Source organism: Panthera leo, chromosome F3 (genome assembly GCF_018350215.1).
Source record: "Panthera leo isolate Ple1 chromosome F3, P.leo_Ple1_pat1.1, whole genome shotgun sequence".
Taxonomy (NCBI): Eukaryota; Metazoa; Chordata; class Mammalia; order Carnivora; family Felidae; genus Panthera; species Panthera leo.
In genome coordinates this window covers 20135422-20191917 of record NC_056696.1, presented here as the reverse complement: position 1 = coordinate 20191917, position 56496 = coordinate 20135422, and the positions used below count along the sequence as shown (strand labels likewise).

The 56496-nt window shown below is 45.0% G+C and overlaps 1 protein-coding gene across 1 annotated transcript; it reads left to right on the top strand.

The window, feature by feature from the left end:
* Window positions 1-16205: 16205 nt before the first annotated feature.
* Window positions 16206-43140, top strand: LOC122212206 (quinone oxidoreductase-like protein 2). The gene is made up of 10 exons (XM_042925944.1): window positions 16206-16379; window positions 16469-16577; window positions 18658-18754; window positions 20718-20776; window positions 21333-21398; window positions 22182-22291; window positions 23074-23155; window positions 27768-27949; window positions 31675-31903; window positions 42891-43140. Exons 1-10 carry the CDS (start codon window positions 16330-16332, stop codon window positions 42957-42959), a joined length of 1053 nt encoding a protein of 350 aa, XP_042781878.1. The 5' UTR covers window positions 16206-16329; the 3' UTR covers window positions 42960-43140.
* Window positions 43141-56496: the final 13356 nt, after the last annotated feature.

The window sequence follows — 56496 nt, the reverse complement described above, 5'->3', positions numbered from 1 at the left end:
ACAAAGTAGCAATTCACTGTGACGGGCCCGTTGACACGAAGAATGGCGTGTTGCATTGATTTGTTCTGTACTCTCATTGGACCTGAGCATTGTTTTTCAGGTCAAATGAATGCTCTGTCTCCTCCAACACGACCAGTCCTCTAAATGTCCCCACAATAAATGTCATCAAGTGGACATTCTACCCGGTGAAAAGACTATGTTGGGTGTGAAGGCTGAGCACAGAAAGGGGAGCCCCTCATTCCTCCTTGCAGAAGAAAGCGGCTCTACGGCCGGCCGGCCGATTTAGCTGCTATTTTACAAGTCAAAAGGTGGCCTTTCAACCGCCAGCACTGGTCCCTCCACGTGAGACTAAGAATTGAGCTGCTCTCTCTCCGCCTCTAGTGACCTGCTGAGTAATAAAGGTTTGTGGAGTTGCTTTGTTTCTTTCTCTTTTTTTTGTTTTTAAATGAGAACTAAGCTGACAGTCTTCCTGACGGTGGGGAGGGCGAGGGCAAGTTAAAATCCTCCTCCCGCTCTGCGGGGAAGGAAGACGATGAGGCTCATTCCTGTCAGCAGGTGTGAGTCAGACACACAGGGAGCAGCAAAACTGAGTAAGTAGGTGCCATTTTGTCGCCAATGTTCCCACCCCCACCACACAGAAATAAATAGTTTGAGAAAATGATCCAGGATGGCTGGGAGTCAGACTGAATAGAAGGTTCCCGTTGAATGCGGCTTCATTATGCAACTTTCCCTTTCATTGAGGGATTCCAACTCTTGGTGGAACCGATTATGATGAGGAAGGGCTGACAGCCCTGGGAACCAGCAAAGCTGGCCTTTGATTTGTCGCTTTGAGGCCCAGTTTTATCACTGAATTGTTAGTTGCGTGTAAGCATGCGAACTTGGCCCGCTTGAGTCTCAGTTTTTCAATCTAGAAACTGGCATCCGCAACCTTTACCATTAACGTTTATAAATAGTGCCTGAGGTGACGATATCATCATGCCATTTTTTAGTCAGCCCCCAAACCTCCCTGGAGATACTCTTGTCTCCCTGTTTATTTTGCACCAAAGGCTTACCTTTCCCTCTGTCCTCCTGTGGTCACTGCAAGAAGGACGGTGCTTGGCTACATGTATGCATAGCCCACACTAGGTGAGCCTCAAAGGAGCCCACTCAGGACGCAGCTGTCCCATAACCAATCTTCTAGTGAAAGAGATTGGAATTGAACCTCGTAGCTTTATTCTGTATCATCTGTCATTTCTGCACGCTTAAGCGTTGTTTCATAAGCTATATGCAGTTCATTCTGAATAAGTTTTAGAAGGAGGAGTTGCAGTACCTAGTTCATCGCAGAGAGGGAGAGAATTGTCTATGAACCTTTTCACCCGTGGGGCGCCTGGGTGGCTCAGTCGGTTAAGTGTCTGACTTGGAATCAGGTCATGATCTCACAGTTAGTGAGTTCGGGCCCTGCGCCGGGCTCTCTGCAGTCAGCGCGGAGCCTGCTCGGGATCCTCTGTCCCCTCTCTCTGCACCGCTCCCCTCTCTCTCTCTAAACTAAATAAACACTAAAAAAAAAAAAAAAAAAAAAAAGCCCTTTCACATGTCTTATCATGAATTTCAGAATTTTAAGCACAGAATCACATCAGATATTATCTTACAATTCTGCGATTCTCAAAGTATACATCAAATACAGGGGCACCTGGGTGGCTCACTCAATTAAGCTTAAGCGTCTGACTTCGGCTCGGGTCATGATCTCACGGTTTGTGAGTTTGAGCCCCACTTTGGGCCAAGCCTGGAGCCTGCTTCCGATTCTGTGTCTCCTTCTCTCTCTGCCCCTCCCCTGCTCACACTCTGTCTCTCTGTCTCTCTCTCTCACAAAAATAAATAAGCATTAAAAAAATTAATTTAAAAAGTGTACCTGAAGTACAGACTTTTGGGCCCCACTCCAAATCCCCTAAAGCAGAATCTCTGGGGCTCTTGGGCAAACGTAATTGGCAAATCTGCCACCATGTCATTCTGAAAGGCACACTTGGACAAGAACCACAGAAAACGTTACTTAGATTAAATCCCTCCCTCCCTGCCCCCGCCCAGGGGCCCTGGTGCAGCCTTCCCTTTTCTCAGGTAATGCTGATTTCCTTCTGCCAGCTATGCAGGCCCAAGGCCTCAGTATTGTCCTTGACTTAACTTTTATTCTCACACCCCATTTGGGATCTATCAGCTAATCTTGTAGGTTCTGTCTACTTCCAAAATAGATCCAAGAGACAAAATAGATGTTTACATACTTAGGATTCATCACTTTTGCTGATACTCTTATATGGTCTTTTTTTTTTTTTTTTTCTTCTCCATAGCAGCCAAGGTGACTCTGTTAAAACATTAAGTCTAATCATTTCATTCCTTGGCTACTCCTCCTGTGGTTTACTTCTTTCATTCAGAGTATCCTTAGCCCAGCGTTCGGGGCTCTTCAGACCTGCCACCTGTCTGCCCTCTCTTCCTGTACACACGCTCCTACTTCAGCCGCAGCAGCCTCTTTGCTGTTCTAGGCATGGTTTCACCTCAGGTCCTTTGCACGGGCTCTTCTCTCTTCCAGAAAGGCTGTCCTCCACTGACATCCACATGGCCAATTCCATCACCTCCCTCTAATTGTCCAATGGTCACCTTCTCAATGACCACCTCCTGACTACTCTGACCACCTATTGCAGCCCGCCTCCTTTACTCCCAACTCTCCCAATTGCTCTTTGATCTACTTTTTCTTTTTCCCCGAAGCACTTATCACCCTTTCATATCTTACATAATGTATGAATTGTATCTTCCCTGGCTAGAATATAAATAAGCCCACAAGCGCAGGAATCTGTGCTTGTTTCCTAATATATCCCAAGTACCCAGAACACTACCTAGCACATAGTAAATGCTCAATAAATATTTGTAGCAGTTCATGAATGAAGACTCTCGAATCCCAACAGTACAAACCAGGAAAGCCATCTACCTTCCAGAATGCTGTCTCAACAAAGTTTGATTCTAATTCTGTTTGCCACTATGGCGACAATCAGAGCTTATATGATATTTTAAGAACTTTACAGTGCAGTGTGAGACACCGTATAAGACACTATTCCTGTTTTTCAAATCAAGAACTGAGAGTTGTTGGACTCCTTCTATGATGACAACAAACAGCTAAATCAAAATAGTTGCTAGAGTGAACTATACTTCCACTAAAAATAAAAATAAAAATTTTTTTTAAATAGCTGCTAGAAATTTCACATTGGCCGCAGGCCTGCATGTTATTATGTGAGAAATGGGGTGAAACAGAATATGGCATTAGTCCCGTGACCTCCAGCTTGTACCAGCTAGGTAGGGGTTGAAAGCCAAACTGTTGCGGGGGTTGGGGGGGGGGGGCTCCTTCTCTGAAATGAGTTAGTAATAGAAAGTCAATTCGTTGCAGAGAAAATGCTAAGAAAGCCGAGAGAGATCCCACTTCACATATCTATTTTTATTTTATTGGACTGTATCACAATCTCCCTGCGGTTAGCTCTGCAGGCCAGAGAGATCGAGAACATCCCAACAGTGGTCCAAGACGGTGGCTTTGACCCCTGGTTGGAAGCCGTGTCTGGAACCTCCCCCATCACAGGACAATGCTCTTCATTAACCCCCTGCCACATTTCCCAGAGAACAAAAGCTCCCCACCCCGCACCGGAAAAGCTTTTCCAGGAGGTATCTCGTTGGGGAAGCGCCAGGCACACCATGGGGAGAGGAGAACATACAGGCTGTTCTGAGCTCTGCAAAGAGACACAAACTGTGGATTCTCTGGGGACTCGCAGAGGTTAGCGGCACATTTTATTTCCACGTGACAGGCGTGTGCTTCACACACGCGGAGGTGGCCAACTTCAGAGGGCCCCTTCCCTCCTCCCTCACCCTCAGCTGCTAGCTGGCCCGGGTTAGGAACCTTGGGGCAGAGGAAACTGGAATAATCTTTAGAACTGAGCATCGGCAGGAGCAGTAGGGAAGGAACGGGGAGTTTATTTCAGGTGACAGACATTGAGCAGGCCCCTGTTTTTTCCTGAGACTATAATAATATTTCTGGAATGGGGATGCTTGAATCATATGTCTCTTCACATCACTGTGTGGGAAGTCTCAGTTATGAGCCCAACAATTGAAGAGAGGGGGGGTGCTTTGTAGGACGTGGTGGGGGACCATGCAAAGAGTCTGGAAGCTGGGGGCGGGAGGGGAGCTGGGTGCCAGCAGAGAGGGCAGGTCAGGGGGAAGGTCTGCCTCACCTGAGCCTGTCTGGGGGAAGAAAAGTCTTCTCTTCACAACAACTTTGCTTCCCTTACCCTCCCCCCCACAACCTCCTCCATTAAATGTGTATTTTGAAAAACACAGAGGAAAAAAAATCTTGTTGAAGTGTCTCTTCCTGAGTAAGTCCACCGTCAGGAAAGGAAAATCCAAACGCTCCAATATTCTATTTTTGTGCCCAAGGCTCCAGGCCCTGCACACAGACCCTTCCTTACTCTGAAGGAGAGGAAACTGGGCGTGAGGCCTGCTGTCCTCACAGAGGCCGGAATTGAGGAACCTGTATTACTCGAAGGCCTGTTCTCCACAAGTCTCCGTTTTAGGAAATAAAGATAGAGTGCAGGATGCCTGGGACGGGCCTGAGGGTGGAGTTAGTAAGTAAGGAGAAAAAAAAAAAGTGCCACTCTGATTATTCTCTAGGTAAACAATTGTGGAGCTAGACTTTAATTGGAGCGTTCAATCAGCTGCATTAGCATTCTGCTTCTTTTGGTCATTTAGGTTTGCTGCCTTCACCTGCCTCTCCGCTACCATGTACATAAGGATGGGAGGCCTGCTTAAGGGTTCTACGGTTTGATGTGTGGGCCAAGTGAAAGTAATAAGTCAGTAATAAGAGCAATAAAACAGCAGTTACCCAGGCAGATAAGGCCTCTCTTTGTACATTTTGCATGAATTTTGTGCCTCGATTCACAGGTCTGCTGTTTCCCCCCTGGATTGCCTTGAACCAGCTCAACGGTGGTGCTTAGGGCGTCCAGCCTAGGAAATGGGGTCCAGACCACTCTTCCTTTCGGTCTGGTGTGGCCCTTCCCCCCTCCTCCACTTTGCCAGAGATCGCCTTTTGTGAGGACCATGGTGCATGCCGAGGATGACTGTCCAGTTTGTGACAGTCATGTCTTTTAGGTTATTTCTGCCTCCTCTATTATCTGGCATGTGAAGCAGACCTTAAAAAGAGACCTCCATGTTCCAAGGGTTTCCTGGGAAGCTGGCGATCGAGGATAGAGGAAGGAAACGAGAAAGTTCCAATTAAAGAAAGAGACTGATGCCTCTGGCTCTGTTAGCTTATTAATACACTGAGGTAGCCCTAACCCTGGCACAGGCACAGCCTCCTAAAAGGCAGATCTGGTCACGGCACTACCCTGCTCACAACCCCTCAGTGACTCCCCAGTGCCCTTAGGGTAATGTCTGGATGTCCCCATGAGGATTTACAAGGCTGTGCGTGAGCTGGCCCCTGCTTGCCCTGTGACCCAGCCCCCACCCTTCTTCCCTACCACTCCGCCAGTTCTACTGAATTTCTTTCAGTTCCTCAAATGTGGTCTGCTTCCTCTCTTCCCTAACTCCCAAACACGCCTTTTCTTGCTGCTCCTAACTCATCCTTAACTTTTTACATTGAACATTTCTACCCCAGGGGAGCCATCCTTCACCCCACTAGCTCTGGATTAGTTTTCTCTAGGAGCCTCCACAGACCTCCTACTTAACCTATCACTTACACACTACTTTGTAATTACGCGTTTGCTTGTCTGTCTCTCCTCCTGGATTGTAAACACCCGAGGGCAGTGCTAAGGCATCTGCCTTGCCCACTGCTGTCTTCCCAGCGCATGGCCAGTGCCTGGCACATGGTAGCACCCCACAAGTGTTTGTTGAATACATGGGCATTATGCCAGTATGACAATAGAAGTCCCAGTGGTCCTTCCCATGTTTGCATTGGCCATGTTTATTTTAGTTAAGTCCCTGCTGACACATAAGGAAGGGCCCTGAATTAGAAAGGCATGTTGTAGTTGGGCTGCCCGGACCTCCATTCTCCTTTCCTTCTCCCATCCCACCTTTTTTTCCATGGTGCCTTCCCAAGGATCCTTGGTCTTTCCAAGTTATCTCAGCTAGCTTAGGCCCCCTGTGGAGTTCCTTGTTCTCATATATACTGGCACCTGTCTCAGATTAAGTTATTAGCTATATTTTTTACTAATTTGAAAATTAATATATTTAAAATTTTTTTAATGTTTATTTTTATTTTTGAGAGAGACAGAGCACGAGTGGGGGAGGGGCAGAAAGAGAAGTGGACACAGAATCTGAAGGAGGCTCCAGGCTCTGAGCCGTCAGCACAGAGCCGGACATGGGGCTCGAACCCAAGAACGGGGAGATCATGACCTGAGCTGAAGTCAGACGCTCCACCAACTGAGCCACCCAGGAGAGCCAAAAATTAATATTAATTACAAATATTTTTAAGTGATTTCATATTTGTGCCTCATCTTTCCCACATTTTTCTTGAGAGTAGGAAGAATGTCTTATCAATTCTTCCAATCCCTAATGTTGCGGTACACAATTTGTAAATATTTAATGAATAAATGTAGGATGATTGGAAGTCTAATTTTTCTCTACAAGTTGAATTTATTACAGCACCACTATGGAAACGCATGCTAGATGTGTTTGGTGATGTGGCAATTGGACTACAGTTTCTTAAAGGAAACTGTGGTTCCAGGATGGGCTTGGAAACTGTAGCCCAGAACTCTGTGGGCGCAGCAGCCCTGCTTGGTTGGCAGGAGCAGAGAGGCCACAGCCTGGGAAAAAAATGTTGTTCCAGGGTGCCCTCTAGTGATCCAAGGCACCACTAGGTCATGAGCCAGGGCCAGAGGCTCTTGAACTTCAGCAGGAAGCCAAATTATGGTGGGAGCTGATAAAGCTAGAGATGCCAGGATGCCAAGCCAGAAGGGAGACTAATCCTTTTAATCACCATCTTCAGGGACCTGATGCACAGTCTTCAGATCACACTGTGAAATACCGAATAGGTGATGCCCAGCAGAGAGAATGTTCCAGATAGGTAATCTGAGGACACCCAATCTCGTTCTTCTGCTTATAGGGATGTATCACAGACTCCTTGCTCACTGCTCAAGTGTGGCCTTCAGTGAGAAAGAGAGAGTACAGATACACAAGAGCAGGAAGCAGCATTTTTAGCTGGACCGTTGAGCAAATGTCCTAGAAAGGATTGTGTTACCTTCTTTTGATGTCTGTTCTCTAATCGAATAGAAGGAAGCCCCCCTTCCCTTTTTGTGCCCCCCTTTTGTGTGTGTGTGCCCTTTCTTTTTTCCTCTGTTGAACACATGTCCCATGGCCAACACTATGTCAGACTATTCACGCATATCGTCTTTGGAAATCCCTGGAATCATCACAAGTGAAGCATTCCTTATGCCATATAAGCAGAGGGAAGGATTGCCAGACAACTGGTTCAAGCATAGTCAACAGCTAGAATTTGCTTTCTTGTGTTCTGTACCTAGGACCCATTGAGCAAACACCTAGAAAGATAAAGCAACAATCCCATCCTTTTCTCTATTGTAAAAAGAGCTAATTCCTGCTCAGAAACCCAGTAGACAATGTCTGTCAATGACTGAAAAAAAATTGTATCTCTGAATCACCACCCGTACTTCCTCCTGCTTGATAATTTCAGTTGAAGGCTGTTGCTTTAATTAGGGGCTGTTAGCACATTAAAATGTTTGTTGAACCTTGAAAGGTGAGAAATTACTCTGATTTGCAGTCTAATACTCAAGTCTAATTATTTTATGTGCTTTTTCACGTACTAATGGCACCTACTGAATTCAGTTAAATGGTAAAACCACGTTTATAGAGTGTCTACAATGTGTCTGGACACTGTGTTGGGCTGTGAAAATATAAAGGAGGCTAGGTAATGCTGAGGGCCTACCTCACTGGGGTCAGAGCTTAGAGGGGACACTACCTCTGATGCAGTGTAACGAGTACCTTTCCAGAAACATGAACCCAGAGCTAAGATAGCACAGAACAATGATGTCTCTCCATGGGAACCAGTTGATAGAGAAATGCTATCACAGGTCCACCATAATATTCTAATAATTGATGAACATCAGTACTTGCATAAGGGATTGGTAAACCCATGTCATTCATTTTAAATTGTCTTGGGCAAAAGAGTTATCATATCTCTCTTTTCACAAATAACAATGTTTTCTTTCACACCCCACCCCCATGATTATATCTTTAAAACAAAACATGAGGTGCTGGCCTTACGCCATGAGATTTCAGCCCTGCTCATTTGCTTGCCTGGAAAACTTTAAGCATAGGCTCACAGAGCCCTTAATGAGAAAGCTCATTAAAAAGCCGTCTGAAATGGGGAAACAAATTGCATGCACAGCACAGTCCCCTCTTTCCTCTTCGTTTCCTTCTCCCCCTCCCAGTGTTATAAATGACAAGGCGAAGTGAGTCATCAGGTCAAAACAAAGCACTGCAGAATGGGTTTGTCTCTACCTTGTTGCTTTGATGACATTTATCTTGCCTCCCCGCAGCACTAAAATGTTGCCCAAACAGCAGGAGGGCCTCGTGCGTGTAATGATGGCCTTGGTAAAAGCCTTTGATTGTGTGTATTTGGGTGGAACTGGAGCTTGTAATTGGATGCACGCTTTGTCTGATTTCAGAGCCTCTCCCTAGAAAGCTTGTTTATTCCCCGTGAAGGGGGAGGGTTCCTTCCTTCCAGGTGTATCTGTGACTACCTTATGAAGGTTTCCTCAGGAGGCTCACTTCAGGATGGTAGTGATCGTATTCAGGACTGGCCCAGCTGCAAAATGTCGTATTAAGTCACTCCCTACCCCTTCTTAAATCAGGAGTTTCATGAGCGAGGAAAGACTTCCTGCCCTCCCGGCCCAAGCGGAAGTGATGATGATGACGGTCCACTGGGAGGAAGAAATGGGAGGTGGGTTTTTTTCCCCCCTTCCTTCTTCTCTTATCCTGTAGTTTGCAAAAGGAAGGCTACAAACACCAAACAATCCTTCCACACCTGGTAGCAAGGCACTGTTTGTGGGGAAAAGGAAGTCCTTCCTGCCACCTTGCCTGTTGATTTATACAATTTGCTGGGGTTGAACATTTCCAGTTACATACTTACAATGTGGCTCTTTTCTGCTCTGAGGTAGAGAAACTGTCTCCTTTAAAGTCAGAAGACGGGGCGCCTGGGTGGCTCAGTCGGTTAAGCGTCCGACTTCAGCTCAGGTCACGATCTCGCGGTCTGTGAGTTCGAGCCCCGCGTCGGGCTCTGGGCTGATGGCTCAGAGCCTGGAGCCTTCTTCCCATTCTGTGTCTCCCTCTCTCTCTCTGCCCCGCCCCGTTCATGCTCTCTCTCTGTCTCAAAAATAAATAAATGTTAAAAAAAGAAAAATTTTTAAAAAAGCTTTAAAAAAAATAAAGTCAGAAGACTCGGGTTTATCACGTGTTAGCTGTTTGATTCTTGAGAATTTGCAAAACTCCTCTAAACCCAAGGAGTTTACATGTCTACCATGTGCCAGGCCCTGGGCCAGGCCCTGAGAATGCAGAAATGGGGAAGTCACTGGCTCTGTCCTGAAGTTGCTCATAGTTTCCTGGGGAGCAGAGCCACACGAACAGTCCCAACAGTCCCAACACGACGTGATCTATGCTTTGCCGGAGCTTGGCTGGAGCCAAGAGAGCAAGGGGAGGGGACTATGCGTCTTTCTGAGGTGGGGGAGAAAACCAAGAAGGTGAGAGGTGGGGATATTGTGGTTAGGGAGGCCCCACAGATGGGAAGTTTGAGCAGGATCTTGAAGAAGAAAAGAAAGTTCACGTAGAGAGAGAGAGAAGGGTGGTGGGAGGTGGAAAGGGCATGACTGAGAAGGAGAGGGCTAAGTAGGAGGGAACTCACAGAGACCAAATGCTACTGGAGGCTGATGACTGGCGTCCATTGGACTGACTGGGCATCAATAGTGACTGCAGCAAGAACTTCAGGGCACTTAGGGGAAGATCCCAGAGGAGACCGAATGCAAGGAGAGTAAGGGAGCTGCTTTTTTGACCGTGTGGAGGAGATTGAATAGGGTGTCGGCTGGAGGGGGATGAGGGATGAAGGAAGGTCATTGTTGTTTTTGTCTGTAATTGAACTTGGGCGTGGTTCTATACCCCAGGGCAGGAGGCAGTGGAGAGGGAGCAGTTAAAGGCGAGAGATGGGATTAAATAGTGTTAATTCCTACCAAGTAGAGTTCTTCTGAGGATTAAATGAGATCCCCCTAGGTGAACCCTTTTTGTAAAGAGATACACACGGTGAAATATGATTATCCTGCTATTGAAATAAAATCTCCACACATCACAAGGCTGCTGAGTTGGGCAAATCTCCCTTATCTCCCTTATCACTTGGAGGCTCTGATAGGCAAGTCTCCCTCTCCATAGCCTTTTTGTGCGTGTGCTGCTTTCCTACTTCCTCTTGCCACCGCTTTAGACTTAGAGCCCAGGGATGAATGAGCCCTCCTTGACATTTCTTCCTGCCAACAACACAACTCACCAGTCCTCCTGGATCACAACAGGAAGCCGGGGGCTGATAAGTGAGAAGCATTAAGGCAGGGGCACAAGCCTTCTTATTGTTAGGAGGTGGGGCTCACATCCAGACCTCTTGGAACCTTGCTTTGTCAGTTGATCAGCTTTTCATCAACCAGTGATGACCAGTGGCCCCCTTTTCCTTCTTCATTTATTATTATTATTGTTTTTTAAGTTTGTTTATTTGGGAGAGAGAGCAAGCGAACAGGGGAGGGGCAGAGAGAGAGGGACAGAGAGAATCCCAAGCAGGCTTTGTGCCGTCAGCACAGAACCCAATGTGGGGCTCAAACTCGAACAAACTTCGAGATCATGACCTGAGCCGAAACCAAGAGTCAGACACTTAACTGACTGAGCCCCCCAGGCTCTCCTTCCTTCTTCATTTATGAGCTGCAAGTTCCACTAGGGCAGAGATTTTTGTCTGTTATGTTTGGTGCTGTATCCCCAGGGCCTAGAATAGTGTCTGGCACATGGATGGTATCTAATAAATATGTATAAAGTGAATGAATTCGCCCATTCATTCATCCTTTCATTGATTCAATCAAAATGAGGGTGTCCTTTGGACCAACCACCAAGTTCATTCTAGATAAATAGTGATAAGTAATACTTGCTATCACTTAAATGTATATTCTCGGTCGGGTACTTTACATACATTAGCTCATGTAATCACAATCACTTTTTAAACGGGGCAACAGAGACTTGGGTGAGGATATGTGGCTGGAAAGTGGGTGAAGCTGGGATTCCCGACTGCCCCACTCCAAAACCTATGCCCTTTCTACATCACTATCTGCTTCTGCAGCCTGGTCTCTCAACACTCACCAGCCAGCTCAAGCCATAACTTCAGTCATAGCTGACCACTTACAATTTCTTGAACATGCTACATTCTCTCTCCTGCACTCCTTTGCCTGGGACTCACTTAGCTGTGCCTACTGTCTGCTGAATTCTTCCTCATCTTTCCTCTGGGAGGTTCTCTTGAAATGATGGTCTCCAGCTGGGGGAGGTTGACCTTCCCCTGTGCTGTCCCAGCCCCCTTTGTAGCCCTCTGTCACAGGACCTATCACTGGCATCTCTGATGCCTAATTAAATGTGCCTCGCTCCATTAGATGGTGAGAGGTTCAAGGGCAGGGACTGTCTTCATAGTAGGAGCTGCCATTTATTGGGTGCTGCCATGTCCTCTCTTACCTTGTTTAATTCTCACAAGTACCACCTGAGGTAAGGATTACTATGCTCACTTTACACATGAGTGTATGGAAGCCCAGAGAGATGAAATAACTTGCCCAAGGTCACAATAAGTACATAGCTAAGCCAGGAATCACACGTAGGTACATGTGATTCCAAGGCCCAAATTATTTTTGCTCTGCTGGTCTCACAACCATCCACGATGCTCACAGCTTAGCTGCTGGAATAGAAAGACAAATAAATACTACCCGAACAATGAAATTAGCAAGCTAATACAGGTTTCTACAAAGTTCTTTGGGAAGACATATGGAAGGGAAGAATTTGTTCTCTCTGGGGGAGGAGGGGTTGGAAAAGTTTCATAAAGTTGCCAGAATGCTTGGGAACTTGTAAACTGGTTCCATAATTATGGTTGAAGGTGGAAAATAGATCCCTGCATCAAGCACCGGTGGTTAGTTTGCGGGGCCATGGCAGCCATTGTCCACGTCATCACTGCTTCTAGATTGGCCCATCCGGGTGCCAGGAATTTAGCCCAAATGCCTGCTGGTACCTGCCTAAGCGATGGCAACCTAGTCAGCACATTGTTTCATTAAAATCCTGTGTGTGTGTGTGTGTGTGTGTGTGTGTGTGTGTGTGTGTGAGTAAAAACTATTTCACATAGTCACAGTTTTTATCTCACATGCTATAAATTTAAATGAAATCAATGCATTTTCAAGCTAATGGCTACGCGGAATAGGGTAGTAACTCCTAATTATATGTTCTCTTCCTGCTCTTGTCTCTTAACTCCAGGCATCCCTGGAGGCAGCTTTCTCTATATTCTCTCCCTCAGGGAATTCGTCCATTTTCTAGGCTGGAACTACTGTAAAATTCCTATACAATTAAGCTTAAAACTACAAGCAAAGCATGGCTTTAAAACGTATCGTAGAAAACCTCCTTCGTCTGCTCTGGAGGGTGGTTGTGAGGGGAGGCACGGTGGGCGGCTGGATACCCGGATACCGTGTTGCAGCTCCAGCATCAGGCAATTAGGAGGCTTCTAAATGGCTCCATTTCCTAACTGCGTGGCCTTGGGCAAGTTACTTACTTAACCTCCTTAAGCCTGATCCATAAGAGAGGGAAAACAGTATACCAGTAGTAGGACTATTGTGAGAGCTAATGAAATAATGCAAAAGCACTTAGCGACTGGTTTGTACTGTTACCAGTTAAGAACGGCAGGGTGAAACAATTTGGGCAACAGTGATTCGCAACCTATGAAATGCTATGAAAATGTGAAATATTATTATGATGATGTATAACGCCAAGTGAATTCCAAAAAGCTCAGTAGAAAGAGAAGCAAACAGGAAATCAGGACAGCCAGATCCTGACACTACTCTTGCCACTAACTCGCAGCGTGACCTTGGACCAGTCTCTCCCTTAGCCTCCTCTTTCTCGCTTGTAAATGAAGCAGTTGGATTGAATTATCTCCAAGATCAATCCCAGCTCTGAAATTCTATGACTCCACGAATGTTGGAGCAAATAAGTGACATAGCAAATCTTACACAGTTCTTGGAATAGAAAGGAAGGTCAATATGTATTATGTGTATCAATAACCAAAGTTCATCTCTGTGGTTGATAAAAGTTAATCCCAACTGCAACAATCAGAAAGAACAATCTGCAGGAATTCAGTGAGAAGGCAAACTACTCCCACACACTTCAGGAATCTTGGAGGACGTACTTGTGGCAGAAGGTAACGATTTATATCTATTTAAAAAAAATTTTGGGGGGGGCACCTGGGTGGCTCAGTCAGTTGAGCGTCCGACTTCGGCTCAGGTCATGATCTCACAATTCATGAGTTCGAGCCCCACGTCAGGTCCTGTGCTGACAGCTCAGAGGCTAGGGCCTGCTTCGGATTCTGTGTCTCCCTCTCTCTCTGCTCTTCCCCTGCTCACATGCTGTCTCTCTCTCAAAAATAAATAAAGATTTTAAAAAATTAAAAAATATATATTTTTTTACCATTTGTTCATTTTTGAGAGACAGAGTGCGAGCAGGGGAGGAGCAGAGAGAGAAGGAGACACAGATTCTGAAGCAGGCTCCAGCCTCTGAGCTGTCAGCACAGGGCCCGACGCGGGGCTCGAACTCATGGCCTTCAAGATGATGGCCTGAGCCGAAGTCAGAGGCCTAACCAACAGAGCCACCCAGGTGTCCCTGGAGAAAGCATTTTAACTGTGGGGATACTTTTACATCTTCAGCATAGTCCTGTTCAGTGCTTTATATTGTTTGTATATCATTTGTCCATTATTCTGTGAAAATATAGCTGTTTGTGTATTCAGCTCTGGCTTTCTTCTCCGTCCTCTGTCCTCCAGCAGCTTCTGGATGTTAAATATTATCTCTTCATGTGAGTTGTACCAGAAGGAAGAGTCATCTGTTACTCTTTTACTTCCTAATGAGCCCCTCAAACTGGTTTGCAGGGCAGCTATGGATTTTTTCTTCTCAGAGGACCGATCAGCTCAGATATAGCTGCTTGGTCTTAGTCTTCCTCAGGGCTCAAATTTTATTCTTCCTGTCCACTCTTCCGCTGTACCCTCAATTAAAACAAAATAACCAGAAATGATAACAAAAACTAGACGGAATGGTGTGATGGCAGCACTTTGATGGATAGGCTAAATATTTCTTTTGCTACTATAGCAACTACTGTTGCTGCCCTGTCACTTACCTTTGAAGCTCTTTGGAAATGTGAAAGTGATTTTGCATATAAATGCTTCAAATCACCTCAATTAGTTAAGATACTTTCATCTCCCTTCAAGATTCTTCTTAAAGGGACTTTCACTATTTTCTTCAGATACCGTTAGAAATGTAGAAGGCAGTATTGATAGATTTCCCCAAAACTCACTGATTTTCATATTCTCTGAGAATGACAAGGATATCATGAAAAGCACAATAGAGAAAATCTCCATAAAAATACTTAATCGAAAAGAAAAGACTTGATGCTTAAAGATACTTTCAATTATCTGGAATATTGACACAAGATAATTGAACGCTCATCCAACAATTCATTAGATAAACATGTGTTAAATGCCTAAAAGGGTTGCGTGTGTAAAGTACTTCAAACATAAAGGATATGAAGAAACGGTTGCTGCTTTCAAGGAGTTCAACTAAAAATTTCTTGCTTTATATCTCATATAAATACCTAATATTTTACAAAACATTTTCCATATGTAACAACTCATTTTGTTCTCAGAACAATCGACGCTTGTTTCGCACTTCATAGACTTGAGATTTCTTGTTGCTCACTGTTATTTGGCAACCAGAATGTTTTCTCGTCTTCTCACTTTGTCGCCCTCGCTCCTCTTTGGCCTGAGTTTCCTCCTGAGGCGGTCAGAGGCTAAAATGACTTTTCAAATTCTCTGTGAGTGCTCTTAAAATAACAGTGAGTTGCTACTCCATTAGGGATCTAGTTCTTGGATTCCTTTCCCACCAAAGCTTCTAGGCCATAATCTCAGAAGTTCATTGCTACTTCATTTTGGCTATTTTCCCTTTATTCCATTCCTGATCATTCCTTCCAGGTCATTTGCTATCTTGGACCATTATTTTCACCAAAACATAGAGGATTTAGGAATTTGGGAATTATCCGGTCCCATGCTTTCCCTTTGTAGCGGAGGATACTGGGGCCCACAACCATCAGGTGTCCTACCAAAGGTGGCATGAGACCACAGACAGGTGCTAGAGCCGGGCTTGAAACTGAGAGGCTGTGTTCCTTGACCAGATCTCTTCTAAAGACATCGAGCTATGTTTAAAAGCCACCTGTCAAGTGAAATATTCTTCCCAGGAAAACGTGCTTCTCTTGCTATTTAGTTACTGTTAGAAATCTACCCAGTTTTATAATATTTCACTGATCATATTGTTAAGTTTTCAGTTTTTCCAGAGTATTCCTGTTCACTTAGGAATTCTGTAGTCACTGGGTCAATTATTGACCATCTATGTGCCAGGCATAATACAGGCATCAGGAACATAAAAAACGACCAGCTTTGGGCCTGACTTTAATCGAAAATATTTCTTGGATCTGTGTATGATCATTCAACAATGGATCAACTACTAACCATACAGTTTTATGTTAATAGTCGTGCAAGTGTGAGAAAATTAGTAACAAGAATTGAACTCCAGTAAAGTGCTGATGCAGACATTAAAGCCTTTACCTGCGCATTTAGGATTTCCCATGTGCAGAGGACCCAACAACCGCTATTTAAATGTCACCAAGTGTGCTTTTAAAAGTCTCCCAAATTTGCTAGCAAAATGTGAACGATAGCTTAAGGTCGGATGATCTATTGCTTTTACTGTTTTCTTTCCTCTCCAGCGGGCTCCACCACCAGGGAGCCAGGGGCCTTAGGGGCTCGGACGCCCCGGGGTCCGCGCACCCCGCTCAGACACTTGGGGACGCACGGCGCCCCGCGGGTGGGGTGGCCCAGGGGTGGCCCGGGCGCGGTTCCGGCCACAGGGGTCAGCCGGGTGGGACGCTCTCGCGCGATCCCGGGGGCCAGGGCGGGGCCGGCGCTGTCCCGCGCTTCCTGCCACCCCGGGCCACCGCTCCGCGCCTCTCCGCTCCCGGCCATGGCGGCCGTGGCTTGGGGACGGTGCCTCCCTCGGGTGTGGCTTCGCAGGTGGTGCCCCGACTTCCCTCTGCGCTCCGAAAGTCAGCCGGGGGCGGGGGGGGGGCTGGGCAGTAACCGACCCTTGCTCTGTGTTGCAGGAGGGCCGGGCCTGGCTGCGGCCGCCACTACCGCGCCGCGCTCTGCGCCGAGCTGAAGCAGCCCCTGGCCATCGAGGAGGTCGCCTCCTGCCCCGTCCGGCCTCACGAGGTAGGATGGTGACTGGCCTGTCCCCGGGATGCCTGACACCCACTTTCGCTCTCCGCTTGGCAGCCACCACACGCTCCGCAGGCTTCCGTCCTGAACGGAGTTCCCAAGTGCTCAGCTAGGGGGAGGCCGGGAGACTGGAGCGCAACTCTGTCCTGGGCGGGAAGGGCCCTTTCAGGGTTCACAAAAAGGCCACAAGTGCTGAAGGAAGATTGCTCCCCCAAATTCAAACGCAGGCCTCTTTCTGAAGGCTCCAGAGCTGTTGCCTTAGAAAGAGACAATTCTGATTTGCACGAGACTTTTCATGACCGCATCAGGTTATTGGTTTAACAAACATAAATGGACCCCATCAATGGCTTCCTCTTCAGCGTTAAGCATTTCCTGATCTGTCCTTTCTCCTCCCCCAGACCAGTCCGGCAACATCTGTCCTATAATTCTTCCTAAACATGTGCCTTGTGCCCTCCTTCGGTGTAGCGCAGTGATTTGGGGTGGGGTTAGTTTAGGATTGTGGGCGTTTCCGGCGAAACGTGGAAGTCACTTTGGCCCTGCCGGGTGACCACGGTGACCACTCTGGTGACACAGTGTCATCTCTAATGGAGAATGAGAACCTCTGACAAGGTGGAGCAAACAGTGAGCCTTACTGTCAGGGATCCCTGGTGAGAGGCAGAAATGCGGCTGCAGCCCAGAAGCATCACTAACAGGGACCCTGTTGCCAAATGGATTATTTGGGCGGGTGTGTGATGGCAGCCTGCTCCCTGGGATTTGGGTGCTGAAAGACATTTATTCTTGACTCATCCCCGAAGCAAGGTGGAGTGGCTTGAGGACCTACGTGTGGCATGCATGTCAACAACTGATGTGTCATGCACGCAGTGTGGGCGGGCTGAAGGCTGGGCTCCTTTGTCCTCTTATTTGCCCAGACACTGCCTGGGAAGGAATTAGCTCATGAGAGTTGGGTCTATGTGAGTTTACTCACCGTTAAATCCTCATACTCTGGAATGGTGCCTGGCACACGGCAGGCGCTCAACACATTGTTGAATGGATGCATTTTGCCCATAGAGACGCCTTCTCACCAACATGGCCACCTCTGCACTAAACTGGAAATGGAAGCAAGCACGTAGACGGATGTCAGCGATTCTGTCTTGCAGCCTTCGTTTCCTCCTGTTTCTTGGCCCTGTTCTCTAACTTCAGCCGGTGTCAAAATCACCTGGGACTTGTTAAAGCAGATTGCTAGGCTTTGTCCCCAGAGTTGCTGATTCCCTAGGTTGGGGTGAGGCCTGAGAATTTGAATTTCTAAGTTCCCAGGTAGCAGTAAAGCTGGTGGTTCTGGAACCAGACTTGGAGAACCGCCGGCTTACAAGAGTGTGGGCTACACTGCTTCAGGCCTGCCTCTGCTCTAGCACAGTCATGAAACACAGAAGCTGGGGATCTAGAACCAGCCTCCAGGGTAATTGCTGATCCCCACAACAGCTGGTCATGTTACCCTTCTGCTTCAAATCCTTTAATGGCTGCCCACTGCTCCTACTGTGAAGACTAAGATCCTCAGTAAAGACTGTGGACCCTTGGATGGTGTGTGTGGTCCCTGCTCTGTAGCCCCATCTCTTTCTCTTCTTTGTGCTCTAAGCTCACTGGTTTTTCTTTTGTTCCCATCACAGGGCCTTTGCACATGCCGTCGCTTTTGATCGTGTCAGGCTTTCCCTCTCCTCTTTTGAATGGTTAACTCTTAGCTGTTCCTAGTTCCAGCGTTACTTACTCAGAGATGTTTTTCCTGACGTCTCCAAAAGGTCAAACCACACCATGATGCATTTTCATAGCACCATATGTTTCTATAACATTTTTTTTTTGTAGGAGTTGTAATTTAGCAAATAAATCATCACAATTATTTGTTTGATATCTGCCTTCTCTACCATACTCCTAGCTCCACGAAGGCAAGAACCTTGTCCGGGTTGTCTCATGATTGCACACTGGCACTTCGCATATATACTTGGCATACAGTAGACGTTCAGAAGATATTTTGGTGTAATTGACTGAACTCTGTCTCCATGGATGCACACTGCTCCACTTTGCCGCTGTGTTTCCTTTGTAGGTCAGAGTGGACGTCCATTTCTGTGGAGTTAATTTTGCTGATATTTTGGTCTGCCGTGGTCAGTATCAGGAAAAGCCTCAACTTCCCTTCACACCTGGTGAGTCTGAAGGGACCAAGTGACCGGTTGGGAAAGATGATACAGAGTTTTCAGAATCATGTGCTTCATCTCGGGTACGACCCCGGTGGTGCTTGCCTGACGGCAGTGATGCCTCTGATGTGTCAGCCTCACCACTAACTAAGAAGCTCTGGGGGCACTTGGGTGCCTCAGACGGTTAATAATCTGACTTTGGCTCGGGTCATGATCTCATTTGGTGAGTTTGAGCCCCGCATCGGGCTGTGTGCTGTCAGATCCTCTGTCCCTCTCTCTCTGCCCCTCCCGTGCATGTGCTCTCTCTCTTTCTCTCTCTCAAAAATAAATAAACATTAAAAAAAAAAAAAAAAGGAACTCTGGATAGTGAACTTCTTGAGGGAAGGTTCTATACCTGTTCTGCCCCCAGTTATATCCCTGTTTTTAGCATTGTGCCTGGCTCATTGTAGATCCTCAATAAAAACGTTAAAAATGAGGAAATGAACAAATGAAGTTTTACATACCATGTCCACCAGAATTCTGATCAGAATCCTCACTGGCCCTCATCATTCCCTTTCATTCCTTGTTAGTGCCTCTGTTTTTTCACTGAAGGATCATAAACATCTGTTTGCAGCTAAAGCTCTCAGTCCTCACAAACACATTCCTAAAGAAATCTAGTATCAAAGAATCAGAAATAAGAAAAAGAGTTTATACATTTCTAGCAGTCCACTGTCTGATTTTAATTACGCCCAATCTGATTACATTTAGATCCTGAATATGTGGACAAATGACTGCTTTTTGTTGTTGAAATTTATTTAAAGAGATAGAAGTATAGCTCACTGTGTATAGAGTACATGTATATTTTATATAGACATATACTGTTAAGGATACAGCGATTGCAAAATAGTTGCTGTGTTTTGGCCTTGGGGTGTTTGGTTGTGTCTCAACATTTGGAACCATTTCCCTCTGTTTGCATTTGCTGACATGCTGGATGGGGGTGGGGAATGTCATACTCAACTGAGTTATTCCTCTTGAAGCTCAAGTGGGGAATATGTGATCATTAAATTCAGAAATTTTGGAGGTGGAAGAGGAAAGAGCAGACTACATCAGTTCATCCAAATTGAGCCAAGTACTTATGAATAAATATAGTTCATGTCCTCATAGCCCTCAAGAGGAGAACCGGAAACAGATAAATGCAATCTGATGAACATTGTAAGTGGGGTGCTGTAGGGAGCCCAAAGCCCCAGTGAGCAGGATCAAAAGTACTTGTGTGCTAGAGGCACCTGGGTGGCTCAGTCGGTTAGGTGTCCGACTTCAGCTCAGGTCATGATCTCACAGTTCATGGTTTCGAGCCCCGTGTCGGGTTCTGTGCTGACAGCTCAGAGCCTGGAGCCTGCTTTACATGCTGTGTCTCCCTCTCTCTCTGCCCCTCCCCCACTCACTCTGTCTCTCAAAAAATGAATAAATGTTAAAAAAATTTGTTTAAAGGTTTATTTGTTTTTTGAGAGACAGAGACAGAGCACTAGCCAGGGAGGGGCAGAGAGAGAGGGAGTCACAGATTCCAAAGCTGGCTCCAGGCTCCGAGGTGTCAGCATAGAGCCCGACGCGGGGCTTGAGCTCACAAACCGCAAGATCATGACCTGAGCCGAAGAAAACGCTTAACCGACTGAGCCACTAGGTGCCCCTAAATGTTAAAAAGAAAAAAAGTACTTGTATACCTGTGATTCTCTGTGCTTTTGCCCATTCTTGAAATTTTCCTTTGTGTCTGGTAAGAATAGGACTGCCATAGCTTTTCAGGTTGTGATCATGAAATCTTAAGTTCACTTTCCTGTGCCTTGGGTATGAAGCTCTTCCTCTCTAGCCTGGGTGGTGGGGGAACACTTAAGCCCTCTCAGCTCTAGAAAGCTGACAGGATGGCCTGTTGATCACGCTTTTTTCATCTTCATGGTGCCAGGCTTTATAGATAACCTAGTGTTTAAACAATTTGTCTTAGGAATGGAGTTTTCGGGGACAGTATTGGAGACAGGCACAGATGTCAGCACAGTGAAAGAGGTAAATAAGTTGAAATCCAGGGAATTGATGTGTGTGTAGCTGTGAGAAACGTGCTAACCTCATTTGTAGCTGAAGGGTCTTGCTTCTCTTGGCCTTCGCCAACAGACACCAAAGCGAAAATGAGATGGAGGGGGAAGAAGCTAATTCTGAATTGGAGGCAGGAAGCCAGTGGAAGTTCCTGGCTTCGTAAAACTTTTTATTACTAAACAAGGCAGCACCTCAGCCTTCAGTTACTGAGAGGAGAGAAAATTCTCAAGTTTCAGCCTCTTGTGGAAAAAAAATAAATAACCCTGGGATTCTAATTCCTATCAACTTTTTCCTTACACTGTCCTGTCATTGTCCAAAATGTGCTCCTATTGTCTTGGCATCCTGGTGGGGATATTGAGGAGGTGGCTGAATTATTTACTAAACATTAACTCTGAATAGATGATTAAGGCAAATCTGTGTCTTATGGGGTCAGAAAGAAAGATTGTCTTTTTTGTTTTGGTGCATTTGGGAAAAGGTAAATGGCAAGGCCGTGCATTTGAACGTATCCTTAATGGTATTTTCTCTTCAGGGAGATCGAGTTATTGGCGTGAGTGGCTTTAATGGTATGGCTGAAGAATGCATCATTGATCACAAGGTATCCCCACCTCTCAATATTCATGTTTGGAGATTTTTTTCCTCCTTTCTTCTCTTTAATTTCCACCTAGCTCTCATTTCTTGTTAGCCTTCTTTCCCTCTTTTTTGTATTTGTATTCTCTTTTGTATTTGTATTTGTTTCTCAGCCAAGCACTTCTTTCTTTCGAATGCTAAACCCGTTTTCTATATTGGTGTGACAACCCTTGCACAGAGCTTTGTTTGTGTGGAGTGGTGTAAGGAAGAAGGGCATTTTGTTTTCTGAGTCCTGCCTGGAGCAGCTGGTTGGCTGTCCAATCGGACCATAGGTAGTTTGGGTAGAAAAACTAGTTTGAGGCATTGAGCTTGATACAATAGCTTTCTCCCCTGCGTGAAGCTTGTGAAAGAGTCCTGGGCATGGAGCCAGCCAGGGTGGAGGGGTAGGGTTGTACAGGATGGGAACGGTGGCCCCTAGTGGTGAATAGCATACACTTTTTTTCACAGCTTTATTCAGGTAAAATTTGTATAGAACCTTCCAGTTCATCCCCATGACAGTGTGGTTCCATTCTTTGAAAGTGGGTTCCTTCCTGAGCCAGATGCCAGCCTTAGGATCTTCGAAGACTCGTACACCCAAGTTCTGAACTCTGTCGCAGCTTGCTTGGTTTTAACTTCTACCCTGGGCATGGTTCCTGACAAGCTTGGTTTCCTTGCAGATCAGTCAGTCAATCAGATCATAATATTTACTGAGAAGCCTCTGTGAACAGGTACATGTGCTTAATCCCTAAGTTACTGTTATCTCTTTTTATAGACACTGTGGCAGATTCCAGAAGGGGTCCCCCTCCGAGAAGCTGCTACCTTGCCTGTGTCTTATGTCACTGCTATTTTGGCCTTGGAGCATCGGGCCTGTACTCGGCCTGGGTAAGAGACTACGTAGACAACAGAGGGCTAGGTGGTGTCTCTGTCTGATATGAGAAGTGCCCACCAAGGCCTTGCCCCTTCCTCTCTGCTCCCTGTCCAGTCTATGTGAGAAAGGGCCAAAGGAAGGTAGTGACCCAAGAGAAGGGTCTGTTGATAGTGGGGATATCCTTTTGTCTGAGATGGAATGGTAGACTGTGAACTTGGCCAATAGGAATTGGGAGAAATCTGTCTTTCAAGCCTGGCCACTCTGGAGATCACCTCCTAGCAAACCTTAAATTTTAGAGTTGGTTTATGTAAACTCGCTCCAGTCTGGTTTTAACACAGTCCTGTGGCATTTGTTTCTGTGAAGCTTGGTTGTGTGTGCCTACCTGGGGTATTTCAAACTCAAATGTGCAGAATTTTCCCACTTTACCTGAAATAATATGCCTCTTGCCCTTTTTAGAGAGCCTGAGCATTGAATTGAGCAGTGACCATTACATGATCGATGCCTTCTAAAATTCAGCAACGTTTAACGTGAGAATGATTCTAGGGCAGAATTTCTGGAGCAGAAACCTCTAGAGAGATTAAGGAATATTTTTCCTGGGAAGTCTTCAACCAGACCAAATTCGCACAGGTCAAGCAGTCACATACATAACCCATCTCCAAAGTCTGGAGAGTGGGTGTCCATGAAGGGTTGAGTGAAATGGCCTCGAAGTTCTCTTCTGGCTTTAAAATGTTCATGAAATCATACGGTTGCATGATTTTTGAAGCTTTCCGAAGTAATATTCATCTTTCTCTGGCAGAGAAACTGTTTTAGTGACAGCAGCAGCTGGAGCCACAGGCCTTGCAGTGATAGATGTGGCAACAAATGTTCTTCAGGCTAAGGTATTTGCATGTTAGATTCTCTGTTAAAAAAAAAAAAAAAAGTCATCCCTGGGGCGCCTGGGTGGCTCAGTCGGTTAAGTGTCCAACTTCCACTCAGGTCACGATCTCGTGGTCCGTGAGTTCGAGCCCCGCGTCGGGCTCTGTGCTGACAGCTCAGAGCCTGGAGCCTGCTTCCGACTCTGTGTCTCCCTCTCTCTCTGCCACTCTCCTGCTTCCACTCTCTCTCTCAAGAAATGAATAAACATTAAAAAAAAAATCATTCCTCCAGTTTTCAAACCTAGATAGAATATATTCATTCGTTCATTCATGAGTATCACGCGCGAGGCACTGAGGAGATAAAGTAACCCAGATTAGGGTCTTGCCATCTGTTTGCCTGCAGACTGATGAGGGGACCTTGGAGTAGATCACTCTTCCTTCTGGTTACCAAAACCTGGCAAGGCCTGACTTGCCCCGTGGCTTCTGCAGATTCCATTTCCTCTACCTGTAATGCTCTTCTGAGCTGTCTGCCCCCGCACTTCAAATTTAAACTCAGATGTCATATTTTCAGGGAAGTATTCTTTGTCCCTCAGGAGATGGTAATCTGTCCCCACATCCCAGCCCCTGGCTGTTTGTATATGGTCTCATAGCATCCTGTACGTCTCTTTCATGGTACACTTCAGTGTGTGGTCTAGCCTTTACTTTTGTCATTTTTGGATTAGTGCCTCCTTCCTACTTGACTGTAATCCCCATGAAGGCCGGAATAGTGTCTTTTTGGCTCATTTATTGTAGTCCTAGCACCTGCCATGGTACCTAGACCATAGCAGGCACTCAATAGCTATTTCTTACATACAATTTTTTTTTTTTTGAGAGAGAGCAAGTGACCACATGAGTGCACATGGAAGGGTCAGAGAGAGAGAGGGAGAGAGAGAATCTTAAGCAGGCTTTACGCTTAGCACTGAGCCTGACGCAGGACTTGATCTTACCACCTTGAGATCAAGACCTGCACTGAAATGGAGAGTCAGCCACGTAACCAACTGAGCCACCCAGGCGCCCCGAATAACTTCTTAAATGAAAGAATAAACAAAGGAAAGAAAGACCCAAGTCCCTGTAGGGGTATCACTCTGAAGCTGTGGGTATCAGATAAGGAGGATTTCTTGGAGAAAGTAGACATTTAAGCTGACTTTTGAAGGACTGGTAGCAGTTGAATGGAGGAAGAAGGGAAGTGAGGGCCATTTCAGTGGTGGAAGGGCAGATCAGAGGACAGAGACATGGAATGTCACATGTTGCATTCAGGGAATTGCTGGTAGCATCTGTGGAACAAAGGGTCTGTGTGGGGAATGGTGGGAGGTGACTCCAGGGAGGTGGGCAGAGACCAGATCATGCACCACTGAAGAATTTGAACATTTATTGGAAGCCATCGAGAGCTATTAAAGACTTTAAACTAGGAAGTACCGTGATTGTATTAGCATTTTGCAAAGTTCATTCTGGTGGCAGGGGAGATGAGGAATGAGGCAAAGTCAGGGGTGGTCTGGAGGCATGTAGAGCAGCCTCTTGGGGGTGATCCAAGCCACAGGTGATGATACTGGAACCAAGGCACTGGAAGCAATGAGTTGAGAGATATTGACGTAGAAAAGAATAGAGTTTGATGCCGGGAGAGCATTCCCTAATACAGTTGAGGGAATAAGGACTTTGAAATTAGTCTGACCTAGGTTCAAATTCCAACTCTGCCTCTCGCTTAATTGCTTCAGTTTCCTCATTGGTAAAATAAAGCTTTCCTCATAGGGTCGTTGTGGGAATATTGAAATTACACGTGCAGCACGCCTATTAGAGGGCACGGCGTGTCGGCGAGAATCTCTTAAAAAGGGATCCGGTTATTATTAGACATTGAGTGGGAAGGAGCAAACTAGGTTAACGTGTGGATTTGCCATTTATTGCAGTTGAGAAGACAGGAGGAACTGGTGAGCTCAGGTTTGGAGGCATTAAATGTGAGGTTTCTGTGGAACGTGCAGTTGGGGTATCCAGAAGGCACCAAGATACACAGGTTTGGAGATAACTGGATTGCCTTGGAATTTCTTCTGGTGGCCCCTCTCCTTTCTCGCATTAAGTTCTTTTGGGGAAGCACATGTGAGTTCTGAAAGCAATCTTAGGTACCAGGAGGCTCTCCATGGAATATTAACACATTTCATGTCAAAGCTAGGGCTTTTAGCACCTCTCAGTGGGGAGACCAAAATTAGTCTCATTGTCTAGAACCACTGACTATTTAACATTTCTTGGAAGATAAAATTGCACCATTTGTTTTAGATCATTATAGTAGGTTAAGTAGAGAGAAAAACTCATTTTGATTCAGATATTAAAATTAACCCAAGCTGTATTTTCTTTAGCAGCCATAACTGTTTTAAGCAAATGCAAACAACAGCAAAATAATAAAAACAACTTTAGAAATCTCATCAGGCCACCTACTTGTAACGGGTTGTTTTGAGAGCACCTTCCATTCACAGCATTTCACGTTGCTTTCAAAGTGCCTCCACACCAATTATCTTTCCTTGGATCCTAACACACCACTGGGAGATGGGTAATGTGTTTATTACCCCTATTTCACAGATAAAGAAGGTGAGCCACCAGGGGAGACCATGATTCGTGTCAGGCCTCCCTGGCACCTTGTGAGAAGCGAGATTGGCTCAAGTCCCAGACCCTAGGCTGGTGTCAGCCCTCTGTGGCTCTGTGTGCTGATGACCGTCAGTGAATTTGCAGCTACTTGAGGGTTCCCCTGGGGAGTATCTGAGCGTAGCTTTTAGTTTCAAAGAGTGGTGGGTGAGTGTGACATATCTTAAGGGCATTGATGTCCTTGTGTGTTTGAATGCATGTTCTGGATGTCACCTTGGGGCCAAACTGCTCAGGCTGGTGGGTGCTATCCAGTGATGCGGCACTTTTAGGCGGTACTTACGTGTTAGAAGTACTTCTGGAGACTTCCAAACCCCAGCCTCCTCCCACTGTGGCCCATGGCCATCTTTGCCAGGCTTTCAGCAGGGCTTTCTCCCAGAGTGGTGGAGTGGAAAAGCGTGGGCTTTGGAGGCAGGCAGCATTGGGTTTGCATAATTGTTCTACCACTTAACTGCCTGGCTAATTCTGGGTTAATTACTCAACCTCTAGATCTGGGTCTCCATCTATAGAATGGGAGGAATTATACCTCCCCCATAATGTTCTTATGAGGTTTAAATAGAATAAGTGATTGTGTATGTGTAACAATAGAGTCAATTTATCTAACACTTTGTTTTCCAAGTGCTTTATGTACAGTATTCCATTTGATTAAAAATTCTTTTTAATGTTTATTTATTTTTGAGAGAGAGACGGAGCATGAGCAGGGGAGGGGCAGAGAGAGAGGGAGACAACAGAACTTGAAACAGGCTCCAGGCTCTGAGCTGTCAGCACAGAGCCTGATGTGGGGCTCAAACTCATGAGTCGTGAGATCATGACCTGAGCCGAAGTCGGACCCTTAACCGACTGAGCCACTCAGGTGCCCCCCATTTGATTTTAAAAATAAATCTTGTTTTATAGATGGGGTAAGTTTAGGGAAGCTGGGGGACAGAATAGAGGTTAAAGCATGAACTCTGGAGATGGATTACTTGGGGTTGGATCCCAGTTCTGCCTCCCATTAACTCTGTGACCTTGGGCAAGTTACTGAACTTCTTTTGCCTTTGTTTCTTTATCTCTAAAATGGGAATGCTAACAGCGTGTATATCATTGGGCTATTAAGATAAGACTAAGTGAGTTATTAATATACATAAAGCATTTAGGATAGTACCTGGCACATAGTAACATTAAGTAAGTATTATTTCTTGCTAAGTAATTTGTCTTAGGTAACACTGCTAGTTAGTAGCAGAGTCAGGATTTGAATTCAGGTCTTTCCAACTTCAGGATCTTTCCACTGAGTCATGTTTTACTCTCTGGGAAGCCTTTTGTGATCTAGGTCTAGATTGGATACCTCTCCTCTGCACTTCTGAAGCTGTCTGTACTTCCCCATCATCATACTGCTTTATCTTGCTACCTTGACTCTAAGCTTGGGTATCTTTATTACTTGATTCATAGTAGGTATTCATTAAACGGTGGTTTAATTCATATTTGGAGAAGACTTTCAGACTTTTTTTTTTTTTTTTTTGAGATAGAGAGACAGAGCACATGAGGGCGGGTGGGGAGAGAGGGAGGGAGAGAGAGAATCCCAAGAAGGGTCCGCACTGTCAGCATGAGTCCAATATGGGGCTGCAACTCATGAACCGTGAGATCATGACCTGAGCTGAAATCAAGAGTTGGACGCTTAACCTACTGAGCCACCCAGGCGCCCCATTGGGTAAGACTTTCTGAGTGTCCCCTGAACCATCTCCTAGCCAGACTCATTGGCGTTCCAGGATTCCCAGAAATGTGGATCCCATGGCCAGTAGGGGTGGGGGGGACAGAGGGGCCAGCGTGATGGTGCTGTCTGTTGGCCCTGACGTGTGGGATTGAGGCTGATGCTAGGGTAGCAAGGTGACGTTGGCTTCCTTGTTTAGTACTCTTTGTGGTTGGAGGCTGGGTGCATGGGGTGAACCCCTTTTGATACATATTCTGGATTGTCGAAAGCTTTGTATTCTTTCTGCAGGTAATAGCTGCAGCCGGAAGTGACGAGAAGTGCAGCCTGGCGATGCGGAAGGGTGCACAGTCCATCGTGAACTATAGTCAGGGCAGCCTGAAGGAGGCAGTGAGGAAGCTGGTGGGCAGTGATGGGGTGAACGTGGTCATCGACGCTGTGGGAGGAGATGTCTTCCTGGAGGCTCTCCGCAGGTGCATGTGGTGGTCTTCCCAGAGGGGGCTGGACCTGGGGATCTGCTGAAACCTTTCTAGACCCGTCTTCCTTCTGGCCTTGCTCCTCTTCCATTTTTGCTGCTCACTTTTCCTATAGGCATTGGCATCAACGAGAACAGCTGAGTGGGAGGGTGAAAAGCAATAGAAGCAGAGGGAAAATCAGGAAATGCTTAAATATAGAAAAACAAGATATCCAACTGGAAAATATCCAAAAAATGACTGTAGACTCTCTAGTTAGCAATATCGAATGCTTTAGAAATTATTCATGTGTTAAATTCAGCTATGCCGGCCCCCATTAACTACTTTATATACATAGTGTGGGTAATTCTTGAGATCATCGTTCAGATGTTAGAATGGCGTGGCCGTTCCCTAGCTATCTGTGCACCCAAGTGTGGACTCTTTTGATCTCACTGGTTTCAGAAGCAGCCAGCAGTATAGGTGTCTCCTTGGCTTGTTTTTTTGTTTTTTTGTTTTTTTGTTTTTTTGTTTTGTTTTTTTTTTGAGACAGAGAGAGACAGAGCATGAACAGGGGAGGGGCAGAGAGAGAGGGAGACACAGAATCTGAAACAGGCTCCAGGCTCTGAGCTGTCAGCACAGAGCCCGACGCGGGGCTTGAACTCACGGACCGCAAGATCATGACCTGAGCTGAAGTCGGCCGCTTAACCGACCGAGCCACCCAGGCGCCCCTTGGCTTGTTTTATTAAAAGAAAATCATTGGAGTTAAAGTGGGACTGTTGTATCTACACCAATTATCCTTCTGTTTTTATTTATTTTTATTATTATTATTATTTTAATGTTTAATTTTGAGAGAGAGAGACAGAGTGTGAGCAGGGGAGGGACAGAGAGAGAGGGAGACACAGAATCCAAAGCAGGCTCCAGGCACTGAGCTGTCAGCACAGAGCCCGACGCAGGGCTCAAACTCACGGACTGTGAGATCACGACCTGGGCCTAAGTTGGACGTGCAACCAACTGAGGCACCCAGGCGTCCCTGGTTTATCTCATTTTAAAGTTGAGGAAACAGAAGCAGAGAGAATACCTTACCCGCAGAAGGGACCCAGTTGGTTCTATAGCCCCTGAGCATCACTGCACTGTGCTGGGTACTGTGCTTACACAAAGGAAGGGGTGTGTTGACTCAATGGAGAGCTAGGACAGAGAGCTCCTAACTCTTACCTTTCTCTTGCCTTCTAGGTAATGAGTAAAAGTGTTGTGCCAATGACTTCTTACTTCCCTCTAATGAAGAAAAGCAAAAAGCAAAAGCCAAACAAATATATATGCATTTTGGATCAAAGGTGTTTATAAAATGCATTTTTATAACTTCTTGCTTAGTGTGAAACTGTATCATGCTTCTCAGAATGGGCTGCAGGAAACTTGTGTGAATTTTCATAGATTATTCAAAATTCTCTGGAGAAGCACATAACTTTAAGGACTCCTAAAGTAAATTTTCTTTTTACAAAGCAAATGATGTTTCATTAAGGTACCTATCTTCTTATTCCTGTTCCTAAGTTTAAAAATCTTCTGAGTTGTCTTTTTTATTTTATTTATTTATTTATTTATTTATTTATTTATTTATTTATTTATTTATTTATTTATATTTGAGAGAAAGCAAGCAAGCAGGGGAGAGGTAGAGAGGGAGGGAGAGAGAGAATCCCCAGCAGGCTCTGCGCTGACAGTGTAGAGCCAGAGGTGGGACTCGATCCCATGAACCGTGAGATCGTGACCTGAGCAGAAATCAAGAGTCAGACGCTTAACTGACTGAGCCACCCAGACATCCCTGAGTTGTCTTGAAGTATAGCATATGGAATGTTTCCTTCTATGAAGTAGAGTAGTTAAATAGATAGCCTTAATTCTTTCTTTCTTTCTTTCTTTATTTTTTTTGCGAGTTAGAGCATGAGCAGGGGAAGGACAGAAAGAGAGGGAAACACAGAATCAGAAGCAGGCTCCAGGCTCCGAGCTATCAGCACAGGGCCTGACGTAAGGCTCGAACCCAGGAACTGTGAGATCATGACTTGAGCTGAAGTCAGACCCTCAACTGACTGAGCCACCTACGTGCTCCCCTAGCCTTAATTCTAAAGTCGGTCCTCTTATAAAACTGGCTCATTCCTCTGGCCTCCTACTGTCTTGCTTATGACTTATTTTTATGGTTCCTACTGAAGAATGCAGAGTGATACAGGGCGGGTCACCTCTGCCAGTTTGTCAAGTTAAGAGGAATTCCTAGCTGGGGGTTTAATGCATGCTGCTTTTTTAAGTTGTGATAAAATATACATAACTTAGTACTTATCATTTTAAACACTTGTAAATGTACAATTCAGTGACATTAAGTATGTTCCCAATGTTGTGCAACTGTCCCCAACTGATACTCTATACCTGTTAAATAATAACTGCCCCTCTCCCCCTCCCCCCACCTCCCTGATAACTTCTACTTTTTATCTCTATGAATTAATGTAGATTGCTTTTTTTCATTCTACACTTTTTACTATGGCTAAAAAAAAAAACATAACATAAAATTTGCTATAGTAGCTATTTTTTATATTAACCATTTTTAAGTATATAGTTCCATAGCGTAAAGTATATTTATATTGTTGCGAGGTAGATCTCCACAATTTTTTTCATCTTGCAAATCTGAAATTCTTTACCCATTAAACAATTCCTATTTCTCCCTCCACCCAGCCCCTGGTAACCACCACTTTATTTTCTGTTTTTATGACTTTGACTACTTTAGATCCCTCAAAATAGTGGAAGCCTACAGTATTTGTCTTTCCGTAACTCACTTATCTCATTTAGCATGATGCCCTCAAGGTTCATCTATGACATAGCATGTGACAGGATTTCCTTCCTTTTTTTTAAAATTTTTTTTAATGTTTATTTATTTTTGAGAGAGAGAGAGAGAGACAGAGACAGAGACAGAGTGTGAGTAGGGGAGGGGCAGAGAGAGAGGGAGACACAGAATCTGAAGCAGGTTCCAGGCTCTGAGCTGTCAGCACAGAGCCCGACACGGGGCTCGAACTCACAAACTGCGAGATCGTGACCTGAGCTGAAGTCGGATGCCCAACCGACTGAGCCACCCAGGTGCCCCAGGATTTCCTTCCTTTTTAAAGCTGAATAATACTCTGTTGTATGTATATAACACATTTTGTTTATCCATCCATCAGTTCAGGGACATTTGGGTTGTTTCTACCTCTTGGCTATTGTAGATAGTGCTGCTATGAACGTGGGAGTGAAACTATCTCTTCAAGATCCTATTTTCAAGGTGCCTGGTGGCTCAGTTAGTTAAGTGTCCAACTTCGATTCAGGTCATGATCTCGGGTTTCGTGAGTTCAAGCCCCGCGTCGGGCTCTGTGCTGACAGCTGAGAGCCTAGAGCCTGTTTTAGATTCTGCGTCTCCCTCTCTCTGTCCCTCTCCCCCGCTTGTGCTCTCTCTTTCTCTCTAGTAAATAACTAAACTTTAAAAAAACGTGTAAGAAAAAGACCCTGTTTTCGGTTATTTTGGATAGAGACCCAGAATGGCATTGCCTGATTGTATGGTAAGTTCCATTTTTAGTTATCTGAGGAACCTCCATACTGTTTTCCACTTGAACCATTTCACATTCCCACCCACAGTACGTGAGGGTTCCAGTTTCTCTACATCCTTGCTAACTAGCCATTCCAATGAATGTGAATATACATTGCTTTGTATAATTTCTTCTTCTTCTCTTTTCTTCCCTCAGCCTGGCCTGGGAGGGCAGGATTGTGGTGGTGGGTTTTGCTGGAGGAACCATTGCTTCTGTGCCGGCTAACCTTCTGCTCCTGAAGAATGTCTCTGCTATGGGGCTGTACTGGGGCCGATACAAAGAGCAGAACTTTCCCGTCTTCTCCAGAATCCTGTCCTCTGCTCTTCAGTACTGCCAGCAAGGGCGCATCCAGCCACACATCGGAGCGGTTTTTAAGCTGGAGGAGGTGAGATGCTCTTAAGGGATGTGATGTGCCTAATGCCAGCACATAATCTGTGTCAAACGACTGGGTAGTTTCTGTCTGGAGCCCATAAATCCTCCTTTTATGCAATGAAAAGGTGAAAATGCAATGCAGAATAATGGAGTCTCACGGGCTGCAGGGCCACAGGATTTCTCCCTGTCTTCTGGTTTGTATGGCCGTAGCCTCGGGCCTAGTGAGCCACCTGGGAAACCGAATTTGCGCAGGTCATGAAGAAGCTGGATATTGAGACTGTATGTATGTCATGGGTTTCTTAAACAGGGGGAAGTGATGGTGCTTTAGAAAATAATTTACCCGTGTTTAAATGAACTCTGAACTCCACAACATACAAGTCTAAGAAGCAAGCATTTAACTTGACCTTTGATTTTAGAATACAGACGCTTTAAAGTACAACCAGATGATCTAAGCCGAGGTTCTGAGAACAAAACACTGTATCATACCCAGCATCATAAGACTGTAATTCATCCATTAGTCACTGTAGTTAATTTTGTTGGCTGTTCACTCCCTTCTTTCATTCCCCCTCAGTCCCATTAATGTGGCTTAGACTTCCTCCCCTGTAATTGTGTGCATGCATATGCAATATAGTTGTAAATGTGAATCTGTTAGGTATTCACTGTGAATTCACTGCAAAGCCTTTTCTTTTCCTTTTTTTTTTTTTTTTGGCTTAATTTGTTTTAACATTCAAAAAACTGTTTTGGTAGCTTGAGTCGGCCCTGGATGGGGCAGCGTTTTGTTCCCGTGCAGATTAGTTGAGCCCAAGCTGTCAGTGCCAGACTTTACTGCTCACCAGCCTTCCATTTTTATTTTTATTTTTTCCTATGCTGGGGCATATTCTTCTCAAACATGGTTTACTTTCTTCTTCTCCTTTTTGGTACGTCAGTCAAGAGGGTAGCATTTGGTGGTAAAAAGAGAACCTGACTGGCCATGGGAAAACTGGTTGGATTCTATTTCCACCTGTGCCTTCAGTTGCTCCTTCGGGGAAGTCTCCTCTGCCCTCCAACCATCAGTCTCCACGCCTCTGCAGCAGGTTATGTACTTCAGGGGCGGCAGTGTGCGGGGGTGGGCAGGTGACCCGAGCTGCCTGGCCTCTGGGACCCCATCTCGGCTGGGGTCTGAGTAGCTGCACATTTTTACCTTTTTGTTCATCTGTTTCTTGCGTTAAAAGGTTTTGTGGCTTAAAAAACTTGAAAACCACCAGTTTCCAAAATTGCTGAGTCCCCTTCCGTCTTGTGACTTTTATCATGTGCCTGTGAACCGAGGTTTGCTTTACCTAAAGCTCATGTATACCTGTCGATAGAAGATGAGGACAGTTAGGACAGGTATGGAAACACTTGCTAGTTTAAACAGTCTCTTCTCTCCACTGATGTGTTCTAAGTGCTGCTCAGGCATGGGAGAAAGCCAGAGTTGGATTATTGTTTTAATCACTCACACTGAAGTTCTCTGTTCTTTTTTTTAATTAAAAATTTTTTTTTAATGTTTACTTATTTTTGGGAGATCGAGTGCGAGCAGGGAAGGGGCAGAGAGGGAGACGCAGAATCTGAAGCAGGCTCCAGGCTCCAAGTTGTCAGCACAGAGCTCGACATGGGGCTCAAACCCACAAACTGTGAGATCGTGACCTGAGCTGAAGTCAGATGCTTAACCGAATGCGCCACCCACGTGCCCCTCTGTTCTCTCTTTTTTAAAAGTTTACTTATTTATTTTGAGAGAGACAGAGAGTGAGCAGGGGAGGCGCAGAGACAGGGGGAGAGAGAGAGAATCCCAAGCAGGCTCCACACTGTCAGCACAGAGCCAGATGTGGGGTTTGAAGCCACAAAACTTGAGATCATGACCTGAACTGAAACTGAGAATCAGACACTTAACTGACTGAGCCCCCCACGTGCCCAAAGTTCTCTCTTCTCTTAAACACAAATTAGCTATCTAATTACTACCCTCCTGTCAGCTTGTCCTCTCCTTTCCAATGAGGGCTCCACATGTAGGGTTTTTCTGATTCTTCCCACACTGCTGACCTTCCTGCTATCACCGGGCCCTCTGAGACCATTCTCCCTAACAATTTCAAACATTTCATTCACACACCATCCCTTTACTATTTCTTCTCTTTCTCTGTCTCTTTTTTTCAAGATTCAAACCACATAGAGGAATAGTAATAATATAATAATGGCAGCTCCCGTAGGTTAGGTGTATACTATGGGTCAAGAACGGTGCTAAACACTTTTACATGTATTTTCTCATTTCATCTTTGTGATGCTCCCTTGATGTGTGAGCCATTTTTATCACGTTTTACAGATGAAGAAATCAAGACTTGTAGGGGCTAAGAAACCTGCTCGATATTATATAGTAAGTGACAGACCTGGAATCCAGTCCAGGTTGGTTTGAAGCCAGATTCTGGGCTCCTTATGGCTAAGGCAGACCCTCTCCTCATACAAACGAGGAAGTTGCTTCTTAGAAACCTATTCTAGAGTATAAAGTTTGTTCATCTATCAGAGAATTATTATGTGAAAGAGCTATCTTATAGTTAAAACAACCAGGAATCTTGGATTTTTCCAAGCAGTACTGGAATTTATAGATTTTAGGTTTTTTAAAATTTAATTTAATTTACTTTTTAAATTTATTTTGAGAGAGAGTGAAAGAATGTGAGTTGGGGAGAGGCAGAGAGAGGGAGAAAGAGAATCTCAATCAGGTTCTGCCCTGTCAGCACAGAGCCCAAATCAGGGCTCGATCCCACAAACTGGGAGATCACGACCTGAGCTGAAACCAAGAGTCAGACATTGAACCAACTGAGCCACCGAGGAACTCAGGTTTTATTCTTTTAAAATGAAGATGATTAAATGAATATATGTCATTAATTTGACTTAACTGTAAAGCCTGGGTAATATTTTTTATGTAAATCAGTTAATGTATTAGAAAAAAATTATTTATCAGAACCTGTCTGGGCTTGGAAAATGACCTCTGTACGTATATATACCAGTATATACATATAATATCAGAGATGCTAGTGTTTCCTAGTTTGTTTTTTCTCCTGAATATGTGGGCTTATAGATTTGACCTTGGTAGTTGATATTAATATGACCACATACTTTGTACCATAGTCTTTTTAGTAGGCATGGGTATGAACTTCTGTAGCCCTCTGTGCTTTTTGTTCATCTACTCGTAATTACTCGATACTTGTCATTCCTATAGACTATGAACTCCATGTGGGCAGGGGCCATGCATCTCTTTGTCTCCAGATTCTGGCAGGTACTTATGTATCTGTTGAATGACTGATTGAGAGGAGGGGGCTATTAGGGTTAGACCACCTGGGTTCAGATCCTGGCCCTACCTCTTAACTGGCTATGGGCAAATTACTCACATCTCTGTGCCTTAGTTTCCTCATGTGTGATAGGGGCAGCAATATACTCTACATACTAAGGTGGTTATCAAGATCACATAAGGTAACACGTGTAAAAGCACATAACAAACTCTTAATATATGTTTAAGGCAAAATACCTCGCCATCATAAAATGGTTAGAGTTGAGCTTTTTCACTTCCCATGAACTATAACACATATGTTGACATTTCATGGGCAAGATTAGAGAAACAGCCTTTAGATTTTGAATTTTAACTAGAATGTATTATTTGCTGAAGGGTTGCACCCGTGCCGTGATGGGTGGGCCATGAATGTGTCCCGTGATCTGTTCAGAGGATGGCCTTATTTAGATGTGTCAAGTCTGTGTTCTGTAGGGAGAAGCTCACACACATCTCAACTAGACAATATTTAAACCCTAGAGATCTGAGCTTGATTATTATACCAAGGTCAGGTGAGGTCACTACATGAATAGATTTGATAGATAGAAATTGTTTACTTGAAGTTTCCTGAGTGTATGTGTGGAATATTCTTTTTTTTCCTAAGGTAGACTTTCATGCCCAGCACAGATCCCAACATGGGGCTTGAACTCACGACCCTGAGATCAAGACGTGAGCTGAGATCAAGAGTTGGATGCTTAACAGACTGAGCCACCCAGACACTCCTATCTGTGGGATATTCTCTTTTTTTTAATATGTTAATTTTGAGAGAGAGAGAGAGAGGGAGAGAGGGAGAGAGAGAGCATGAGCAGTGGAGGGCCAGAGCGAAAAGGAGAGAGAAAGAATCCTGAGCAGGCTCCACACCGCCGGTGTGATGTGGGGCTCGAACTCATGAACTGTGAGATCATGACCTGAGCTGAAACCAAGAGTTTTACACTTAACAAACTGAGCCACCCAGGTGCCCCATATCTGTGGAATATTCTTAAAAATTAAATTACTCTTTAAGTTTAAAAAAATTTTTTTAACGTTTATTCATTTTTGAGACAGAGAGAGACAGAGTGCAACCAGGAGTGGGGCAGAGAGAGAGGGAGACACAGAAGCTGAAGCAGGCTCCAGGCTCTGAGCTGTCAGCACAGAGCCCGACACGGGGCTTGAACTCTCACGAACCATGAGATCATGACCTGAACCGAAGTCAGATGTTTAACTGACTACACCACCCAGGCTCCCCTATGTTTAACTCTTAATAAATGACCAACTGTTTATGAGAATGGTTGTATTCTTTTGCATTCCCACCAACAATATGGGAGAGCTGAGTTGTTTGCCATCTGCCAGAACTTTGTATTGTCACCTGTTTTCTTTAATGGTGGCCATCCCAGTAGGTTTATAGTGGTATCTGACTGTGGGTTTAATTTGCATTGCTCTATTGATCTTGAGTATGTTTTCACATGCTCATTTGTCATCTACCTCTTTTTTGGTAAAATGTATCGGCTGACTCTTAAAAGAAGATTCAGATGAACATGTATTAGAGCAATGACATGAGGAGTATAATGCAACTCTGACGACATATCACTAACTAAGCATTTTTACCTTTTGAAAACAATCCCACTCAGTCCTAGATATGGTCATTCACTCATGAGTTTATTTTCTTCGTCAGCATTCACTGGGTACCGTGTGTATGCCAGTCAATAAAAACAGACTTTAGGCGTTTGTTTTTTGGGAAGATCTCAGGACAGGGTTACAATAGGGGGAAAGAGTTGGATTCTAAGGAGGTATGAATCAGCATGATATATTTAGGGAACTATAGATTATTTTGATTATTCCTGCTTGATAAGCTAATTAAAAATTCTAAGAGCAAAACCTAAGACAAAAGCAATATCCTCACCCTGCCCCCATATTATTCTGAGTTGCATATCTCCAGAGACAGATTTAATTATGGCTTCACCCTGTGCGAGGGAGGGTTCTGGGAACAGCCTGGGTGTCTATGTAGGGAGCAGTATGGAACAGCCTCCCTCTCTGGGGGCAGCCTGTAGAATACAGGGGGAAAATGTCCCCAGGCATCTGAATTAGCTATCAAAAGAGTCTGGTCTGATGCCATGCACTTTCCTTCTTACTTTCTCACTCAGAGCCTTATCACACTCTGAGCATCCAGTCCGGGACAGCACTGGTTGCCTGGATAGAAACCACAAGGTAGAAAGGAGACAGAGTTGGATTATTCTTAGAAGTAGCTACAATCACAGCAGAAGTGGCAAATGGACATAGAAGTCCAGAAAAACAGAAGGGAAAATCACAGATGTTCAAAATTATGAGATCCCCAAATCATGGAACAAAAAGTTTGTGTTTCCCACCAATATTATCTTTTCAAGAAGTTAGGTAAATATGTGCTACAGTTCTATACATACATACATAAGCCAAGTGATTAAAAACAAGCTTTCGCACTTAAACGGACAACTTTCTTTGTATGTCAACATTAATCTGTAGGAGATTCCTCATTTCTCTAGGAAGCCAGTAAAAGAGGTATCGCTATCTCGAATCGTGCTTGCTTTCGGAGTATTTCCTATCTTTGGGCTGAGACAGATCTCCGGGAACAGGCAGCTTCAAACTGACGGTGAGATACAGCTGTAAGTCGCCTGGAGCTGTACCTCTGAATGATCAACAGGGCAGGGATGCATGTTTCAAAACACATGTCTTAGACCTCTTCAACCTTTTCTACCTCCTTTGAGTATGTCTAAATTTACATGGATTGGAAAGGTGTCTGTAAGGCACAAAGCCCTGCAAGACAGATGTTTTTGAAACCAGAGATTTCATGCTGCAGAGAATTGATTTGTTTGATTGATTGATTTGTTTTTCTACTTATTTTTTTCTATGCTTTTTGGGAAGAGTTTCCATGGGAAGGTTGGCTATATTCATATTCCTCATTTCAAAGCCCAGTTTCTTTTTATTACTATTTTTATTTTTTTTACATTTTATTTTTTTAATGAATATGATTTATTTCCGAATTGGCTTACATACAACACCCAGTGCTCATCCCAAAAAAATCAAAGCACATTTTCATTGTTGGGCCGTCTTCTGCTTTTAGGTCTGTGTATTTCTGGATATCTGAATCTACTTATTCCCTTTATTCTCGTTGCCCACTACCGTTCTCTACTCTTGTTTCCCTCCTCAGAGTCAGTCTCTATAATGTGTTTGATACGTATGCTTGGATTATGTTTCCTTGTAAAACATACGATTTTTTGTGTGTTAGTTGATTTTCAAGCAACACAAATACCTAACAGCATAAGGTTGTGCGGTAGACCTTGTTCTGTTTCTCCATTTTTCACTCAGTGCTGTCTTTTTAAGCACCACCGATGTTGCTGGTGCTGTGCCCGGTTCATTGCTTCTCACTGCTGCCTAGAAGAGAGCGGTGTGCACCTGCCATAGTTTACAGACCGGCTTCCTAGTGATGCGCTCTGGCCTTGACCTGATTCCCTGCCACCATAATCAGCACTATAATACACAGTCACACGGTCTCACAGTCGGGACTGTGCAATGTTGCTTTGGGAGCATTTTCCCAGGAGTAGGGTTGTTGGGTCATAGGATGTATGACAGCAAACCGCTCTCCAGGATGACTCAACTGGTTCACGCCCTCACCAGCAGTGCACGCGGATTCTTCTTTCGCCAGCCCATTGATATGTAGCATGGTCCTACTTTCTGATTTTTGCCAAACTGACGGGTGTAAAGTGGCATCTTATTATTTTAATTTGCATCTCCCTGATTTCTAATCAATGTAAGCATCTCTTTATAGATTTGGTAAACATTCAGGTTTCCACTTCTTTGAATAGCATTTTAAGCCCTTCATGCGATTTTCTGCAGGGCTTCCTGTCTCTTTCTTACTAATTTGCAAAATTTCCTTGTGTAATCTGCAGTTCTCAAATTTTAATGTGAGTATGAATCACCTGGGGATCTTGTTAAGATGCAGATTATGATTCAGTCAAGGTAGGAAAGGGCTCAAGATGGTGCATTTCTAATAAGCTCCCAGATGATACAGAAGCCTCAGGTCCTTGAACCACCCTGTGAGTAGCAAGGTTCTAGATGCTAATTTGAGACTTTGCAGAAGTCTGTCTCTCCAAATTTGTCATTGCTCTGTCATCTTTGTCTAGATTTAATGTAATCAAACACATCAATATTTTGCCTTGTGGGTTAGTGCTATTTAGGACATATTTAAAAAGTCCTTTGTTATATCTGGGTCACAGTGATCTTCTCTATTTTTCTCTACTAACTTTGTACTTTTATTTCACACTATTTCATGCTTTTAATCCATCTGAAGTCTCCTCTGTATTGGGTATACGTTAGGTAAGCAATTTTTAGTTTTCTACTTACAGTGACCTAGTTTTCCCAGACCAAATAGTTCATAGTTTCTCCACTGATTTATGTTGCTACCTTCATCTTATTTCAAGTTCCCAGATACACTCTGTTTTCTCTTCTATTCCCTTGGTTCAGATACCTGTTCCTACAACAGTATCATACTGTTGTTGTCTTTATAGTTGTGAAGTATGTTTTCCTATCTGAAGGGCCACTATTCCAACCTTTGTTCTTTCTTAAACTCCTAAAGATTCTTTGTGAATCTTTATCCTTTTAGGTAAATTTTGGAATAGATTTGTTTAGTTCCTGAAAAATATCTGACTGACATTGGAGTTGCATTGACATTAGAGATTAATTTGGGGGAGGTACTGATGTTTTTACAATGTTGTCTCATTTGCGAAGAGGGATATATTGCCATTTATTCAGATGTTTCATGTTTGTAAATAGATTTCAAAGTTTTTCTCCATAAAGTCTGTGGGTCTTTCTTAATTATGTTAATTATAAGTACTTTACTGCTTTTGTTGCCTTTGAGAACACTATTTCATTTCTGTTTTATTTCCTACTTGATTATTTTGTATATAACTGGAGTTGGTGGCGGGGCCGCAGTCCGTCCTGATGTCTGCCCCAGCCCACCACTGGGGCCACAGTCAGACTGGTGTGTGCCTTCTCTTCCCCTCTCCTAGGGGCGGGATTCACTGTGGGGTGGCATGGCCCATCTGGGCTACTTGCACACTGCCAGGCTTGTGGTGCTGGGGATCTGGCGTATTAGCTGGGGTGGGTAGGCAAGGTGCACGGGGGCAGGAGGGGCAGGCTTAGCTTGCTTCTCCTTAGGTGATCCACTTAAGGAGGGGCCCCTCTTCCGTGGGCCTCTCGTCTGCGCTTGGCTCCGGAGACTCCGTTCTGCTAATCCTCTGGCGGTTTTCTGGGTTATTTAGGCAGGTGTAGGTGGAATCTAAGTGATCAGCAGGACGCGCGGTGAGCCCAGCGTCCTCCTATGCCGCCATCTTCCAACCCCGGAGTCGATTATTTTTTATATAGATGTCAGTAATTTTTGTTAGCTGATCTCTATCTCACAATATGCTGGCCTTTCTCATTTGCTTATCTGTTGCTTTGATTAGCTTTTCTATGTAGATTATTACATTCTGTGCAAATAATGACACTTCTATTATCTTCTACTGTTTGCTTTTTTCAATTTTAATTTTGTGCATTTGTTATTTATTTTATTAAAAATCAGTAGACTTTACTTACTTTTTCAGCAGTTTTAGGTTTACAGAAAAATTCCACAGAGAGTATGTAGCATTCACATATATTCCTTCTCCCACCACCCAGTTTCCACTAATATTAACATATTGCATTGGTGTGGTACATTTGCTACAAGTGATAAGCCGATGTTGATACATTATTATTAACTGAAGTCCCTGGTTTACATTAGGGATCACTCTTGTGCTGTACAGGTCTATACGTTTTACCAAAACGAATGTATACTGTCATGTATCCATCATTACAGTATCATACAGAACAGCTTCACTGCTCTAAAGAATCCCCTGGGCTCCATGTATTCACCCCTGCTCCCAACCCCAACCCCTGACAGCCACGGGTCTTCTTACTGTCTCTACAGTTTTAGCTTTTACAGGATGTCATGTGGTTGGGATCGTATAGTATGCAGACTTTTGAGACTGGCTTCTCTTACTTAACAATATGCATTTAGGGGTGCCTGGGTGACTCAGTCAGTTAAGCATCCTACTCTGGTTCAGGTCATGATCTCACGGTGCGTGAGTTCGAGCCCTGCATCTGGCTCTGTGCTGACAACTCAGAGCCTGGAGCCTGCTTCGAGTTCTGTGTCTTCCTCTCTCTCTGCCCCTCCCCACCCCTGCTCACACTCTGTCTCTCTCTCTCAAAAATAAATAAACATTAAAAATTTTTTTGAAGGGGCGCCTGGGTGGCGCAGTCGGTTAAGCGTCCGACTTCAGCCAGGTCACGATCTCGCGGTCCGTGAGTTTGAGCCCCGCGTCAGGCTCTGGGCTGATGGCTCGGAGCCTGGAGCCTGTTTCCGATTCTGTGTCTCCCTCTCTCTCTGCCCCTCCCCCATTCATGCTCTGTCTCTCTCTGTCCCAAAAAAATAAATAAAAAACGTTGAAAAAAAAAATTAAAAAAAAAATTTTTTTTTGAAAAAAAAACCCAATATGCATTTAATGTTCTCCCATGTCTTTTCGTGGCTTGATAGCTCATTTCTTCTTCTTAATTTTTTTAAATGTTTATTTATTTTTGAGAGGGAGAAGAAGAGAGAGACAGAGCAAGCGTGAGGGAGGGTAGCAGAGGGAGAGTGAAGGGAAATCCCAAGCAGGCTCCTCACTGTCAGCACAGAGCCCGACGCGGGGCTTCATCCCACGGACCGCGAGATCATAACCTGAGCCAAAGGCGGACGCTTAACTGACGGAGCCACCCAGGCATCTCGCTCGTGCCATTTCTTGAAACGACCGTCCCCTCTGCACTGAGTTTGCCTTTGCTCCTTTGTTAAGGCTCAGTTGACTGTCTTCGTGTGGGCCTGTTTTGGGCTCTCGTGTGTTCCGTTGATGCACTTATTCTCTCTCCAGTATCGCACTGTTTTTATTACTGTGGCTGATTTTTAATTTATGTTTTATAGCCTTGTACTTCTAAAAAAAAAATAGGATTTGAGATAGATTGCAATTTCGGTTACACTGGAAACAGGACAATTTTAATAAGAAGATAAAAATTGTAAAATATTAAAGTATTGATTCTTCTGGCAGTAGCTGCATTCTTTCAAGAGATAGAACACACAGAAATATTACAATAGAGTATGGAGCGGCCTGAGGACTTTTGACCTGCTGTCACTTATCTGACGACGTTGAAAATTGTTAGTTTGGACAGAAAAATTCTGAAGTTGGGTTATTCTTAAATATTATTATTTTCCTTTCAGTTTATGGTGATTGTTCAGCTAGTACTGCATAGTTAGTTGTATACAGTTCATTGGAGACACGTCTTAATATTTTAGCTATTTTAAGACTCGGCCTACCAGAGAATGCTTATTGAAATGTGCAGCTGTGTGGGGCGCCTGGGTGGCGCAGTCGGTTAAGCGTCTGACTTCAGCCAGGTCACGATCTCGCGGTCCGTGAGTTCGAGCCCCGCATCAGGCTCTGGGCTGATGGCTTGGAGCCTGGAGCCTGTTTCCGATTCTGTGTCTCCCTCTCTCTCTGCCCCTCCCCCGTTCATGCTCTGTCTCTCTCTGTCCCAAAAATAAATAAAAAAACGTTGAAAAAAAAAATTTTTAAAAAAGAAATGTGCAACTGTGACCATATATTTTTGAATTTTTTTTTAGGTCAATGATGCCTTCCTTCATGTGATACAGCGCAAATCCATGGGCAAGGTGCTTATCTCCCTGAAATAAACCCTCACCTCAGCAGCAAATTCAGCATGTCCAAATCTAAGCTCCTCATCTTTCCAAAAAACCTCCTTTGCCTCCAGTGTTTCTAAAGGTGTGACCGCTTTCCTGATTAATCCAGGTTCAGAATCTTTTAGAGGCATCTTTGATTCTGTTTTCTTATTCCTAGTAAATAGTGTGACACATACTGTATAGTCCTACTTTGTCCGTATTGGAGAGGGAAAGGAGGCTGTTAGTAATTACACCAGGCAAGCAAGGTGTCCCAGGCAAAGCAGGATGTATGGCCGTTCTGTTCACAATGCCTCAGTGGCCGGGTTCTGTGATCCCCACCTCTCAAGATATCTCTCACCTCCGTATCCTCTTTTCCATTCCAACCAATTATGTTTCATCTGCTAATTCCAGTAACTTTCTGACTGGCTTTCCAACCTTTAAACGTCCCCCACCCCTCCGTCCTTGTAGTTATACATTGTTGCCATGGTGACCTTCCTAAAGTACAGCTGTGACTGTGTCTCTTCTCAGAAAACCTGCAATGGCTCCCCTTGGTCTACATGGTGGAGTCCAGACTCCTCAAGCTAGCATTTCTTTGTGTCCATGACCTTGCCATGCTCTGCTCTGCAGCCTCAAGTTACACAATGCCTCTGGTCCCTCCATGTGTACTTAGATTTCCTGCCAACCCCCCTTTTCTCTGCTCAAGCAGTTTCCTCTGCTCCCTTGTCCCTGTCAAACACGAACCTTTCTGACTTCCAAGACCGACCTCTGCCATGAGCCGGCCCCCTCAGGAGGCTGGTCATTTCTTCCCTTCCACCTTCCTGTAGCTTTTTCCTTGGGATTTGTCACATTCTGCCTGGCACCAGAGGGAGCAGCATGTCTAGTAGAATGAACACAGGATTCTGAATCTAAGATGTGGGTTCGCATCCTGGTCTTACCACTTCGGAGGTGGTTACTTAAGGTCTGTGAGCCTCCATTTTCTCATATTACAATATCTACCTCACAACATTGTCGTGGGCAACACATGCAGCAATTGGGCAAATTATCCGGTGCGTGGTGAGCTATTAGCAAATGCTGGTTACTTTTACTTCTTTCTTTCCTCCTTTCCCAAGGTAGCATAAGTTTTTTGAAAGAGGGTACCATGTCTGATTCACCTTTGTACCTCCCACAATTCCTATCACAATGAGTAGTAAATACGCCATAAATGGAATTGATTTTAAATGGTCTACAAGTCTTAAATTGTGGGAGTAAGTTAAGAATATGCCAGCCTGGAAACAAACCAAATGTCCATCAACAGATGAATGGGTGGAAAAAATGTGGTGTATACACACAACAGGAATATTATCCAGCCCTAAAAAGGAATGAAATTCTGACCCATGCTGCCGCATGATGAACCTTGAAGACGTAGGCTAAGTGACATAAGCCAGTCACAAGAGGACAGACATGGTGTGATTTCACTCCTAGGAAGTACCGAGGGTAGTCAAATTCATAGAGATAGGAAGTAGAATGGTGGTTGCCAGGGGCTGGGGGGAGGACAGACTGAGGGGGTTATTGTTTAGTGAGTACAGAGTTTCAGTTTGGGAAGATGAAAACGTTTGAGGGGTAGATAGTGGTGATGGTTGCCCAACAATGAAGAATATAATGTCACCGAACCGTACATGTAAAAATGGTTACAATGGTGAATTTTATGTTACGTATGTTTTACTACAACAAAAAATGTGTAAAAAAAAAAAAAAAAAAAACCCACAAAAAACCCCACAACATATTACCTCACATCTAAGTGAATCCAGGCAGAGAAGAGAGCAGAGTGTGAGTTGAGTGCCCAGCTTAGGTTGATGTGAGCTCCATTCTCTGCCCATGGCCGGTCTGCGGGGCGAGGTCCTCTACATTTGTTTGTTGTTCTCTACTCGTCCTACTCCATGAGTGATAATTCCCAAAAAAGTGAGTGGTGGGGTGGGGGTAAAACAGACGCCTGACACCACAGGGATGGGGGTACTTTTACTCATTCTTGAGGAGAATAAGTACTTTTATTTGTTCCAATAAATGCGGTAAGAGGCTTTGTTTTCTGATAAGTCCTTCAGGCCATTTGGAAACACCTATCTTCTCAGGATCTCCTCACCAAAAGAGCTCTTGCAAGGACTGAATTGTAAAATCGGGAGTGAACGTTTGGGGAAAGAATTGAAAACCGAGAAAGTAGCAGAAGGTGGGGGGGGGGCGGGTGTCAGGGAAGCCACCCCTGTGTCTGTTGTGGGACCTTGTGGTGCTTCTGTGAGGGCCAGAGCCCACGCTTCACCTCTTCCTGCAAGCAGGGGAGGGACGGGAGTGAGGGGGGCAGGACAGAGGATCTGAAGCAGGCTCTGTGCTGACAGCAGGGAGCCCGATGTGGGGCTAGAACTCACAAAACCGAGAGATCACAACCTGAGCCCAAGTCAGGCGCTCAACTGACTGAGCCACCCAGGCGCTCCCAACCTTACTTCTTCTTAACCTGAGCTGGTTTGTATTTAAATGGAAATTGGTCTTCAAAAATATCAAGACACCAACTTTGAGGCTAATTAAAAAAATTTCCTGTCACCCCTTGGGATAATCAAAGACTTGCTTGGCAGAGAGACGCACGAAAGATCAGGGTTGGGAAAAGTGTGCAAGCCCAGCAGGGAGCTACCTTTCCTTCTGTTCAGAGCTGATCAGTAGGTGTCACCAGTAATAAAGATCGATTGCCCTCAGCTCACTAACGTCAAAATGACTTAGATTGAAAGAGGCAGTCATTAAAGAGAGCGAGTTTCTTCAGGTTGAACAAGTATTGGTTAGAAGCCCTAATGACCTGCTCCCTGCTCGCCGTGCTCCTGCTTCTTTGGGATGATTTGATTTGAGAGCATTTGACTCATATTTTAGTCACTGTTTGGCCGTTCCAGCGTCTGAACCATTAGCCTGAAAAAAGAACCAATGCAGCTCCGAGTGACCGTATTTATTCGATACTCAAGATTGTCCCCAGCTCTTCCCCGCCGGCTGGCTGCCGGAGAAATCGCTCCCACACACCTACCTCTTCTTTTTCACCAGCTGTGGGTCTGTCCACCTGCACACACTTGTCTCAACAACTCAAGCGAGGTATTAACTATGGGATGACCTTGTCTCTACATCGTCAGGATATTTGTCCCCGCTCCTTCCTCTGCAGCTGCGGCAAAGACCGCAAAAGATTTGTTACGTAGCAAGCGAAGAGAAATAAACGTGTCCTCGCGCCATCGCTTGTGTTCAACAACAACAGCAACAAAATTAAATAAATGAAGAAAAATTTGCACTATTACTTCTCCCGCTTCATTTTTCTTCTCGGATTGTGTAAGTGAATCAAAGAGCAGTGAGTTTTCAAAATAGTTATTGTTTATAAAAGGCATGGGAAGGGAAGGCCCAAATTAAACAAATGCTGGCATGTCTAGTTGTTCTCTTCCCCTGGCTTCTTTGTCACAGCTTATTGCTAGATGGAAGCCCTGAGGTGGAAGGATGCCGACTTCTGGAACTTTGCTATTGTTGAGAAATCCTATACAGAGTGATTATTATTTTTAAAAAATTTTTGCTGTATGTAGAAATAGTTTCTTAAACTTCAGTGAATTGCCTCGTTATTTTAAAAACGGTGTTGTTAAAATGATCACAAAACAATCATTGAAAAAAATCAAAGCAGCATAAAGTTTATGAGTAGAAGTTGTTATCCTATTTTTCTCTAACCTGCCTGCCTTTTTTTTTTTTTAATGCTTATTTATTTTTGAGAGAGAGAGAGAGAGAGACAGATTGCGAGCAGGGGAGGGGCAGAGAGAGAGGGAGACACAGAATCCGAAGCAGGTTCCAGGCTCTGAGCTGTCAGCACAGAGCCCGATGCGGGGCTTAAAGTCAGGAACTGTGAGATCATGACCTGAGCTGAAGTCAGATGCTCAACCAACTGAGCCACCAGGTGCCCCATCTAACCTGTGGTTTCTCCAGGGAAACCACAGTAAGCAGTTTGGTGCTGCTTTGGTAGATCCTTTAAACACGTACACACGATGCATACACACAGAGGTTTTGTTTTGGTTTTTTTTTTAAATAAAGACATACATAGTTTTTAAAAATAACCAATCATCAGGGCACCTGGGTGGCTCAGTCGGTCAAGTGTCTGACTCTTGGTTTCAGCTCAGGCCATGATCTCCCAGTTTGTAAGTTTGAGCCCCACAACGGGCTCTGTGCTGGAGTGTGGGGCCTGCCTGGGGTTCTCTCCCTCCTTCCCTCTTTCTGCCACCCCCACCCCGCTCATGCACACGCGTGCGTTCTCTGGCAAAATATATAAACGAATTAATTGATCATAGTATGCACACTGTTCTGTATTGTACTGTTTTTAATCAGTATGTCATAGACATCATTCCATATTAGTAAAATAGACATCTCGTTCTTTTTAACAGCTGTTTAGTGCTCCATAATGAGGATATGTATCATATGCAACCACTTCCTTATTAGTGGGCTTATTCATTTATTCACCTTGATGTGATACACGTGGCTGTGCCTCTGTGTGACAAGCTCAGCACAGCACAGGGAATATACACGATTCCCTGTGTATATTGGTGGGCAGAAGTTTACAAATTTAGCGGGGGAGATGGACGTGAATTAAAACCACAAAACCATGCCAAATTAGTGTCGCATAAAGTATAATGGGGGAATCTAACTCAGGCAGGTCAGGAAAGGTTTCCCTGAGGAGAGATCCTTGAAACTCTGAAGACAGAGGCTTCTGGAACATTGAATTCTAGGAATTTAAATAGGGAAGGAAGGGAGGAGTGTTCTAGGGCCCCATGGCAAATGAAAGTCTGTGAGTGAGAGGGGTTGAGAGAAGGAGAGAAGAGGAGTAGGGCTGGAGGGGGAGCAATGGAGGCAGGTGTTGTAACATGAGGCTGCAGACAGGCCCAGATTAGGACCTGTGGGCCAGGTATGGTTTGTGCCCTTACCTTAAAAGGATGGGATGCCATGAGGTGCTCTAGGGAGGGGTGGGGTGGGGGCAGCATGAGCAGCACAGCATTTTTGGAAGAATCCTCCTAGCTATAGTGGGAGAAAGTTTTAGAGATGAACAGAACAACGAGGAGTCCATGAAAATCCCAATGGGAGAGGAGGGTATCTGGGACTAAGGTGGTGATGATGGGAAGGGAGAGAAATCGACAGGACAGAGAGCTCTGCGGGAGGTAAAAGCGAAAGAACAGGCAGGGTTGGTGGAGGGGGAGGGAGGGAAATGTCAGGATGTCTCCTAGCTTCCTGGTTGGGTATTTGAGAGGAGGAACATCAGAAGAGAACCAAGTTTTGGTGGTGGCAGGGGATATGATGGGGTTAGATGCACAAGGTGAGGTTGTGCATATATTGAGACATCCAGGAGATGTGAGCTGTGCAGTTTTCCGTACCTGTCTCATGCTCAAAAGAGATGTGTGGCCTAGAGATACGAATTTGGGTGTCATTTGCGTGGAGGTACCATTGGTACCTGTGATGAGATTGTAGAGACAGCACGGAGAGAGAAGGGAAGAGGGTCTAGAATGACTGTAAACATCTTTCCTCTCAGTAGGACTGTAGAATATCGTGACTGCTCTGTGGACCACTCAGAGAGACTTGGACGGGGATAGTTTGGTGATTTCACATGAACCACAAGAGGTTATCAGGAAGGCTGTATTGCACAGGGAATAAAGCACCATTCTCTCAGTAGAGGACCAGCGACTGGGGCTCTTAAGTCCAGCTGTTCGGCCTTGGGCTAGACTCCTCTTTTTAATTTTCTCAGGTAAAACAATGAAGATCATAATATGTTTTTTCTACCTTGCGTGGTTCCTGTGAGGGTCAAATGAGATAATGTATGATAATGCGTGAAAGCACTTTCTAATTGTCATTTTCGTAATAGATTATGAGGTCGTCTAGCACCAGTGTGTTCAAGTTCATTTCAGAGTGGAGCAAAAATGTGTATTTTTTTTGGCATCTGCTGGGCTGATATGGAGCAAAGGAATTGTTTGATTTTTAAAAGTGTCTCTCAAGTATTTCTACACTCTATTGTAGCTGAAGTCATTGTGCTCTTTTATATGGAATAATGGACAAAGCGATGGGAGCCCCACGATCCGTACCTCAAAGACATACAGAACCAGACAAGGTCTAAAGAAGGACACCTAAGTTGATCCAGAGGGCAGAGGGGGTTCTTTTGTGAGGGATGATGAAAGAATTGGGGCTCTTCATTCTGGAAAGACACAGGCTGAGAGGGGAATATGATTGAAATTTGGAAAATAATGAAAATCATAGGATAAAAATATGAACGTATTAAATCCCAGAGCACAAGAACTAGGGACAACTTCATCATTTTAAAGAAATAGCTTTAGGGCAAAGTAAAAATAGTACTTCTTTACACAGGAATACTAAGCACATGGAACTTACTACTCTCAAAGATTGCTAGGACCAAAATCAAATATTATAAGAGAAAGACATGTATTTCTGGAAGATAGATTCATAGATTATAAAATGAAATTAAAAACAGTTTGGGTAAGTCTCCCCAGTTTTGGACTATGGCACCATGGAGAGTGGCCATGAAGCTTTCCTGTTTCCATCTGGCATCCTTGTCCAGATCAAGATTCCCGAGTGGATGTGTCAGAGAGGACAGAGCACAGAATTTGAGCTCAGAGGGCCTGGCTGCAAGTGACTCTCGGGAATCACTTCTTTTTATTTACTTTATTTATTTGTATTTATTTATTTTTTTAATGTTTATTTATTATTGAGAGACAGGGAGACATAGAGCATGAGCAGGGGAGGGGCCAAGAGATGGAGAGACACAAAATCCGAAGCAGGCTCCAGGCTCTGAGCTGTCAGCACAGAGCCCGACGCGGGGCTCACGGGGCTCAAACCCCCAAACTGCGAGATCGTGACCTGAGCCGAAGTCAGACGCTTAACCAACTGAGCCACCCAGGCGCCCCGGGAATCACTTCTTTTTTATGTACCTCCATTTCCTCATCTGCAAAAAAGAAGAAAAAAAGGTAATATCAACATTAAAACCTGCTGCACTATTGTAAGAGATTCAACTGAAGGGATGTCTGTGGCAGTGTTTTGTACTTGGTAAACATAGTAGCCGCAGGGGCATGAGAATTGCCACTTTTATTGCTGAATTTCCAATTCTATTTCCTTTAGGTGGGTTGACCTTCACCTTGTCCTTCCTGATCCTGGCCTTGCTGGGGAGCAATATTTGCCAGCTCAGAAATGAAGGAGAACACTGAGGATAGGGACACTCCCTGGTCCTCTAGGGAGGGAGGTAGAGAGAATACAGACATCTCTTCTTTCATCCCTTGTTCTTCCTTGCGAAGGTAGAGAAATAAAGGTGAGGAGGTAAGCAGAGGGGTGCCTGGGTCAGTCAGTTAAGTGTCCGACTCTCTCTCTGTCTCTTTTTAATGTTTATTTATTTTGAGAGAGAGACAGAGAGAGAATGAAGGGGGGGGGGGGGAGAGGCAGAGAGATGCTTAACTGACTGAACCACCCAGGTGCTCCTAGCATCTGACTCTCGATATCAGCTCAGGTTGTGATCTCATGATCTTGCAGTCATGGGATCCACCCTGAGTTGGGCTCCACACTGAATGTGGAGGCTGCTTGGGATTCTCTCTCCGCCCCTCCCCCGCTCACACATGCAAATGCGCGCTCTCTCTCTCTCAAACAAACAAACATTATTTAAAAAGATAAGAAGAACTTTGAAAGCATCTCTCTTCTTTGGATGTTTTGGGTGGTGAGATGCCACCCAAAACCTGGGGTATTCTGGTCTCTGGGCAACTTCAAGGGTTCTCACAGATCTTAGGAAAACTAAAAAAGGGGGTAGAGGGCTGGAGGAGGAAAAACCACGGGGATTGGTTTCTTTTTTTTTTTTTTTTTAATGTTTATTTATTTTTGAGAGAGAGACAGAGACAGAGCATGAGCAGAAGAGCGCAGAAAGAGAGGGAGACACAGAATCCGAAGCAGGCTCCAGGCTCTGAACTGTCAGCACAGAGCCCGATGCAGGGCTCAAACCCATGGACTGAGAGATCGTGACCTGAGCCGAAGTTGGACACTTAACCGACTGAGTCACCCAGGTGCCGCCCTGGGATTGGTTTCTTAATGGCATCTATAGGTTTGGGATTTAAGGGAGAGACAAAAATATGACTGAAATTTCCTTTCAAGATGGCCACTGCAGTTTGCTATGCTGGAAAGCCGATGGAGATCTGGAGGGAAAGAATGTGTCTTGCCTGGATACACTCTGAATATGACGTGTATCCCTAAGGAATCCAACTTCACCAGAGGAGATCCAGGAACAGCAGGAAGAGAGGACTGATGACAAATAGCTTTTTATTTCCTCCATAGCAAATATGAACGGCTTTGCCAGGCTTGCAAGCACCCCACCGTACAACTTCCCCTGACCTCATGTCCCATGGAGAAGAGTGAAAGGAGAATGGTCCACTAGCCAAGACAGCCAACGATTTGAATTGTGGCCTCGGCACTAATTAGCTGTGGGCTCTGCTTCTTGTCCATAAAATGGTGGTAATAGTAACCCCCTTGTCCTTGAGTTGTAATGAGGTCAAAACGAGGTTATATTTGTGAAGCACTTAGCATAGTGCCTGGCACTTCATGGGCCCTAAATAAATGTCGGCCTCTGTCATGACCCATTAGTACCTTCTACTCTAAGGAGATGGATTGCTAGATAATGAGCTCTGTGAATGCGGGAACCGGGTGTGCATTGTGAATTTCTCTGCACCAAGCATCGTCATTCCTTTTCTGTGCAAGTTATATCCATTCAGGGCCCGCTGAAGTCTCATTTCCTCTGTGAAACCAGCTCGGATTGATCTTGCTCTCATAGGAATTCCCATAGCACACAGTTCAGCCCTTAGAGAGCCATGGATTTGCATAGTCGTCCTGTTGCATTTGTATATATTAGGCTTAGCCTTCAAAGACATTCAACAATTTAGTGAACATTTGCTATGATCATGGCCTTGGGTTAGAGATGCAACTAGGGAATAAGTTCCTTAGTCTCAGGACCTATATCTGACAGGGGACCCAGTGTGGGACAGCATCCATCTTGCTGTTCTCATCTGCTGCTCTGGACACATGACACAGTGGGAACGCTTTGCAGGAACCTCTCCTTTTGAGGTCCTGGGAGGCATATTTTCTGGCAATTGCAGTTTCTTCATTCCTGGTATCTCGAGTTGATGGGAAAGCTGTGCAGGGGGTTTGGATTACTGCTCATTTGTCTCAAAAAAACGTAAAGCGATACTCAGGATGTTTTTTTTCCTCTTGAGAACAGCATTCGCATGTCAATCGGTGCCAATTTCACATTGCAGGTGATTGAAAGATTCCTCTTCCTTTCCTTTTGTTCTGCAATATGCAAACGCCAGTGGCGGAAGCTGGACCAGGTCTACTGAGTTTCTTTCTCCATTACTTCTCTGAAGAAAGGATCAAGGGCGATGTCTTTTTGAAGGCAGGTGTGGGGAAGTAGCACTCGCGCGTCCTTGTCTCCTGTCTTCGGTTTCTGCTCACGTCTTAGGCTCACTTTCTGATGTAGATTCAGGCCACCTTTCTCGGTTCTGATGGAGTCAGGAACCACTGTGGTCCACCGGGGACCCCCTTGCTGCAGCTTCCAAGTGAGGGTCAGTAACCTAGCTGTTCCCATTGAATAGTTCCCTTTTGACTTCAGCTTGTAAAATTTCTGATATGTTTTCATTTTTATCCTCTCCTTTTCTTTAAAGGTTATTTTTAAGTTAAAAATAACCATAAGGAGACCTTGTGATCCTCTTCTCACTGACCCAGATATTTTAAGAGCTGGAGGACTGACAGCAGCCTCTCATCTGGGGACATAGGCTGGCTCTCAGGAGCCAATTAGCTAAATGTAATAATAAAATATTAATCCTATTTCCCACACATAAAACACTCTCCTTGTTTTTCCTTGCCTATCCAAACCCTACTCACCCTTCAAGGCACTGTACAAAAAGCCATGGACTTGAGGATAAAAGACTTGGGTTCAATTCCTAGCTTGGAAACCTACAAACCATCTGACCTTGGGCAGGTCACTTTATGTGTGTGGACCTTGGTTTCTTCCTCTGGAAAACCCAGATGCTAATGATCTCATAGAGGGAAAGTTGAAGGCTTCGGGCCCAGCTCAATGACTGTGGTACACAGAACAGGCCCCAAGGAAATACTTATCAAACTCCAGAAAGCCCATTTTGAGTAATCCTGGAATCATTAATCTCTCCTATTTTTGGATTTCTGTATTATTGACTCTATCTACACTATAGAATTCAACAGTTAACTATACCTTGTCTTTAATGTGTGTTTTCAATCCTCAACTGGTGGGTAGGTTCTTTGCAGGATGGCGCCTTTTTATTTTTCTCTTGTCAATGTTGCAATACTAGGCACTTAATCCCTGATAATTGATTGATAGAGTATATTACCCATCTTACTAAATTTGAGTTCTGTAGCACAATAGAGGTTATTTTCTTTGTCTTTATCTCTCCAGTTTCACTGCCTAATGCTAATGGTGAGAGAGTAGGAAATCTTTTAGGCTTTCATTATCTTGTCAATTTGTAGCTTCTCATCAAATATGTGCTATTCATGTGTTCAAGATATTGCTGACCTGCCATGAACACAAAGTTGATTTGAATTGCTTATCCACTGTAAGGATAGGTTTCCACTAAGTCAGCTTTGTTTTCTCACTTAGGCAGGATTGAGGACAGCCCACTATGTGCCTGGTGAGACCTCCCTTTCCCTGTCCTGGAACTGAGGTCTCTAAAGCAGGCCTATAGCTTGCCTTCTTCTGCAGTGACTGGCTTTCAGTGGATTTAATAGCAGTCCCAAATGCCTGTATTCTCTGGGTGACAACAGTGCCCTGGCTGTCACATCCCCTCCACAGATTACCCCACGAATGGTTGTGGGCTGAGTTGTGTTCCCCCAACAAAAAGGTATGTTGAAATCCTAGCTTTCAGTACCCACGACCGTGACCTTATTTGGAGCTGGGGTCTTTGTAAATGTAATCAAGTTAAGACGAGGTCAGACTGGATTAGGATGGCCCTAATCCAATGACTGTCACCCTAATAAGTAGAGAGAGATTTGGGCACAGAGGAGGACAAGCACATGTCAATATGTGAAGACAGGCACAGAAATTGGGTTGATGCAGCACAAGACAAAGGATGCCTGGGATGGAGGGAGCCACCAGGACCTGGGAAAAGGCAGGGAAGGATTCTCCCCTAGAGTCTTCAGAGGGTGCGTGGCCCTGCTGACAACTTGATTTCAGACTGCAGCCTTCAGAACTATGAGAAAATAAACTGTTACTTTTTTTTTTTTTTAACGTTTATTTATTTTTGAGACAGGGAGAGACAGCATGAATGGGGGAGAGTCAGAGAGAGAAGGAGACAGAATCCGAAGCAGGCTCCAGAGCCTGACACGGGGCTCGAACTCAGGAAACTAACACACTGCCTTAGAGTCTAAATACAATACAGAAGGGAGGCTTTAATTACAATCAATTACGCATCTTCCCCTGAAAGGCCTTGGTACTAATCCCATCATGCCTTGTGATTACTCTTGTGACTCCCTCAGTTTAACACCCCTGGGCCTCCTCCTCCACACAGCGCTGTCCTATCCTTATTTGACTTTATCTCCCACCCTCTGTCCTCAGCCACTTCTCTAAATGCCCTCCACACCATTCTGCTCTGATACCTGACTCACTCCTGAGGATGGAGATACCCTGCAAGAGCCCCGGGGCCTGATGGCGGGGTAGGTGTCTGCTTTGCTCCTCATGGCCACTTTCAGCCCATTGTTCCTCCCTGACCCTTCCCCAGCAGCTCTGAAGGACAGGCCATCCATTCTCCATAAACCTCCCATGCTGGGTCAGCCACTGACAAGCAGTCACTCCTCCAGTGCAGCCCAGGACCCTGCTGGCTCACGTCCCGGCTTTTCACCACTCCTGTCCTCACTCTTGCTGGTTGGCCTGATTAGATCGGTCAGTCCCAGCCCTGGCTGCACTTTAAAATTATTCGGGGTGGGGCACCTGGGTGGCTCAGTTAAGCCTCTGACTTCAGCTCGGGTCATGATCTCATGGCTCGTGAGTTGGAGCCCTGGGTCAGGCTCTGTGCAGACAGCTCAGCCTGGAGCCTGCGTCAGATTCTGTGTCTCCCTCTCTCTCTGCCTCTCACCCGCTCGTGTTCTGTCTTTCTCTCTCAAAAATAAATAAACATTTAAAAAAATTTTAAAAATAAAATTATTTGGGAAACTTTTATGTTTAAATGTTTACTTAGAGAGAGAAAGAGAGTGCACAAGTGGGGGAGGGACAGAGAGATAGAGGGAGAGAGAGAATCCTTAGCAGGCTCTGTACCACCAGGGAAGAGCCTCTGACACGGGGCTCAAACCCACAAACCATGAGATCATGGCCCGAGCTGAAATCAAGAGTAGGATACCCAGCTAACTGAGCCACCCAGGTGCCCCTGGGAAACTTAAAAAGCTCAGGCACTTCTAACCCTTCCTCGTCCTCCCAACCCATTGAGCCTGAATGAGAGGATTGGAGGCTTGTGTGTGTTTTGATAGCTCCCCAGGTCATTCTCCCACCTCAGCCGACTAGCCTAACAGTAACGCCGTGTTCCTCATGATTAGCACTTGTAGTACTAATGATTAGTACTACAAGTGATTAGTACTTGTCAATTTCTGGCGCCCCTCTTTGGCCACTGCCTTCTCACTTCCGGCTCACTCCCGCCGGAACCCCACTCCAGCCATTGTTTGGTTTCACTAGGTCCACCAGGCCATCATCCCTGTACCTTGTCACTGTCCATCATGGCCCTCAAGGGCCTTGCCTTCCACCTCGCTCACCTGAGTCCATGGAGCAGGCTCCCTTGCCCCTCTCCCCTCTCCTGCCTTTACCTGGTGAGTCCCCAGATCTGACAACACTCTCTACTCACCTGCTCATGTCTGCATCCAAGCACCAAACCTCCAAAAGCGGCTGGATAAAAATACACAGCAGGCTTCCCGGTCTTAATTTTATGAACCCAGAGCTCAAGTGGACTCTCAGTGCTGCCCGGCAACCCTGCCCTCATTTCCCTAGTTAATTCGCTTCCCTGTTTTTAAGAGGCTCTTTTGCACCTTCTGTCTCCAAACCAGCTCCCTCCAGTATCCAGCCTTCTCACTCTTTCTTTAGCTGACCTTGTTCCTGTCTCAAGACATTTGCACTTACAGTTCACTGTGCCTTCCACACTTTTCCCCGGATCTTTCCATAGAACACCCCTCCCTGGATTTATCTTAGCTTCTCAGGGAGTATTCCCTGACTCATCTACCTAAAATACGCCTCCCACCTCCACCCTGACACTCCATTCTCTGATTCCTTCTTATTTTCTTTACAGCACTTACCACAGTCTGATATTAAATGATGGATCGGGGCGCCTGGGTGGCGCAGTCGGTTAAGCGTCCGACTTCAGCCAGGTCACGATCTCACGGTTCGTGAGTTCGAGCCCCGCGTCGGGCTCTGGGCTGATGGCTCGGAGCCTGGAGTCGGTTTCCGATTCTGTGTCTCCCTCTCTCTCTGTCCCTCCCCCGTTCATGC

Excerpts from the sequence above, each read along its gene's own strand:
- LOC122212206 (XM_042925944.1), top strand. The coding sequence starts at position 16,330 with ATGGCGGCCGTGGCTTGGGGACGGTGCCTCCCTCGGGTGTGGCTTCGC. Across the intron at positions 18,755-20,717 it reads TCAACTTCCCTTCACACCTG|GAATGGAGTTTTCGGGGACA; the intron begins GTGAGTCTGAAG and ends AATTTGTCTTAG. Across the intron at positions 31,904-42,890 it reads CGGTTTTTAAGCTGGAGGAG|GTCAATGATGCCTTCCTTCA; the intron begins GTGAGATGCTCT and ends ATTTTTTTTTAG.